The following is a 72,089-nucleotide window of genomic DNA, read 5'->3' as shown; positions in this document are numbered from 1 at the left end:
GTTTCTCTCAGATCTCAGTCCTCTCCAGGTGAACTCAGCCCAGTGGGCACCCCGGGAGTGGGGTGCCCCCGAGTTCCCCAGCTGGCTCCGCCGCTGTCATTCTCCGTGGGCGGCGCTGGCCCGACGCAGGCAGCTGCCCGGCCGGGAGCCAGGGAGCGGGGGCAGTGCCCTCCTCCCTTCTCTGCTCGATCCTGGGCAAAGCACCTTTTCTGGTTCCTTTGTCCTGACTTAAATAGGGCAATTCGCAGAGGCGCCCTATTGGCTCAACCCCGAGGGGGATGGCAGTCTGATCTGGTGGCCAGAACTAAGCCTAACCCGGTTCCAAAACTGGGGAGGCCGTAGGGAGCAAAACCCCTCTCCTGCCACCAGAACCACCCCCCCTCCACATCAAACTAGGACAGACCAACTCAATGTAAAAGAATGAGAGCACAGAGCACCAAATGGATCCAAATGTCCCATATGGAAAAAAGCTACCTGCTTATTATACAAAGGTAGACTTTGTCTTTACCCAGATAGAGTTTGTTTCCAGAAAAAAGTGTTCTTCTTGAAGTCCTTCTTTTTATATTAATCAGTTTTTGTCTGCGTTTCAAAAAAAAACTTCTATGAAAGGGATACTGCAAAATGACTGTGATATACTCCCATATAATTACGTTGAACTGGATTATAGGAAACAAAAACGCAGCACAACAGTATTTTCTTTTTAAAATATAACTACATTACCATGTGAAAACTAGTTAAAAGGAAGCTAAAAAGGAGCAGCTAGAAGGACAAATTTTCTATAGCTTGCACTGACAATGTTTAAAACCACCACATCAGAGGATCTCAGTTAATGAACAGTGTTAATTAAACAGAACCATTCAATGAAGACCCAACTCCAAAGAGAAAAGGATACAGCTTTGTGAAACAGTCAAATGAAAGAGTAAAGCAGCTCTAAAAAAGACACCCTCCCGAAAAGGTGGAGGTGATATCTAGTTGGAGGAAATAGAAAAGGGTATAAACTCTACCAAAGAAAGAGCAAAGAATAGTAAAGGTGACCAAAAATAAAACCTGAGTGGCAACTTGGTAAAAATGCTAGAATTTTTGGAAGTTGTGAAGAGGGAATCTGTCAGTGAATTTCTCTGGTTTACCAATGATCAAAATGCAACAAGACCTCGTAAGTAGGATGAAGGCATAGGAAAAAAGCAATCTGAAATCTTGGCATTGGCTTCTATGACAGAGGAGCTGCTTTGGAGAATTGCTGGGAGCAGACAAGATATCAATATGCTGCTTTGAATGCTGCATATCTTGAATACAGTGTGTAGATCTGGTCATTCCATACAGTAGAACTAGAACTAATGTAGGTAAAGTAGACCTAGGAAAGGTATAGAGAAGAACAAGGATAACCAGATGTTTGGAACAACTTTCACCCAAAGAAAGAACAACAAAAGAAGGACTTTTCAGCTTGGAAAGGAAAGATCTATAAAAACATGAACTCTGAAGTAATAAGTAGAAAAACTGCTGAGCCTTTTCTTATATATAGGAGCATGGAAACCCAGAAGTTTCAAAGAAATGAAAATAAGTGGGTTTTAAAAGTATCTTCCACAAACTTAAATATTTATATTTTGCAACTTACTGGCAGATACTGTTGTAGAGACAAAAAGTCCATATATGTTCAAAAAAATAGCAAAGAAATAAACAGATTCACAGGGCATGCACTAAGTAAGCATGTCAGTCAAGCAAAATATCAGTTCAGTAATAGCAGGGGAAATACGTTAACCAAAGTATGGTAATAACTGAAACAATCTATAAAAAACTCTTCTTTTTATGTTCCTTTATCAAATCATTCATTACTTTATTATTAACAACAGTAAGACTCTCAGTGATCAACATGGCTGTACTCCTGTACATTCCTTGTTCAAGATACATACCAGTAAAAATGTTGATGGCTATATATGGCACCAATCATTCTTATCCAGCTGGACCGAGTTGAGATAATGAACTACTAATTAACTACTCAACTCAAGGTACCGACCCTGCCCACAAGAGGCAGGCCATTTCCTCCTGGCTGCGGAGGATGCAACAGCGTCCTTGGTGCCGCAGCCCAGGCTGGTGAGCGACAGCTATATAGAATTTTTGGTGTTCTGGATGTTGCCAAGTTTTGAGAGCTTGATAATGGGTTAAATATTGATGACATTACTGCCCCTCCCTCCCTCCTTTCTCCTCGTTGTCCTCCATGTTTTGCAATGAAGACAAAGATTTCACTCAGTAAATGCCAATGATACTTCACGTAGCTCCCAGGGTTTGACTTACTCTTTGCTTTCTTCTATATTCCTTGATTTAAAAGGGCATTTTTGCCTTAAATTTCTGTTTCTTGCCTGAGTCAATTTGTTCCTGTCTAGAAAGCTTCCTCTCGTATCTAGCTGAGGAAGCTGTAACAATCTCTTCCAGTGGGCACATAGACCCATCACCTATATATTGCCGTCATTATTAATAGGCCTAATACCACCTCAGCCCGGGCCTTGCACACTGGCCCGTTTCCCACTGAATCTACAAGCAGCAGAACCAGTTCTGCATCTGAAAAATGTGCCCTTGCACTCCTAAAATAACATATTAACTTTTAGTTCTTTGGGGTGCTTGCTGCCTAACAGACTTTGCCTTGGACTTCAAACTACTGAGACCTACGTATTCACGGGGGGAAGTGGAGAGCCCTCCACCTGGTAGAGCGTTTGCCGGGGTCATAGACACAAACTCATTGTTGCAGCCGACGTCTCTAGATCTACTTTTTAAAGAGTGACGACTGATAGTGTTTAAACACTGACTTTTATTTTTTTCTGCATTGAAACATGTGCCTTCCCCTCAGGATTAAGCATTTTTCCCCGCGTCCGCTTGCCTCCTTGTCCTCTGCTTTGACGGGGTTTGTACCCTGAGCTTGATACGCTGCTTAGCAGTCACCACTGCCTTTTCTGGCCGAGTGTTGTCTTCAGGCGCTTATGACATTGGGCCATTTTGTGCTGACAACCTGATGTAAAATGAGCTCCTCCACATGGAAACAACCCTCAGGAGAGAAAGTTCTTTCCAACTGGCTTTGTATTTTGTTTACTGAAGCAGTTTGATTGTCTCTGTGTTATACTCACATATCTTGTAATTTTTCAGTACTGCTTCTATTACTTTTGGTAATTTCAAAGTTTTGGGCCAGGTTAAGTTCTCCTCTGCCAACAATCATCCTTTGAATTCTCTCCTTATTAATACCATAAACCAATTTGTATTATAGCATGCCCTCTAGGACATTTCCAAATGAACAACATTCAGTAAGCCTTCGTTCTACCACACGGCTGCAGTTTCTTCTCGCCTCTCATCTTATTACGAAATTTAACATGTTCTACAGAAACACTTAGCTTTCCTGAGTGAACTTTTAAGCTCTTTTGCAAGTCTTCTAAATTATTGCAGCAGAAAACGGCTGGAATAAAGCTTGCCCTGGTGCATCCTTCTGCCCCAAGACAAGAGATGTTCTACCTGATTGAGCTGTTGTTTTTCTGAGACTGTAACAAACTGAGTAGGAGGAAGTTTTATACTGCCATTGATTAAGAGCTTTTCTTTATCTGCAAATCTGATTTTCAAGAATAGGGAAATCACTGCTTGTGCAAATTACTGCCAGGTCTAAAATGCTTCATTGCTTGTGTTCAGTCTTCCTAAAAAAAATAGCTGTTCTTATGATTATTATTTCCCCCACCCACACCAGTTTTGAAATGGGATCAACCAGTTATAGCCCAGAACCTAGTATCTCCTGCAACTGAGCTGGTGTACAAAAGCTGGCTACTCCTTTTGCTTACCTGTAGAAACAATTTTGCGGCTCTGAATCCTGACCGGTTAATGGTGGCAAATCCCCTCTTCTTTTTTGGGAAGGCAAAATTCACTTTAGTCATAAAGGTGACAGATACAGCTGGAACAGAAACTCTGATGCCCTGACGTGCCAAAGAGCTGACTTTTTCAAGTCATTGCCAAAATTGTGTGCCTGTAACATTTGCAAAAAACAGCCTTAAGACCTTTAGTACTTCTAATCTCTGTGTTATTGGTGCTATTGCAAGCAGACTGTATATCTGGCTGGATAATTTTTGTATCTTTTTTGGCCTTGGCTTTTTCAGCTTGCCTCTCAGTTACTCAGAGAAGCTTTACCAAGGTTTTTGTATCTGGTATCACAGATGCAACACAGAGCTCAAGGGAGATGACATATTTTGGATCCGGTTTAGACTTGGCTTCTCAGGGAAACGTTTACTGTTATGATTTTACTTTGTAACTTAATATCATTTTCATATTCAGCTCTGAACTCTGCAAATGTTAAGGAGCAAAGCTTTCTGACTTCCCCGAGAGGTGCAGCATTAGTTACATTTCACGTACAATGCAGTTAAAGGACAAAGTATTGAAAAGATTTTGGTGACAGAGTCCATCCTAACCTGGGCTCTGCCCGCTGGTTTAATTGCTGGACAAAGCCCATCTTCTGCACTATGTATCTTCTAATCATCTGAGAAAACTTCAAGTTCTGGAAGTGGTGATGCTAATAAGTTATGCAGACTGCGTGAGGCAAAATCTCTGTGGTCTGCATGGATGAGCCTCTGCCTTCTTAACAGTGCTGACAAAGATATTCTATTCTGTACTGTACTACTTCTCACTGCTGCACATGGAGTATAGATGCTGGATTCAATAAGAATTAAATAAAATGTCCAGATTCTGATCTGGTTGGAATAGAATTGCCCACCTTTATATGCAATTTTGTAGGTCTTATTTTTAATGTTTGTCATTATTGAAAATGTTCCTAAAGGAGTGGTATTCGTTTTATACAACATCTTCATCAATCACCTGGAGACGGAAATGCCCAGGGAAACTGGCAAGTTTGCAGTTGATGTTAAGCTTTTTTTCAGGTCATCAGATGCCCCACTGGTAGTGAAGAACCCCAGAAAGACCTCACCAAATGGAGTGAGTGGGCAGGCAGGAGATGGCAGTTTTCAACTCAGCAGTATTGAAAACATCAGATTAGGCATCAAAGGAACAGCAGTCTTAACCACATTTACGTGATACAGAGCTCTGAACAGGTAGCTACAACTCTGAAGGGAGTTCTTGGAGTCATCACTGAAAATCCTCTGCAACCACCATCTCAGTGTGTAATAGAAGTCTGAAGAAAATCAACAAAATGTTAGGTATCTCCAGGAAAGAGAACTGAGAACAAGACAGACTGTCATTTTGCATCACTTGTAGGGTATTGTGTACAGCTCTGGTCTCTGCATCTCATGAAGAACAGGGTGGAGTTAAAGAACATACAGAGGAAAAGCAAATAAAATGACTAGGAGGATGAAGAAGCTGCTGTATGAAGGGAGACTCTTCAATGTGGAGAGGAGGAAGTTGAGGAGGGAAATATAATGTAGACAAAACTCTGAAGGAGTCTCTGTCCAGGGACCTGTGAGCTTGCCTGTAGCCACTGCTCCATGCAGGATTTTCACACCTTTGCATTCAGATTGTCCTGAGGCTGATTCTTTCCTTCAGGGGTTTTTCTTGCTCCCTCCTGGTGCTACATCAGCCCTGCTGATCTGATTGATGAAGAACAGATTCTTCTGGCCCTTTATCAGTTACCAAGCAGCTCTGAGGTTTACCTTGACTGTTCATCTTCTAGTCTGACCCTACCAAGGCTTTCTTACTGGCATGCTGCAGCACAAGAGATCAAAGCCCCGTCTATAAAAAGACTTGATGTATTCTCTCCTCATATACCCTGCCATTTCCACACTGTGCAATTTTACCGTTATTGTTCGTTGCTGTAGGAGAATGAACAGGTGTTGCATATACTGGGTTGATTCATCTTCCCTTACAAATATTCTTGTAGAGCTCCAGACACAGTCAAATATCTATGCAGTGTACAACATAGCATAAAAATACAATAAAAAAGATTAAATTTCAGAATGCTTACAAACTTACAAAACTGCATGGGGAATGCCAGACAGAAAATAAAAGGTGCTGTATGACCAGAAAGATATAGACTGAAAATACAATAGTTGTTTACCTTTTTTGACAGACAGACAGCGGTAAAATCATCATCAGAGACTGTCAACTGTTACTGTTATTCATAATGATGACAGTGATCTTATTTTCTGCTATTGCGTTGGCCCTAAGGTTCTAATACATTTTTCCTTGAGTATGAATTCAAATGAATTGCCAAATTATGTCAATAGATTGTTTGATGTCTCTAGCATGTTATTTATTTCCCTTGTAAATTGTGTGCTCTCTTTTTCCATGCCCGCCCCCCCCGTGTGAGATCAGCAAGTGCAATTTGCTTAGCTTTTTCCTTGGGTGGCTGATAGCAATCAGGCACTTTGAACAATCTATGTAGGTCAGTGCAAAGCTAATTAATCCTCCTTTTCAGGATGAAAATTATTTTCAAGGAACTACGTTCTAAAACAGCTGTCCCAAGGATTTTAAATAGGTTGTAATAAGATGCACATTTACTGCACTGCCAGTATTTTTAGAAAATAAAATTGATTGAGATTCATTGACAAGACTGAAACAGCAAAGCTGAGGATGACCATCCCAGATATCTATTTCCTAAGAAGGAGAAGAGAAATTATAAAGCTAATCAGTTTCTGAATAAGCAGTGTAAAAGAAAACCAGTAATACATGAGAGCCATGGAAGATATCTGAGTTGGTATTTTCTTCCAAGAGGGTAGCATTTGAACCTTAGAACCTTAAGGAGGAGTTATTATGTCAATGCAATAACTTTGTCAGGCTCAACATATGAGTTTCTTCATCTGTCAGATGCTCTTCTTGGTCTATTGTAATTCGAATTTAGATTTTAAAGGTCTGTAGATTCAGAAATGCATAGTGGATTCAGAAATGTATTGAATTTGTATTGAGTTCTTAGTTTTACACTGGTACTGTATCAACATTTCCTAATTTCATTATTCCATGAAAAGCCTTTTTTTCCTCAGAGCATTGGGCAGGGTGGCAAGAGAGAAATAAATCTGTGCACTCCCTCACATGGTTCCTATAAAACTGTCTCCCTCTGTCCTCCAAGCTGGCAATGGCAGTCATCCTAGGAACCAAGATATCGTGCAATCTGCATCCAGTACAGTACCTCCAATAGTTCTTTTGGGTTGTGTTTCTCAAACTGTGCTCCATGCATCACTGGTAGAGTTTAATAATTTGGTCTGTGAAATGAGAAAGAAACCACACATACTCCCCATACTTCCAAGCAAACAGACTTCCTTTCATTTTGTAATAAACGAGCACTCAAACTTCAGCCTGATTTTCAGTTGCTTGTAAATGAAGACAATTGTGGGAACAATGTAGAGATGGTCTGTGGGTATTTTTTTTTCTAAAAACATCCTTATGATCATTCAAGTAAATGAAATTAAGAAACATTGGCCTACAGAGTGGATCTTTAGAGTCAAGCTGTCAACATAAATTACAACACCTGGAACTTAGACGTACATTTTTAGGTCAGACTGTCTAAGATGTTAGATTTATAGATGGAAAATGAGTCTAAAGAGATTTTAATATAAAAAAAATGAAATAGATCTTTCCCGTTATCTGACAGTGACTACATTGGCTCCCAAAAAATTACTTGGGATTTTTTCCAAACTTTTCCAAATTTCCAAACAATTTCCAAATTTCCAAAATTTTCCAAATTTATAGGTAAATAGAAAACCAATCCTGAATGCAGTCTCCCTATTTTGCCTGTACCACTTCTCCTACAGCATTATTCTGAACCCAACTATTCCTTCCTTCTGTCTACACAAAATTGCCAGAGAAGAAGGGAGGAAAGATTCAGGGCTATTTCAAGCATCTGGCATCACAACACAACTCAAAGTTTGATCACGTTTTCCTTGAACTTTAATTTTCACAATTCAAAGTGTTAAAAGTTTGACTTGATTTGACTGCTTCAGAAAGTAAATGAATCTGCTGCTCCAAGTGTATCATGTCTGAACAGATGTCCCAGCCTTGAATGAAGAAACCATATTGTGGGCTGTTCTATAAGAGAATACCGGGCCCTGGCCCTTGCTCCCCAATCACTGATTCTGAGCCTCCAGTCCTCCTTTTTCAGAGCACATCCCTGATGGACATGTCCATGTTGTAGCTCCCTCCCAGGAGCTGAGAGTGCCAGCCCGCCTCCACACTCAGCTCTGATGATAGGGATCCTGATGAAGATGGAACCACATAAAGTGGTTCCTTTATGTTGACAGCTCTCCTCAGCCTAAATCTCTTCATGCCTGCTTACATTCCTAAAAACCTCAGATTTATGAGTCCAGGTTTCACGATGTCACCCAACCTATGTTTACAAGTAGAGGCCTAAGCCCATGAGACATGCAGGATTTCAGAAATGGCTGCAGGATTCTTTACCTTTTCCAGATGGGCTGTTTTATGAAGCCTGCCAGGTCACACACTGGCATTGCTCCTCTCCCATTCGCTCACTGTTTTGGGTGCTTCAGAGCCACAGAGTTGAAGTGGCGCAACCCTCAGCGTCATCATGCCTAAGTTTCTTCTTAGACCTGGGTCCAGGTGACATAGGTGGTCTGAACATTTGATACACAATTTATAAGAGACTTCACTAAATGTGAGAAGCATTAATCAAGGAGGGGAAAAAGCTCTAATAAGCATTTCAATGTTGCTAATTTGCACATATGGTTGAACTGAAGGGAATATGCAGAAAGAAAAGATAGATCCTGAACATACTTTGGAAACAGTTTTTCACCTAAGCAGAAATAAATTTGTGAAGCATCCACATCCAAAAGATTGCTGAGGCAGCAGTGTAGGTGCCAGGTTCAGGCAGTAAACAAATTGGTGCCATCACAATGGAAACACACTATTAAGAAAGACAAAGCAAGAGTTTTAAAGAAACAAACAAAAAAGCAGTTTTGTAACTCCCATCTCTACTTTCTAATGTGATCCTCACTCAGCATGAGCTTGGATCCAGTTTCTAATGCACTATTTTTCAAACAGATGCTAGTGGTAAGCACATTGTACTCTCAAAAGCAGGACAGTGAGAACATAAATCACCTAACACCCTAAAACATGCATGGTCCCTGAAAATATACATGCTGTTTGAAGGGTTGCAAATCTCTCTTTCGAAATAAGTGACAAGGTATCCAGGTATGGGGAGTTCCTAACTCTTTAAATTGGATTATAAATCGATCAATCTTGATTTTTTCCTCTCCCATGAGACTGGTGAAAAGAATTTGATAAGTTACACATGTGTAAAACCATTGCAAAAAGATTTTTTGTCAACAGTATACACATACTTACTAATAGTAATTAGAAACGTAAGACTGAAAAGAACTTCTTAGTCTCAGATGTCAGTCCTGTGCTAGCCCGAACAGCCGTATCTTAAGTGCTGCCAAAAGCTAGTCTATCTTTGCCTACAAACTAGTTTGGGACTTTTTCTCCTTTGTGCCTCTCTGAAAGTATTAGAACGTACAAAATCAGTTACACGAAACCATTTTCTCTTCTAATTAAAAGTCACTTTAGGCTGTCTCAGGTGGCACAGAATAGAATCATAGAGTTGTTTAGGTTGGAAGAGACCTTGAAGATCATCGCATCCAAGCATTAACCTAATACTGCAAGGTCCCCACTAAAACATGTCCCTAAGCACCACATCTACAAATCTTTTAAATACCTCCAGGGATGGTGACTCAACCACTTCCCTGGGCAGACTGTTCCAGTGCTTGACGATCCTTTCTGTGAAGAAATTTTTCCTTATATCAAATCTAAACCTTCCCTGGCACAACTTGAGGCCATTTCCTCTCGGCTTATTGCTTGTTACTTGGGAAAAGAAACCAACATCCACCATGCTACAGCCTCCTTTCAGGTAGTTGCAGAGAGTGATAAGGTCTCCCCTCAGCCTCCTTTTCTCCAGGTTAAACAACCCAAGTTCCCTCAGCCGCTCCTCATGAGACTTGTTCTCCAGACCCTTCACCAGGGCAGATACCTACAGCGTTTTCTTCATCCACCGAGTCACCTTGTCATAGAAGGAGATCAAGTTAGTCAAGCAGGACCTGTCTTTCATAAACCCATGCTGACTGGTCCTCATCACCTGGATGCCCTGTACATGTCACGTGATGGCACTCAAGGTGATGTCACTCCATAACCTTCCCTGGCACCAAGGTCAGACTGACAGGCCTGTAGTTCCCCAGATCATCCTTCTGGCCCTTCTTCTAGATGGGCATCATATTTGCTAACTTCCAGCCAGCTGGGACCTCCCTCGTTAGCCAGAACTGCTGATAAATGATGGCAAGTGGCTTGGTGAGCACTTCTGCCAACTGCCTCGGTACTGCCTTGGATCCCATCTGGCCCCATAGACTGGTGTGTGTTTAAGGGGTGTAGCAGATCACTAACCATTTCCCCTTGGATTATGGGAGCTTCACTCTGCTCCCCATCTCTGTCTTCCAGGTCAGGGGGCTGGGTACCCAGAGAGCAACTGGTCTTCCTTTCAAATACTGAGGCAAAGATGGCATTAAGTATTTCAGCCTTTTCCTCATCCTTTGCCATTATGTTTCCCTCTGCATCCAATAAAGGATGGTGATTCTCCTTAGCCCTTCCAATTCATATAGCTTTAAGGTTTACTTAATATTCCAATGTCAGTACACTTTGTTGTACATGAAGGCATGGGCAAACACACAAACTCTTCTAACTGCACTATAAACAATCTGATTCATGCATTGAGCTTTTTAATCGTATGAACTAATGATAATTACAAGAATTCTAAAGAGTGTGCCAGCATTTTTATTGTAATTGTAGTGAGGAAAATCTTGGTTTTTGTAAAGGCAGTAGCAAAACTCCCACTGCCCTCACTATGTCAGAGTTTCCTTTTCTATAAAACGTTATTAGCAATATCCTGTTAATTGTTTATTTCTCTTTAGTGGGACTGTTTTGTTTAGCAGGACACACAACCAAGTGGTTACACACTTAGGTAGGTCAGGCTTCTTCAGTGCTTTCAATGTGTCCCTGGAGCACAGATCTGAAAAGTGTAGGTCAGATATCACAGTGTGTGAATGAGCTTTCAGTCTGGGAATGGCACAGACATTTTGTACTTCTTTAGTGTAACACTTGAAACATGCTTTGAAGGGGTACTGAAATACAGAATTGGAGTTTATTGAGTAGGTGAGGAAAAGAAGAGCGTTACAAATGTGCTGAATGAAAAAGGAGGTTGTGGTGGAGGTAGAAGCCAGGCAATTTCTGTCACAGGCTACTTCTGCTTTTTCCTTCCTTCCCTATCTACTGAGAAGCTGGACCATATCTCAGTATAGGCCATCTCTTCTTTCCTTTGAAGTGATGTAAAATGTTTGCAGGTCATGGAAATAATTGTAGCTGTACATTTAATGTCCTTTTAACTTCAAATGGTACTACTAGCAGATAGAAGAAGGAATGAAAAGCCACAAATCACGACTAGGCATCCAATGAGCAATTCTAGTATCCCTATTGCAATGAATAATTTCAGCAATTGAAGTGTTTGCAGAAACGTTACTTTTTAAATAAATATTAGAGAATGTCCATGGAAAATGAGTCAGAAGAGTCATTATCTTGACCACAGAACCCATTTACAGAATTAGTTTCAGCTTTCCGAGACTAGTAAAAGGCCATGTGACCTACACATTCTACAAAAATTACTGGAGTAACTGGATTTTAAATACTGACATCACATGCTGAACTGCTAGTGAGCAATCTATTAAACAAAATAGGTCTGGGAATGCTTGCAGGCACTATAGTTCAACCCACACTCTTCATTCTTTCCATATCTTTTATTCTTTTATTGCATTATATTAAACTGAATCGATAATTTAAGCAATTAAAAGGCATGATAATTTTCCTGGCCTATGAAATTACATTAGTTTCATTAGGCTCGTTAAGGTTTATATAAAAATTCAGCATATAGAAAGGGTTACATGGATTAGAAAGGCTAACATAAAATCTCCAAAAGATTAAAATATTTACTACTTGACAAAGGCATACATAATTAAGCTGGCACCTTCTTACTACAAATGCATGTTTGAAAGTTTAGATTTGGAAAGGTTTTAAAGGATTACTTTTATTAAAACATCTCAGGTTGCTAGAAATAGAACTCATGGTAGACAAACAGTAAACCCCACACAAGGTCACATACTTCCTACCTGTTGAATAAAGAAAAACATGCTGGACTTTGCCAAAAATTCCCTTTTGTGCCTTTGTTCTAAATAAAACCAAGGCAGCTCATTTCCAGGGTCTTTCTGCTTCTTGCGCCCCTCTGGCTTAAGATTCCATTTCTAGAAGAAACAGATAATTGGGGATCTTTTGAAATCAAGTACTTGAGTTTTCTATTTTTAGACACATTAATAATGATGAACTGAAATTCTTTCCAGAATTTCACCTCTTCAGCTTAGGAACGGGTAGTCAAAATTTGTAATAACTCCTTGGTTTGTGTTTTATGTTAATGACTGAAGTGCCTAATCAGCCTTGGGAAAGGAACAGCTTGCCAGTCTAATTGAAGCTGGCAATATTTCCATGTCTTATTTCAGCTGGTAGGTACTGTAGCAACCAAGGTCATGTAAGAAAGTTTCAGCATATGGTAACAGCTGTGTCTGTGATTGCAATATTTTCTACAGATGGTTTACTCATCATTAGATAACAGTCATGATTATTAAGGGACTAATTGGACTTTCAAACAGTTCATCTTAGAGGGTGGAGGAATTACAAGAGAAAAGTTTAGTGTAGCTTAGGGGGTCTCTAGATCCAGCTCCTTGCCAACTCAAGTTTTTCTTTAATATAAGAAAAGATTTTCTTTCTTATTTGCCTTCTGCCAAACCATTTCATCCTCTTTTAGAGATACAGTCTCTTTCAGATCGTCTAAATGCTAATGTCATCTTTCTGTCATGTATATCGGTCCCAACAAAAATCTGTGTTTGGATTATACCATTTAAGTGCTTTGCATGCTGTACAGTTCATGACATCAGAGTGAGCTTATCCTTACTCAGGACAGCCTTGCACATGTTTGTGCAAGGTCAGGGAGACCAGATATAGGAAGTTATTGAGTCAAGGTGCATAGAGAACCTCCCATTATTCTTTAATTGTCAACAGGACGCTTTCTGCTGCTCCAAATCACAGCACTGAACATGTTCCTGACCCAAGAAACTAGAACAAAACCAAAAAGTTATGAGATCGATGTGGACTGTGAGGATTCCAGCATTATTACTACTGTTACTCCGGTGCTGTAATGTGTTTTACTCTGGGGTGTGTTATGATGATATGAGAAGTCAGGCACAGAGGTAACACAGAATTGTTCTTCTGATCATGTAACCAGAAATCCTTGCTGGAAGATGGCAAACCAGACTAGCTGGTTTAAACTACTTTTCTGTGTTTTGTCAAGTCAGGACTGTGTGACTCTTTCACTGGTTTTAGAAGAAATATTTGGAGACTGAAGTATTACGCAGGAGTGTAGGTGATAGAATCCATCTCTTAGAAGATATGTCCTGGAAGCTAATGATACATTTTTAATATGTTCCCTTAGGAACTTGGAGCATTTTGTTTAATAACAGCAACAACAATAGTAGGATTGGGCTGTTAGGAGTTTCTGTAAAGATTTAGAGTACTCAGTAACACCTTACAGTTTAACAATCCATCAATAGTTAAATATACAATCTTTCAGTCTGAAAGTCTGAAATCTGAAGTCTGAAGTCTTTCAGTCTGAAGTCTTTCAGTCTATGATAGTTCCTGGATATGGGGTATTAACTACAAAAAGTCACGCACAAGTTTTCAGCAAATTAAAAAGAAGAAAAGCACCATTTAGTCTTTCTGGATTTCTACATTATGAGTGCTCTTTTACTTCCTTTCTCTGGAAATATGTATTCTTTTGTTTCAGCTCAGCCACAAAAAAAAAAGGCTAGACTAAAAGAATACTGATATCTTCTTACACAATAAGTTTTTTTTCACTCTCCGATCTTTATTCTTTCTAGGCTGGTTTTGCAAGTTATTTAAGGACACCTTAAAGTTACAGTACTCTAGGGCATTAATACAATGGCTACAGCTCCAATGTTATGCTTGGGATATCTGTGTAATGTTAGTAAATAACACAGGTTATGGCTACAGCACCTCTTCTGAATATGTTATAATCAGTATATTATGTTTCATCAAATCATATACATAAGGTTTTGCTCTGGTATTATTACTGAACTTTAATTGTGCTTTGGTGAGTTTGGGCTGAGATCCACTGTGGAAAGACAAGGTGGTATTCCATCCTCCAACTCCCTTTTAATGACAGTAAAATACTGCTGGGCTTTAATCTTTGAGTCTCTCTCCTCAGATATGGAAAAGAGTGGGAGATGTGCTCGTGAATGGAATAAAATTGTATTAAGAATAACTGTGAGAGGAGAGACAAGAGAAGAGTAAATTCATAATAGCTGACAGGTGAAAAGCTTGAGATCTGTATCTGGTGAGCAAGCGAAGAACAAAAAGGGATAGAGACCTATATATAACCAAACAATATGTTTAGGCTGGAATGTAATCCTCATTCACCCCTTGCACTACAACAGGGAGTACAACAGTATAGTTTGATTAATTCAGACTCACATCACAGACAAGGAAAGCAATTACCCTAGGGAGCTGCACTGGTGAAGGTATACCAGTTCTCAGCCTAAACTACAGTTGTAAGAATTCAGGTCTGCAGCAGAAAAGATCTGAACACAAAGACATCACTACCCAAGGGCACATCTGACAGGCTGTGTTTCCTCTCTTTATTAAACAAGTGAAGAAAAGGGCTCAAAAAGGACCAATTGAAATGGCAGGCTTGGGTCTACAAGAGAGCTTTGAACAGTTCTGACCAACACCTGAAGGGACACCCTGCTGCAGGCTGGGGAAGAGATAGCACTTCTCAGTATCACACTGTTCAGACGTGGCACTACTGAACTCAGTGTCAAAGACAAGTCCAATTCGTTATTCATACAGGAACTATAAAAGAAAAGAGGACTGGAGCAGCTTACTTAGAAGATGCCTATATATCTTAGATGGACTTTCTGGAAGCCTCAACTTTTTATTCTAAAAAGCATATATTGCCTTGCCAAATACTCTTCTTTCAAGTCTACCTCTATAGATTGTACTAATTAACATCATTTGCTTTAACATTTTCCTTTAGAAAAATAAATGAGGATATGAAAGGAAATTAGTAGAAGGGCTAAAATTAAGAACTGAGGGTTGTACTCCACAGTTACCTTAAGCAGATTATTGAAACCCTGTTTCTTAATTTACTGATCTTCTACAATGAGAATAATCTTTATCCACAGGGTTTTGTGAATGGAATTTGTAAAGTGCTTTGAGGGCTTCTCCATGAAAGTCCTATAATCTTGAATTGGAAATCCTTATTAAAAGGTATTAGTGTGTGTAAGAAGCAGGTAAAGCAAACATAAAATCTGCTAAGTTATGATTTAAAATGTTTATGCTCCCTTACTAATATACTGAAGCAGTAATTATAATGAGCTAGTGTACATGGATGGCTATAAGACTTCCAGAAAGTCATAACCAGCACTAGCACTCAACAACACAGAACTTACTATTTTTGAATATATACATTAGAAAACATACTAAAATACAATGCCCTCTACAGTGTGCACCGTATATCTTTTCTGATGTTTACTATCTCATTTCTATTTTTCTTCTAGTAAAGCATCATCATACTTCAAACTTCAAACTTTAAATTATCTTGAAAGACAGAAAAACCTTAATATCTTAAATGAAACTTGTTGTTTAAAGAATCCGTGTTATTTACTGTATAACATTTTAAACTCACAGAATAAGGTACTACCAGTGTAACAGTTTTTATTATTTAATGTTCCTGTTTTACAATATAGGTAATTATCATTGAGGATTCTTTGTATACTATACATATCAGTTGCATGTTAGCTAGGTTGCTGAAAAGCTAAATTGATTGTGCTTTTCACAACTCCCTTCTTTGAATCTTAATATAAACATATACTGCGACAAGTAAACGAGCTATAGTCTCCCTTTAATTGGATATCTCACCTTTGTGTGAAGAATTAAAGGTATACAAAATCCGTTGCAACGCTAAGAAGATCATTTCAGAGATTACTTGCTTCATTTACAAAAAAGAAAACAGATTCCTGTGTGTTCAGCTGGCTTCATCTTCTGAATAGTTATGACTTTTTCTATCAGATTAAAGTTTGTCTACTGTCAATCGTCTCATGAAAGTACTTATACCAAGTATCACTGTGCCACCAAATCTTCTGAGATACTCCTGTCTTCCCAGAAGTCACCATGTGCCTACCTCGCCATGTGCATGTAAGCCAGTTTCTGAAGCATTGTAACCATGGCAGTTGTTAGTAAGCCTGGGAAAACAAGCCCTTCTGGAGAGCAGGATATATTCACATGGATTCAGCATCTTACTAACTTAGTTACCCAGCAGCAAGTGTGAACCAGCTTCTACTTGTCTGGTTGTGAAAGACGATGAAAAGCTTCCCTCTTCTGGCTATACATGCTCTACTTCTACAGGTCTCATCTCTGGATAAGGCCAGGGACTTTTTTGTTAATTTTAGGGGAGAACAGAATTGACGTAGAAAATTGTTTGATTCTATCTTCAAGAAGGACAAGAATGAGGCCCCAGGGAACTACAGGCTGGTCAGCCTCATCTCAATCATCAGGAAGATGACAGAGCAGCTAATCCTGGAAATCATTTCCAGGCCCATGAACAACAAGAAAATCATTAGGAGTAGTCAGCATGGCTTCGCCAAGAGAATGCCATGCTTAACCAACTTGATAAACTTCTATGATGAAATGATTGGCCTGGTAGATGAGGGGAGAACAGTAGATACTGTCTATCTGGCCTTCAGTAAGGCCTTTGACACTGTCTCCCATAAGATCCCCATAAACAAGCTGGTGATATACGAGCTGGATGAGCAGATGGTGAGGAGGACTGAAAACTGGCTGAACAGCTGCGCCTGGAGGGTAGTGGTCCGTGGCACAAAGTCTAGTTGGAGGCCAGTAACTAGTGGTGCACCACAAGGTCTGATCCTGTTTTATGTCTTCATTAATGATTTGGATAATGGGGCACAGTATACCCTCAGGAAATTTGCAGATGATGCAAAACTGGGAGGAGTAGCTGATTGTCGTGGTTTAGCCCAGCTGGCAACTAAGCACCAAGCAGCTCAGAAGATACAACGAAAGGCTCAAGGGTCACAGGCAAAACAGACTCAACTTGGGGAAAAATCAATTTAATTAGTTACCAATCACATCAGAGGGAATAATGAGTAACAAAGCCAAGCCAGATTTTAAAAACACTTTCCCCCACCCCCTCCCTTCTTCCCAGGCTCAGTCGTGCTCCTGATTTCTGTACCTCCTCCCCCTCAGAGGAACAAGGGGACAGAGAATAGGGGTTGAGGTCAGTATGTCACACATTGTTTCTGCGTTCCTTCCTTGTCAGAGTGAGGACTCCTTACACTCTTCCCGTGGCCCAGAATGGGATCCCTTCCCATGGGAGACAGTTCTCCACAAACTTCTCTGACGTGAGCCCTTCCCACAGGCTGCAGTTCTTCACAAACTGCTGCAGTGTGGGTCCCTCCCGTGTGGTGCAGTCCTTCACCAACAGACTGCTCCAGCGCAAGCTTTCCCACAGAGTCACGGTCTTCTTCAAGCACCACCACCTGCTCTAGTGTGGGGTCCTCCTTGACTGCAGGTCTTCATGGACTGCTCCACCGTTAATCTCCATGGGCTGCAGGGCAGCCACCTGCCATCTCACCACTGGCTGCAGGGTATCTCAGCTCCAGCACACCTCCTCCCCCTCCATCTTCACTGACTTTGGTGCCTGCATAGTTGTTTCTCTCACATCCACTGCTCTCTCTACTACAGCAAAGCTGTGTCTGACTGGCCCAACAAACTCTGGTGGCCCCAGTAGAATGAGCTGTGCCCAGTGGGTGCTCCAAGAGTGGGGAGCTTCAAAGTGCTCCAAGATGCTCCAAGCTGTGGATTCTGCTCCCTGTCCCCAGCAGGCAAGAGGTGGAGGCCCAGCACAGACAGCCACCCACACCTTCTGCCTCTCTCTGCTGCAGGTCTTGCATGATGCAAGTTTCTTTGCCCTTTCTTAAATACATTATATGCACTGAGGAGCTGATTGGCTTGGCCCTGGCCAGAGGCGGGTCCAACCTGGAGTCGGGGAAAGCTTCTAGCAGCTTCTCACAGGGGCCACCTCCATAGCCCCTCCCCCACTACCAAAACCTCACCACACAAATCCAGTGCACTGATACAGCAGAGTGTTGTGCTGCCAGAGGGACCTCAACAGGTTGGAGAAATGGGCTGAAAGGAACCTCAGGAAGTTCATCAATGTGCAAAGTCTTGCACCTGGGGAACACCATACACCAATATATGCTAGGGGACACCCAGTTGGAAAGTAGCTTTGCAGAAAAGGACCTGGGAATCCCAGTCAACACTCAGTTGAATGTGAGCCAGCAATGTGCCCTTGCTGCAAAGAAAGCTAACGATATCCTGAGCTGCATTAGGCAAAGCATTCCAGCAGGTTGAGAGAAGTGATCCTTCCCCTCTACTTGGTACTGGTGTGGCCACACCTGGAGCACCGTGTCCAATTCTGGGCTCCTCAGTACAAGAGAAACATGGACTGGATAGAGTCCAACAGAGGGCCACAAAGATGATTAAAGGTTTAGAGCATCTCTGTTATGAGGAAAGGCTGAGAGAGCTGAGACTGTTGAACCTAGAGAAGAGAAGGCTCAGGGAGGATCTTATCACTGTATATAAGTACCTGAAAGGAAGGCACAAAGAAGACAGAGCCAGGCTCTTTTCAGTGGTGCCCAGTGACAGGACAAGAAGCAATGGGTACAAGCTGAAACACAGGAGGTTCCTCCTGAACATCAGGAAACACTTTTTACTGTGAAGACGACCAAGCACAGGTACAGGTTGCCCAGGGAAGTTATGGAGTCTCCTACCTTGGAGATATTAAAAATCTGCCTAGACATAGTCCTGGAGAACTGGCTTTAGGTGGTCCTGCATGAGCAGGAGGGTTGGACCAGGTCACCTGAAGAGGTTCCTTCCAACCTCAGCCATTCTGTGATCTGTGATCTTAACACAGATTTTCTGGCACAGATAAGAATTTGGCTACAAATTTTCAAAGAGCTCTAGAGATGGTGTTTGAAAGTCTAAATGTTTGTTGTTGTGGGATATAATCAATAGTGTAGCTAAGAACTCTTCCAAATCAGTACACACTCAAGGTGAGAAATGGCCTAAACTGCAGCTGGGAGAAGGAAGGAAAAAAACTTCACAAACAATTAATTCCTCTCGTACTAATGAGGGAAACACAGGTTTATCAAAGCTCAGCTGAGTGTTTTGGTGACCTCCTTCAATAGCCTCTTCTATTGCTATTAAATCAGATTTTAAATGAAGAAGGAATAGAAATCCTTCATAATACACATTCCAAAATTAGAAACAAGGCTTAAGAACATGTTTCCACATCTAGTACACAGCCAGAGTATTTCATTATAGCAATTACAAAGCATTTGAAGAAAGATTCATTTAGGCCAGTGTTGAGCTGTTGGAGGGGGAGTACAGGACTCAGGAAATGCTTGCTATTCCTGCTGTTAAAATTAGAAGACATTAGCATATTTCAGGCCACAGACCAGTTTGTGTCTTTGTTAGGTGTGCAAATGCCTGAAGTTATACTGATATAAAAGTAGTAAGAGTGCATCCCAACAGGTCAAGAAAGGGCACCAAGAGACCTGCATGGTTAAATGGGAAACTGTTGGGCAAACTCAAGTGGAAAAAGAGAGTGTACAGATCATGGAAGGAGGGGCAGGCCACTTGGGAGGAGTATAGGTCTGCTGTCAGAGGATGTAGGGAGGAAAGCTAAGACCTCCTTGGAATTAAACCTTGCAAGAAAGGTCAAGGACAACAGAAAGGGCTTCTTCAAATACATTGCAGATAAAACTAACACTAGAGGCAATGTAGGCCCACTGGTGAATGAGAAGGGTGCCCTGGTGACAGAGGATAATAAGAAGGCAGAGTTACTGAATGCCTTCTTTGCCTCAGTCTATACTGCTGGAGGCTACCCTGATGAGCCCCAGAACCCTGAGGCTCCTCAGGAAGTCAGGATAGAGGATGAGTCTACCCTGGTTGATGAGGACTTGGTTAGGGACCAGTTAAGCAACCTGGCCATCCATAAATCCATGGGTCCTGATGGGATACACCCGCGGGTGCTGAGGGAGCTGGCGGATGTCATTGCCAGGCTACTCGCCATCATCTTTGCTAAATCGTGGGGAACGGGACAGGTGCCTGAGGACTGGAGGAAAGCAAATGTCACTCTGGTCTTCAAAAAGGGCAAGAAGGGAGACCCAGGTAACTATAGACCGATCAGCCTCACCTCCATCCCTGGAAAGATAATGGAACAACTTATCCTTGGTGCTGTCTCTAGGCGTATCAAGGATAAGAGGGTCATTAGGGGCAGTCAACATGGCTTCACTAAGGGGAAGTCGTGCCTGACAAACCTGATAGCCTTTATGAGGACATCAGCCAGTGGGTGGATGATGGTAGAGCACTGGATGTGGTCTATCTTGACTTCAGTAAAGCATTTGACACAATCTCCCACGGCATCCTCACAGCTAAACTGAGGAAGTGTGGTCTGGATGATCGGATAGTGAGGTGGATTGTGAACTGGCTGAAGAATAGAAGCCAGAGAGTAGTGGTCAATGGGACAGAGTCCAGTTGGAGGCCTGTATCCAGTGGAGTCCCTCAAGGGTCGGTACTGGGACCTGTATTGTTCAACATATTCATCAATGACTTGGATGAGGGAATAGAGTGCATGGTCAGCAAGTTTGCTGATGACACTAGACTGGGAAGAGTGGCTGACACACCTGAAGGCTGTGCTGCCATTCAGAGAGACCTGGACAGGCTGGAGAGTTGGGCAGGGAGAAATTTAATGAAATACAACAACGGCAAGTGTAGAGTCTTGCGTCTGGGTAAGAACAACCCCATGTACCAGTACAAGTTGGGGACTGAACTGTTGGGGAACAGCACAGGGGAAAGGGACCTGGGGTCCTGGTGGACAGCAAGATGACCATGAGCCAGCAATGTGCCCTTGTGGCCAAGAAGGCCAATGGTATCCTGGGGTGTATTAGAAGGGGTGTGGTTAGTAGGTCGAGAGAGGTTCTCCTCTCCCTCTACTCTGCCCTGGTGAGGCCGCATCTGGAATATTGTGTCCAGTTCTGGGCCCCTCAGTTCAAGAAGGACAAGGAACTGCTTGAGAGAGTCCAGCGCAGGGCCACAAAGATGATTAAGGGAGTGGAGCATCTCCCTTACGAGGAAAGCTGAGGGAGCTGGGTCTCTTTAGCTTGGAGAAGAGGAGACTGAGGAGGGACCTCATTAATGTTTATCAATATGTAAAGGGTGACTGTCATGAGGATGGAGCCAGGCTCTTCTCACTGGCATCCAATGACAGGACAAGGGGAAATGGATATAAGCTGGAACATAAGAGGTTCTGCTTAAACATGAGGAAGAACTTCTTCCCAGTAAGGGTAACAGAACACTGGAACAGGCTGCCCGGAGAGGTTGTGGAGTCTCCTTCTCTGGAGATGTTCAAAACCCGCCTGGACGCGTTCTTGTGTGATTTGATCTAGGTGGTCCTGCTCAGTCAGGGGGATTGGACTAGATGATCCTTTGAGGTCCCTTCCAATCCCTAACATTCTGTGATTCTGTGATTCTGTGAGAGAGGAATTCAATCTTAAAAGAAGAGATGGATCAAAGACACAGTATTGAAATCATTGTCAAAACTTCTCAGAGCAAGTCTCTTGAGCTTAGTCTTGGAAAAGAGACAGGTAAAACAATTTTCTGTCAAAGTGAGACGAAATTTCAGTAAGGCAGATGATTCTGTGAGAATAGTTGATGTTACCTCAAGATATTGATTATTAAATATTTCATTTACCCAAACTAGTCTATTTTTCACTCCTCCCCTGTCCCCCTTCCATCTGGTCTACAATATTTAATTCCAATAAAGTGCTATATTTAATTTCCCTCTTAGGCAATATCCCCATAAAGGTTTCCCTTTCTGTCATATCAATCAAGTGCTTTGGTACATTATCTTTGCAGAAGTTCATTTGGGGTCTACTGTCGAGGCTTCTCCTTTTCTATGTTCGCTTCAAGTGAGAGGATTTTTTCCTTTGGAAATAAACTAATTTACTTCTGAGCCATGTGGCACAACATGGGAGTCACATGGCTGATGCGTGGCTGGAGATCTGTCCTGGGGAATCTGGGCACTGCATCTGGACTTTCAAGCCAACGAACTCATTTGCAAAACACAATTTGGTGCTTAAATGAATCTAAATGAGCAAGACCCTAAAGAAAATGAAAATGAACGTTTCCAGATTAAGTAATTTTTTCATCTCAGCTTTTCCAATAAAGTCTGAAATGATTTCCCATGGAGCAGGACTTCTTGCTCTTGCTCAGTTCCAATTTGGATATATGTGTCCCTGGAAAAATAAAAGAAAATAATGTAGTGTTTGGGGTGCCTTTTTCCTGCTTCAGTTCTAAAGTATACACAGCTAGCACAGGAGTGTGTCAGTAGATGAGAATATGATGAAACAGCTTCTCGGTCAGCTCACACTGACGTATAAGATGGTCTGTTTTCACCGAGCTACAGAACATCTCAGGTCTATGGCAATGCTCGGCTTTCTTTGCATTTCTGGTGCTATGTGTGGCTTGGTCTGCAGCCCCAAATGGGTCCACATAACCAAAAGTCTCAGTTGTAGAGTAGGACCTCTGAGCCCATCCAGCTACCTTTACTGCAGCTGTTCCCTTTGAATGAAAAATTTTCTGAGGTAACAAGTAGTAGTGCAAGGGAAAGTAGCAGCAAACTATACCCCAAGACAAAAAGGAAAAGTCTGTGTGCCAGGCCTGTATTTCCTGTGGTTTCTCAACAGGAGGGGAAAATAATCTCCCACAGACCACCCCAAATCATCAAACCAGTATGAACTGTACTTGCTATGCCAAGAAGCAGGCATCAAAGCTCAAGTGCTTACATATTCTATTAAGTGGTTTAATATTAGAGCAGGGAGACCAGGAAAACTGCAAACTTTTTGTTCCCTGAGGTCTCCTAAAGAAGGCCATGAGGGACAAAACACTGTATTTTTTCTGTTCTTCTCTACAATATTAAACCACTTAATAGAATATGTAAGCTCTTGAGCTTTGATGCCTGGTTCTTGGCACGCCAGAGGCTTTGTTACATGTTTTTACAGCAATTGAAAGAAATATCCATCTGTAGCAATTTCATTTTTTAGCAAGCTGAACATATTCTTGGGAGGTAGGAGCTGCAAACATATGAAACAGAATAAAATAGTTTCTATCTAGCTGAATTCTTTTAGTTCTGCTTTTGAGGAAATAATCACAGAGGAGTGTTGTAGAGGAGTCCTGGAATCAGTGCTGGTATATGCACAGTCTTTGTTCAAATAATGTTGCATGCAGCCAATTCTGGGTATGCTTAAAAACCTACCACACTATGTTAGCAGATAAGGCTGTGGATATGCCACCAGACTCTGGGTGTAAGACAGCAGCTCTTATTATCCAGCTGAGACTTGTTTCCTGAGTCAGGATTGTCTGTTAACCAGATCTGATCCACCTTGTAAAGATCTTCCCACTTTCTTACCCTTCTGTTATGGTTTGTTTATGTGCTTTTGAGTTAGAGATTTGTCTCCTGCTGTTTCTACACAGTGTGTCACAATGGGACCCTGATCTTGGTTAAGTAGTACAGATAATGCTGTGTTACAATTAAACAGCAATATTCAGAGAATAGCTGTTTAGAAATCGGGTAAAATAAAAAAAAAATGGGAAATTATACAAGCAGAAGTGACCTGGCGTCTTGGAGGAATAGGATAAAAGTGAAATAGAAACAAGAAAGAACCTACAGAAATTTGTAAAGCCAGAGCCTTGTAGACATTTGGCAAGGTGCTGAACAGGGAAAATTTCTTTGAATAGTGGAGAATCAAGTTTCCACAGTGAGGTTTGTTATGGCCTTTGAGAGCTCAGAATTTTTACAGCTTCAGCAGATGGACTTCACCCAGGTAATATGTTATTTTTTTGGAACGTAAGATGTGTGGTTAGCAGCACCCCACCAACATCTTTCATTTCTGAAGCTGGCACTGTTGTGGGGATTGGCAACCAATTGCCTATGATGCGTGCTCACAGCACTGTGACATCCTGACGCAGAAAATCTCACCACTCTGGAGTGCTCCACGAACACTAGTTCCAATCTAAAGGCACAAAACTCCAAAAAAGTAAGGTTCATGAACCATCTTACCTTTCTGCTGAAAAGCAGCAGGGATTTATTTGCTATTGTTTGCCCTACACCATTCTCATCTGACATGTGTTGCTGCAGTGAAGAACTACAGTGAGATTTCTCTTTTTCTGCCAGATATTAGAGGGAGCTCAGTTCTGTGTTGAGCTGGGTCCTCCAGGTAGCTGAGCACCTCAGGGCAAAGAGAGGTGCTGTAAGGCCACTTTAAATCACATTATGAACATCAAAAGCCTTTGACTTTACAGTTGCCTCCAGAGAGCAGAACCAGAACATCTTTGATAGGCAGGGATGATCCCAGCGATGAAATGTCAATTCGGAGCATGTTGTTCTGCACAGCTCCTCATGTTTTTTGTCTGGTTTTTTTTTTTTTCTATATTGAAATTCTGGCACATTCCATGGAGCTGACATCCATCCTGCAGTATTCAATACCACCAGAGAAATTGCACCTTTGCTTATTCTTGCACTGCAAAGCAGGACCATGCCCACAACAACCAGAGCTTTAAGACAGGTGTATCTAGGTTTTTTCCCTATAGTCTTCATCACCACAATAACAAAACAAACAAATCACAAAGGAAAAAAAACCTTTAATCTGAAAAAAGCTAGGTTTTTAGCATCCCACTTTTAGACATACAGAAATCTAGTTACTCCACAGCAGAATAAAGTCATTTATAAATGAAGCTGCCTTTGCTCACTGTCTCTTCTTCAGAGCAACCTTTTTTTCTGGGCTTAGTTTCCGTTAACTCAAAATCCTCACAGCCCCCTCTGCTCTTCAGTGTGTCTTTCCCTCACCATGAAGGTCTGACCAGTGTCTGCTCACTGTCTTCTCAGCAGTCTGTTTGCAGGGTAAGTTCCTGGCTTCCTGCAACAACCATCCCTGCCTGCTGCCTTGCCTGACCCTCTTGTCCCCAAGCCTCTACCCCTGCTCTGCCCTCCAGGGAAGGCACAACCTCCCCACAACCACCTGAAGGTCCTGCCTGACCCAGTGCCTCTCCTCACAGGACAAAACACAAATGGAAAACAAGCAAATTAATCTCTTCATGTCACAGGTGGCTTATAGCAAAGTGTCAGCTCTGACTAAAAAAGATCTGAGAATAGCTATAAGTGTTGTGGCAAAAAGAAAAAAAAAAAGAATGCAATCTTCGATAAAAATTATGGAGGTCAGTAAACTGCAGCTAAAAATGGAAATAGCTATGAGATAAACACCAGCTGTTTTTAAATCCTTCTGAAGCAGTGCACGAGTTGAATTTCAGGTATTTAAGCGGAAATGGGCAATGTTCTTGTAAGAAACACTGCCATAAAGGAATATTAGAGGAAGGAAGAATATATGGTTCTTGTCGACCAGGGTCATTATTAATGTTTGCAATGGACACCCAGATAGCAGGCACCAGAACAGTGCAATGATTTGGCCTTAAAAAGCCTCTAGACACCAACCTTTTTCACATGGCAAGATGTAAAAGGTCCGGTTTCTGTGTTTTGCATTAGTAGGGGGGAAGTGCATAGAGAAATCTGACAGCTGCCAGATGGCACAAATATCTCCACATTACCAAGTACATTTCTAACCTAAGTTTATGACAGAAGATTTGCAGTTTTGCAAGAGCTCAGCCTTCAGAAGTTACACCTAGACTTTCTTATTGTATGAACTGAGGTGACTGAACACGGTTTCCTGGCTTCCTCTGGAATATTCTTTATCTCTGGGGTCTCCGGCCATCAGCTTCAGTGAATTCTGAATGCCACATTATTACTTTTCAGTCTCTTCTCAGAGCTCCTGCATTCCTTCCTACAGCACCTCTTCAGAAAGTGTTGGTATTGCTTAGGATTTAACTTGGCTGCCGTTTCTCCACCTGTCCTTTACTGACTGGCATGAGTTCCTGAAATCACCTAGGGCAGCCCCAGCAAGAAGGATGCTGGTCTGTAGATGCCGTGGATGAGAATTGGGTAGGGTCACAGGAAAGGACATAGGTGTGTTTTTTTTTTTTTTCATGTTGCTATCACTTTAGAGGCTTTCCACCCTCAGACAGATTCAAGAGACAGATAGGAATATTTAAACTGCGACCTTGACAAACTTGCATTGAACTAGTCTTAAATAAAGGATGAGAGAGCCAAGGCTGAACATTCCAATGACCAGCTATGAGTGAAGATCCACTAGCATAAAAAGGGAAGGTAGCTTATTTGCATGCATCTTCCTTTCTGGAGGTTTCTGCATGTAATTGTATTCACCTGGCCAGCTAGAGGACAAAATTGTATTGCTGTAAGCCAGACTTTTTCCTGTGGAACAGGACAGAAGTAAATAGATTTGATATGCTGGTTGGTAGCAAGATGGAACCAGGAAACTTTTCTTCATGTATAAAATCAATACATATACCCTCTTGAAACAAAGTCTGTAGTCTGGAGACTTGTACAAGACCCACATTTTGCTTTGGCTGAGTTTGTCCCACTTGTTCACCAGGTGTGTACCTCTGAGAAAAGAGGCTCAGCTCTGGGTTGGTTTTGAAGTTTCAACAACACAAACAGGAAAATCTGTTCTGTGTCATCAGTATTAGGCACTGAATTCATATGTCTGCAGCAATTGCCAAAAGAGTTCTCAACTGAGCTTTGTTGTGATTCTGATGTTCGGTAAATGTCAGTGAAATCAGATAACTGCCCCTTCCCTAAATAATGTCTGTCCTCTCCCTTTGTCCAGGGAATGAACGTATTGCCAGGGAGTTTTAAATAGAATGAGAGATTGGGAGTGCTGAACAGCCACGTGTACCTCAAATTCCTCTTGTAAGAGTGGTTGTCATTAGCATAGATTATTTTTGTTCATTGCATGTGTACACTTTCTAAATACAATTCCCAGTACGCTATTGCCCCTTTCTCAAAAAACACCAGGCGCTCAAGACCCAAGTTATGGCAAAAGAAAATTTTCAGCTCTTTAGAAGGCAAAATAAATAATTTTGTGGGAACACAGCCAATCTGAAGCTTATTGCAAATAAAAAAAGGACACAACAAATTACTTTCTTTGGATCAGTGACACCTGTTTGCAGGTAGACTCGATGTAACTGGTATGTGTGCAGATATACACACAGATGATGCTATTATTTATAGAAGGGTGCACAATCAATTAGAAACCATCTTGTAAAAGAGCAGACTTTAAAACCTCTGAAGATGCTTTTAGGAAGCTTCCAGATGCTCGGATAGTCAGCCAAATTTCTGGTCCACAAGGTCAGGATGGAGATGTAAAAAAATCAGGTTGTGTTTTTAATTTTCTTCTGCAAAATCTCTTGCACTTGGCACCAAAAGAAAATATAATAACCCAAGAAAACCAAAATCAGTCTGCGTTCAAAAGAAAGGTTCAGTTCAGTTTGTGGATGTCCAAACTGGCATCCTCTCCTTACAGGTGGTAAATGCAACTGGTGTCTCTCATGACCTTTTCTGTAATGCCAGCACAAAGATTTGCAAGACCAGGTCCAAAAAGAATGAGGTCTGTCATCTGAATGAATGGGATATCATTACTGACCTTCCTTTCTTTTTAGTGTTGTTAAAAACTTTACCTGTTAGTAAAAGAAAATTATTTTTCTGTGTAATTTTAAAGATTTATTCTAGAAGAAAGCAAATACTAACATAAGGCTTGACCTTATACCAGGAACTGAAATGAATGAGTGGACTAAAGAAGGGTGCAGAAGTGAGTTCTGACTGTGCAATGTTCATTTGAACATCCAGACATGTGGCAGTATTTCCACTGTACTTGCATCCATTTACTATTCAGTACCATGACATGTTTTCATATAGATGCTCTATCTGAGTTCACCTCCCCTTTTCTTCCTCCAAAGACCTTCTGCAAAGCTGTTAAGCTTTCCTCCCAGCTTGCACAATTTGAGTCTTATCACGTAGGTAAAAGCAGTCTACTGGCAGTCAAAACAAGCATGTCTTACTTTGCATTTTTCATGATACCAGTACCTGTGAACAGATTTCTTCACAGATTTTCAGATTTAATTACTACTGGCTTAGTTTACTTTAAATGATAAAAGTTGTGGAAAAAGAAAAGAGGGCAACTGAATGTGAACATGAGAAAGAACTGATTTTTTTGCTGGCTTTTCACTGATTCTCCCTTAGATTCAGTAGCGCAGTTTTTAGAACAGGATTTTCAAGGAAGCCCCGTGATTTAAGAGCCCTAGGTCAGCTGGTCTTGCTAAACCCATAGCCCGTGGTGGAGCTGGTGCCGACTGCACGGGCTCTGGAAGCAGAGTTAACACAGCTCCGTCAGTGCATTGCTGCCCTGACCTAAAAACCCAGCTGGGGAATGAGCTCATAGCCTCAGGGGCAGCACGGGGCGACACAGCTACCATGCTCTCCCAATCCAGCTGAATGCCCATTCCATCCTTTCCTGAGAATGCAGGTTAACACTCAGCCTGGCTCTGTGTGGCGGATTTTATTTTATTTTTTTACTGTACTCTGAGTCTACGGAGCTTCAGCGCTACGTAGGATTTAACACATACGGCAAGGCACTAGAACAAAGGGCCATGCCCAGAAAAGCAATGAACACATGCTGTCATAACATGACAGTTAAAGTAACCTCCCTGCCCCTATGAAACCTTCTGTTTCTTCAGCCTCCTCAGCACATATGCTTTACCAGCTCAAACTCACTCCTGCACTGGTAAATATGTATCGTCAACTACCCTTTGACTACTTTATGCTAACGGAGTCTATATCCCTGCCGGAAAACATAACGCCATTTCTTTTGGTTTAGTAAGTTTAAAGAGGGTTTACTCAGCTGCAAGCAATACAGTGGGTTGTTGCGCAGTGTGTTTTACCAACTGACCACAGACACAAAACCAGTACACAAAAGGGAAAAACAGGAATTACACTTCTGAAGTTTCTTTTCAAATCTTTGCCCTGGAACAAAGGTCTTTCAGCAGTTCAAGAAGCATTGAGTAAAGAAGCAGCTTTAAGATAGTAGACAGAGGGATAAAGATTGGTTTTTTTCCCCAGAGGACAGTGAGTTCCCTTACAACTGCCATGTCACTCAGGAGGCAAACCAAGCCCATGGAAAAGATACGTCCCAAGGCTGAGGACCCGGAAGTCTAGGGGCTTGATGGCAGAAATTAGAGCCAGAGAGAACTCAGGATCCTGACGAGACATCTGTTCTTTAATTTTGAGGAAAATAGAAATACTTAACCTGTCACAGGAGTGCCAAAATAAAGAGGAGACATTTGTTAATCAAAGCACTTACTCTAGAAGTATTTCAGTGTTACTGATCAAAACGGAGCTCAGACCAGAATTCAGAATGAGAGTCAAAACCAGTGCACACTAATGCCTGGTTTGTGTAAGTCAGTCTCATGCTTAGACTGGACGTGTTTCTATTTGGAATAAATGAAAACAATATTTACATCTATGTTTTTCATAGTAAAAAAGAGTTCAAAACCTAAACCCATCCTACCATCCAGCCCTTGCAGTGATTTTGGTGACAAATCCTTCTAAAGTACTCACACCCAAGAACAACCTTCAGCCCTCCTCCACTGCTGTCAAGTCTCAATTACTTAGTTGTCCTGGACAGGATCCAAAAGGCTAAAATACAGTAAGATTAACCTTTCAATAATGCTGTTTTAAAGAAAAAGTGGTATTTCTTTTTTTTTTTTCAGTTTTTTCTAAATCAGTCCAGTTACACTTTTCAGCATGAACAAAAGAGTGTAATTCACAGCTCCTTTTTTATTCCCTCGTTTCAAAATGCTATCTTACAAGTAGAAATTGATTCTGCAGAGTGCACTTGTTGAAAAAACCTGACCATTAGGATAGAATAAAAGCATTGCTGGTGCATTGCTCCAGCTGAACCTTTCGAGCCACACCGGCAGTTCTGTGCCAAGGCAAAACAAGTTTGCCATATGCATGATGCACACTGCTTTGCTGAAGTACTTAACTCACATATCCCAGCAATCATCTGATATTCTCACTGATCTTTGAGAAGAATGCAGTTGTGTCAAATGAGAATGCAACCCTAAGGCCCTCTGTAGCTCCAGTTTCAGTTCTAATTTCAGACTAGGAGCTTTATCCTGAAGTCTTTATTCAGATGCACACAGAAAAAAAAAAAAGAATCAAACTGTAAATGTATTTTCTTCCCACTTGCCCTTTTCCTGAGCAAGGATTTCAGACAGACATTGAATAAACATGATGAAGCTTTTCAGTCGAACAGTCTTAAAATGCCCATCTCTGACACTGGAAGGAATTCTGAGCAAGGATCTCAGGTCCATCATACTCCAGGCACAGAGACCTACCCAGTCCCGCAGGACAACAGACCACCACAGCCAGCTACATCTTGTAGTTACGTGCAACTATCAGCTCACAACAACAGCAAGGCATCAGGAGTTCACTGAAACTGAAAGACAAAACAACTCAAATTACTTTTTTGTTTGCTCCAGGATGTGCAGCTTCATGCAGCCTGTAACCAAGGCCAGTTAAGGCAAAATAACTTATCTGTGAGGGAATATATTTCAGCCAGAAGCGCTAAGACTTTGGGAAGCTTGATCTCTGACCTGCAGGATGTGTACTTCTACTTTTAAAAGGCTTGACGTTTATCTGGATGGGTTGTTTCCAATAAATCTGGCTTTTACTCCCCTCACGCTTGTTTTAACTATTGCATTAATAACTAGAAATTTATGACACCCCAATAAAACACACGTTAAAAGGACATGAAGCTTGTGCAAGCAGCCCTCAGAATAGTACTGTTATGCTTCAAGATGACTGTCAGATTATTATTTTTAAATAACAAACAGAAGAGACAATCTCTTCTCATCCTTGGAAACCAAGTTGATTTTTCGCCGAGACTTAAAACAACATCAGCCCGAGCCAGACACTGAGCATGGGAAACCTGAATGTGGATGATTTGCACCAGGCATTGCTCTTGCAGCCCCAGCGCAGGCTCCTAGAAAGAGGATTGTCGGACAAGTTTCAGTACAGGCAGACTTACCTACAGTATAATGGCAACCCAGGCAATAAAAGTAATAGTGAATGAGACATGCTGGATGTTTGGACAGAAATACTGTGGTGTGTTGTGGGTGGGTTGTGTTGTGTTTTATTTTGGGGGTGGGTTGCTGCAGTTACCATACTGAGTATATGTTCTTAATGGCTTAAGACCTCAAAAGCCAGAGTTCTCACTTATCCCATGGCTGAAATTATCCTTCCTCAAAGGTGAAGACGGATATGCAGATAGCAATCATTATCAGAGCTTTCACAAGTACCTGTGTAAGGAGCAGCTATCAACAACCCTATTTGCAGTTTCTATATACCACATGGCAAGTGCATCACCTAGTCACAGCATTGCTCACTGCCACAGCCATGGCCTGCTAAAGCACCTTGCAAACATTCAAGCACACACTGTCTGTATTTGAACTACTCCTTTATATCTAGAAAAAATGTGGAGGCAGCAGGAGACAGGTATTATACACAATCGCTTGGCTTCACTGGAGCAAATGTGGTTCTGTAGGAGAAACATGAATATTAGTTGGGCAGAGTTTTGTGGGCAGCCTTAGCTGGAACTTTTTCAATGGAAACTCACTCATTTGCAAACTCAGCACTGTCCACAAGAGACAGAACATATGCAAGTGTTTGTTACGTGAATCCATCTGAAGATCTATTTAGGCTGATAGTTTAATGCTCCAACGTTTGTACCACAGGCTTTAATAACATTTTTGTCTCTTTTACATAAACTTCTTCCAAGGAGTGGAGGGAAGAGTGAACAGCAAGGAAGCTTCTTAAGCTTCTATTATTTTTCTGAAAGAATTACATCATGGTCCTACCCAGTAGAACAACACTATTTTTGCCTAGTTGTACTCATCATCAGGCTACAGATAGCCCACCAACATCCCAAGCATGTAGATTTGTCTTTGCTTAATAAGCACAAGCTACCATCTATCCCATTTCAACCTCCCTACTTCCTACCTCTCTTTAAATTGTGAGATGAGCTGTAGACAAATATCCATAACAGGATGGCCAATTCCCTCATCTTATAGTGGTCACACATACCCTGCCGCCTGTAAACAATTGTGTAGAGTATCACAAATCTAACCAACACATCTAGGGAGGAGCAGAAGAAAAGGAAAAAAGTGCAAATTCCCTGCTTCTTCTAGCTATGCCACCTACTTAGATTTCTTCCCCTGCCTCAAGCTAGTCATGCCTTCTAGACTGACAAGACCTTTGAGGTTCATTGTTTCCAGGTTAACTGGGTGGCCTTCATTCCTCTTCTGTCTTGGGGCTCTGTGGAGACCATCCCACCACACTGTTTTACTTCACATCCTCAAAGCAAATGCTTGGACTCACCATTCCATTGTCTCTTTAAACTAGACTGTTTCTCCTTTTTCTTCTCCTTTTTTGTGTGCCTACGCAAAGTAGAACACATGAAGTCCTTTGCTGAAGTTGTTACTGGATTATGGCTGGGCTGATTTGGGCATGAACTTCCATTCCTAAGTGCTCTACCAACACTCCATTTGTTTGCTTTTATTCATGCTTAATATACATTGGCATGTAGTTAGTTTCAAAGATAGATGAATTTGAGACATTAATAGATATAGTGTAAAACAAGCCCCTTTACTCCTGGTGTCATACTTCTGCAAATGGTATCTGTGGACGTGATGACCCTGGATCTCTCTACTTCGAAACTGGAGGGAGCTACTGGAAAGCTCTTTGGATGTCACACTTAATTTCCTAAGTTGGCCAACAGGGCTAACCATCTCTTACCTTTCTCGTTGACTTCCCTGGAGAAGAAAGGCTTGAGGCTGGGGGACAGCCTGATTTTTTCATATCCTTTTTCACTGGTAAGTACTTTTATTTTTGGTGAAGATCATGACTGTAGGATAGAAAAATGAAATCTCCAGCTGAGATCAATGCAAAATCTAGGTAGTAATGAGTAAAATATCAAAAGGACTGATATTCAAAAGGAAGACAACACTCCTAGCTAACAGTGGCAGTCTCACTGAAAGTATTAAACAGTTCCAGTTTTCTGGAGAACAGGACTGGGCCTTTGGAGAGTAAACGTGGTAAAGCTGCAGCTTCTGCCTCTTAGCTCTCTCAACCTCACATGTGCTCTATAAAGCACAAACTAAGATCTCCCCTGAAGAGCTCATCTGTTAGCAGTATAACAACCCTGCAGTCATCTAAAGAAAAACTCCCTCAGACAGGGCTCCACATCAGACTTGGTCCCTTTACGGCTCTCTCCCACCACTAAGCCCACACGCGATTCCTTACACTTTTATCTCTCACTTCCAGGCAATTCTTGTTCTCTCTCAGCAAGGAGCCATCACTAACTCTTTCTCAGGCTCAAAACTGCAAGGACTGCTCCAACATTCCCTGAAAATAGGCTGCCTCTCTTACCTCTCATCAATCCAGGATCCCAGACATCAGATCAGTTAGATCTCCTCAGTCCTCCAAGTTCATTATTTAGGAAGAAAACCAGGCACAGGTGGGAGCTGAGGCTTAAATTCCTTAAAAGCTTACACTTGCTCCATGATAAGATGCAGGACTCTTGGAATACTTCCAGTAATTTAAACACTGAAAAGTAGAATGGAATAACTCCAACGAACTCACGTTTACTTGGCCTGTCAAAATATTAACCAGTCTTTGATGGAAATGCTATAGATGCACAACTCCCAGCAAGTTGTGAGAAGCCTGCCACTGCTCTAGAAAACTGAGTGAAGTTGTGTCCTTGAATTTGGTATAAAAAAGATTTTTAAAAATTAAAATATATGTTTTCTCCCTTCCAATTTGAATGCCTTTGGAAGTCAGTAAGGCAGAGGCAGGCAAATAAAAATTTCACCACACGGTGTGGGCAACATGAGAACGAATATGAGATTACTGACAAAGTTTCTGTGCATGTACTTCTGGGTTAGAAAAATACACAAGTAAAATGTGAGAGGCTAGGAGTATACTAGTGTATAAAAACCTTTTCATTTAGATGAATTTGTATAAAATATTTTATTAGTTTTCCTTTCATTGTTCCTCATTTCCTCTCAGTGACTATTCATTTCAGATATCTTCATTCATGTAGTTTTGTTTATCAAGTGCACACTGTCTGCGTTTGGTTTACCAAAATCCATGTGCAAGTTCAAAAAATGGATAAATTTTGTGTACCACATGTAGTGCACCAAAATCCAGCATTACTTATGAATATGTAGACGTGCATATGTTCGTGTATGATGGCAGAAGATCCAAAACGGATATTCTTACTGCAGTAACCTTTCCAGAAGTATCATTAACCCCATGGGTCTGTAAATGTCAGGTCTCTACTCTCCAGTTTAATTCCAAAGGAGACCAATATTTCTGTTGGGGTAACACTGCTGGTTTTCTCTACAAACACAGATATGGTTTTGGTTTTGCTACAACTCACAAGATCATGAGCAGTAGTTACCTACAGGTGAAGAACCATGGACATGTTCTTGTTCTCCCGTTTTGCCCTTTTCCCGTAACCAATCACTTGAGATGAGTTACAAACTTCCAAATACAAAATGCGGAGACAGAGTTTTAAGAGATTCAAATGGTTCTGCGTTCAAATGCTGCCATCAAGTGGATATACATAGTAGAAGGCTGCAACTAACAGCAAGGCTATCGTTCTGAAAGAAGAAAGTGGATGGAGAGAGGAAGAATAAAATAGTATTTTTGTTCAAAGTTTCATATGGTAAAACTTTATAAAAACATTTTTGGTCTAATCAAAACTTCTAGTTATGCTTGGCTTAGTCTCTCTTCTTTGTATTATACCACCTTCATATTTTAAAATCTTTGAAGTTGATCAAACTTGCCTTTGAAAGACCATGAACATAAGGATGTTGCTCTGTGCCTGTAAAATTTGTCTAGATTGCTAAAGATAAGAACTAGATGTTGCATTATATTCCTATAAACTTGTCTGAGATCCTGACTCAGATATGAGCTTCAGGAAAGGTCCTCCATCTCAAGGATCTACAGGGAAGTGAGAGGGAAGAAAGAGTTTCTCTTTGAGCTTTAGAGTTGGTGACCAGAATTAATTAATTCAATGGTTTTCTTCAAGTTCCAGAGCAAGAGTTCAGTTTGTGTTTGAAACTGAAATACTCTCCTTTATATAGTCTTGTTCTCCCTCTCGCAAAGTTTTAAAATATTCATATCCTCATTTCCTTAGAGAAATTTAGGAAGAAAGTTCAAAATATTACTTGATGTTATAAGGACAAAATATAAGACAGTACATTTTCTTGGTTGATCTCATTTAATGGCCACAGAGATGCAGCAAAGTTGGGCCTCAAGTGCTGGCTCCAATATGGGCTGAGCAACCACTAAAGTCTTCTCTCAAGACTCTTCTTTCACCTAAGCCAAGAAGAACTGGCTATTTTCCTAGGCTGCATGACATTCAGGAATGCAAGATTTGTCCATGGCTCATTCACAACAAATGTATAGTAAATGACATGTGTTTTGGAAAATCGACAGTGCATGCATAGTACGTGTGCAATAATTTAGTGTCCTCTGGATGCATATGCACGTAGTTCTGCCAGGAAAGTCCTGGATTAAAAAAAAAAAATTAAAAAATAAGAGAGTCCTATATCTGCAGCAAATTATTTTGCCCTTAGGGTTGTGATGGTAAATAAATTTTGACAAGGCACAGGCAAATTTGAGAACTTGGAGGGGGAAAGACATAGTCATGAAAAGTGTTGTACTCAGGCAGTGCAATCTGGACCATTGTCTTCAGTGCTGGTTTGTATGTACTCCTGCAGACTTAACACTTCTTCACCCTCAAAAGCCGAGGATCTGTTTTAAGTAGAAATATTATGGTCCATCTGGATGTAAATATTTCTTTTAAAATAGAACTCAGGTTATCAACCCAGAAGATCAGATCAGGTCTGCTGGGCTGTTGTGGATATATCATCAGCAGACGGTTTAGCACTTGCAAATAGAATCCTTATTAATTAAAAGCAATGCATACATTATTGGTGTAGGGACAGATATCAAGAATGGTAATAAAAAGAAAAGCCATGCATGTATTCTCTATTCAGACATCTTTGTCCAGAATTTGGTGATCACTACTTCATATGTTCTACTTTTACAGCAGCCAGACCTCTCCTCCACCATGGCCAGGAAAAAACATCCAAACAAAAAAAGCCAGAAAAACATCCACACCTACTCTTTAAAAACCTGATCTTTGTGGAACAGGTCTTTTTTGTTAATGTAGCTGGAACAGAGGTTAAGACGGCTCAATGGGAGATAGATGAAATAAAAATACCTTTTAATATATTCTTCTATAGCTTGGCAACAAGAGGGAGCTACTGTCAGGAGCAAACTGTCTCACTGTCCCAACCTGTCCCTCAGGCTAGTTGTCCTTATTTATTTATTTATTTACAGACAATAAGGTACAGGTGGTGTTTGGGGCTCAGTAACATCATGGCTTAACTAAGGGATTCAGAAATCAAAAAGGTGAGAAATGGCAATATAGGTTGGTACCTCTGGCAATGGATATCATAAATATGTTTTTTCTCTGTTCATTAATAAAAACCACATAGAATAAACATAAAATGGAAGTGATGTCAGCACTCTTTGTCTCCTTTGTGTCTTTATGTTAGTATTTCTGCATAATGCTTGTTTTAAACTTCTTGCTTTGGAGATCTGTTGCAGGCTATTGATTCAAACACTCTCGCTTTCTTATACTTAAATCTTATCATCCCAGTTCTCTGTCACTTATGTGGTGATCAGGCTTCAGAACTATTCACTACACTAACAGCCCAGATATGAGAAACTCCCATATATATGTTTAATTCTTTTCTGGAACAGAGAAGCTGAAGACAACTATTATTTTTTCCATCCTTTCATGTTTAAAATAAGGTTTTTTTCCTTTGGAGAGTATAGCAGAATAATAGCAGTCTCCCATACTTCTTCACCAATGCCACCAATAACAGGAAGGATGCTGGAAGCTGAAATATGTGGTTTTTTTTCAATGCCGGGCTAATAACCTTCTCTTCAAAGACACTCTCCTGTCTACATATGAAGAAATACACTGTGATGGAGTTGCTGCCAGCTAGATCACCGTGGCCAAAAGTCCTGACCGTTTATAATCATGAATTATAATTACCTGGATTTTGTATTTTAAACACAAGCTTTGCTACTCAAAGCCTTGCTCCGGCCTGCAGCAGAGCAAGCTGTAAGGGCTGGAGGAGCCTCTGCTCAAAGGGAGAGGGAAGGTGCACAGCTGAGCCTAGAATCTAGTCACTGATTCCTACTGTTGCAACTGTTTTTGAATCCAAGCTGCATGGTTGGAGTTACCTAATGGAGTTATTCAGTGTTTCTGATTGCCTCTGAATTGATCCTAGCGTACTTCTAATCACAGAATAGATCACATTAAAATGTACAATACTGGGTTATGTGTTTAAAATATATTGTTTTAAAAGAAATGTGTAAACTCTTGTGGATCATGTTTCATGGCTTCAAATTCAACACTGCTTACCTGATTTTACCTTCATCTGGATTTTTAAGTTAGTCATCTTCAGTAAGACTGGTTGAAAAGTTGCTGGGTTTGATGAATATTTGTCTTCTCAAGAAGAAGCAGGAGCATCTGCTTGCTTTAAAATTTTAATCCTGTTATGTAGAAGTGAACACTTTCCACAGTAGTATCTCAAACACCATTTTTCCTGTTAGCTCTAACCTTTTCACTACATCGTAATGCTGTGATATGTGCGAATATCATCAGCTATATAGCAAACTTGTTATATACTCATAGCAATTGAGATGTCAACAGAAAAAAAACTTAGGGCTATGACTTGTATGTGCTTTAAGGCTTTTTTTTTTTTTTTTTTTATAATTTGAGCAGCTATTAATGGATTTGGGACTACCATAATTATCAGACAGCTTAGAAGAAGCTGATGTTCCTATCTCCAGTAGCTGGGGAAGTAAATTGTTACTTAAGAGCAGCTAAAGACACCTTTTAAGCACTGCATTTTGAACGAGACCAGCCAGAGTCAGGCTGCCCAGTAAGGAAGCAAAGCTGGGAGACCCAGGAGGGTCATGGTCCAGGGTGGGACATGCCCTCACCAACAGCACAGTCTTGCAGAGGCTGAAAACATCGCTGGAGCTGGTGCTGGTAAAGGGGTCCATCCACAGACGCAGACACAGCAAGTGATGGACTAGGTCCAGGGTTCATCCATGGGCTCCAATCAGGAGCAAAAGAAGATGGGGCCAGAGACAGGGCTGGAGCACAGGTCTAAAGGGCCCATCCAGCAGATGGGCTACCTACAGTACAGGTTTGAGGTCCACCCAGCAGGCAGAGGTGGAAGTGGAGACCAGCCCTCCTGCAGCATAGCTCGGACTGGGATCAACAGGTCTGGGCTGATCTGAAATGGACCTGTGGGCAGGGAGTGGGTGATGGCCTCAGGTGAGGCTCATGCCTGACAATTCTGTGGCTTTCATGAACTTTTCCCTGTTTGCCAGTGCTGCTTTTGATTCTCGAAAATCTTGTCCTCTCCTTGAAATATGATAGCGGGAAAGCAGAAATGAAGAGTTAAAAGCAACTGTCATCTTTCATGTGACACACGTTATTCTTTTCATTTCTCCCCATTACACAGGCATGAAGGATACTTTTCTCGTCGGAGTTCCTTGAAGATTATTTATAGAAAAGTCAGAATCAGAACCTTTACATCTCTAACAGGAGTCTGTACAGAAAGTATGACCAAAGACATTGAACAACTTTTTAACATTTTGGTAGGTAAATAGAACAATTTATGGAGGCAGCATCACAAGCAACACAGACCTTTAACCTGAAATTAATATCACAAATACCTATTAGATTCCATAGGAGTAATCTATCTTATAAGCATGTAAAAACTAGGAAAACATACTGGATAGGTGAGACATCAGTGTGAATGTTCTCCTGTTGATTGCGATCTCTAAGGTTCTTAAAATAGGTAGCGGAAGAATTAGGCGGGGACACTTGTTGCAGACTTTGCCGTAGCATAACATTTACAAACGCATAAATAAACCAGTATAGCCCTTAATTGCTGTTTATTAAAAAAAAAAGCATTACTGAGTAATTTACAGGTACCGTACTTGCCAAATAAACTACACACAGGACAAGAAAGCTGCAATACAGTTCCAGTGGTAAATTACCTTTCATTTTACAAAAAATAGCTGCCTTGAAAAGAAACCAAATTAACATTCCCTGCTCTTTAACCTTTTTTTTTTTTAACTTTCATTTTGGGGAATGAAAAAATCCTTAGCAATACAGATACATTATATTTCTTCATTATCACTCAGCACAAGCTACAGCAACTGTACCCACAAACACTGAGGCCAATCACAGGAAATAAGTTCAATCTATTTTACATATTGCTATGGAAAGTTGCAAGTTGCTGCTCGGCTTTCAAAGGCCTAGATGGCAGTGTAGTTCTTAGTGTAATTAGTCAATTTGATCTTCTCTGGGAAGATAATATTAACTGAAAGGTTTTCCCCATTGTTAGATTTCAGAAAAAAGTTCTTTTTCTTGCGTAGGAGATGACTATATTTGGCATTAGCAAGCCACATTTCACATTTTGAAAAAAACACAATCCCAGTTGTACCCAAGACAACCAAACACGTAAGCAAGCCCAGTACAACAAAACATATCACCTGGCTTCTACTGAGCAATGGATCTGCATTTTGGATTGTTTCTTTCATTGTTATTTTCAAGATTTCTTGTTGATGATGCACGGATCTGTGATGAGCTTTTGGGGATGGCTTGTAATTCTGCATATGCTTTGTCTCCATATTCACTCCAGGGAGGCTTGTGTTTTTGCTGGGATGTTTGCAGGTCACACCAACAAATTCTGGTTTACAGGTGCATTCAAATCCTCCCTGGGGATGTTCACTGCATGTTCCTCCATTCTCACACGGGCCACTTGCACAGAATATGACACGGCTGCTGCAGAGTTTTCCCGTGTAGCCATGAGGACAAAAACAGCTGAAACCCACACCAATATCTGTACATGTTCCTCCATTTTCACACGGGTTGGATTCACAGTCATCTCTGTCTATCTCACAGAAGTTGCCAGCAAAACCAGAAGGGCACAGACAGGAAGCATGTGCTGCAAATCCATTGTCATCAATGCATGTTCCTCCATTCTGGCAGGGAGAGCTAGAATAGATAACAAATACACAGACATAATTGAACTAGAGTCCAATGAAAGAAGCTATTAGGGAACACTTTATATAATAAAAGGAGGCGGTTTTCTTTAGAAGACACAATTCCAAATGCAAATCCACTGAAGTCAATGAAGTTGAATCAAGAAAGAGTTTGTTCAACAGCTTTGTCAATACAGATTATAGTATCTTCTGCTGACCCTTTAGGCAGGATTAACGCAGCAGTATATAAATTCAACCCGAAGAGCTGTGAAGGGATTTAAAATTATTCCAAGCATTTATTCAAATCAGTCTTCCCAGTGTTTTCATATGCTCAGAGCTATTTAGCTGAGCAACTATTGAGACAAGACTGAACAAAGACACTAGCAGCATGGCTTTCTTTTCCACCTAATTATTCATAAAATAATCTGTGTATTGTAATGGCAAAGTAAAACACCCTGCCATAGCAGCTAGATATAAAGCTGACTGTTTTTATTCTGCCTCTCCAGTGCTCCCTGATATAAAAAAAAAAATCAGAGGTGAACAGGTACTTTCCTGCAAACTGCTGTTCAGTCAAAACTTTTGATAAATGCAATCAAAATATAAATGGGATCGTTTCAGCCTTGGTGTAATCTCAGGACAGGATCATAGGAAATCATTTCTGCAAATCCTTTAAGAACTTAATAGCCTTGTACTATATTTTAAGGGATGTGAATTCACTGCAACATCTTTTTTTACCTTTGCAATACAACTGTGCCTTACTGAGTGTAAGGCCAAAAGATAGGGCCGCCCATTGACAGAAAGGCACAAATGTGCCAGTTCAGTGGAGCTATGCAATGTGGACTTGGTCCCTCAACTGGCTGTGTTGGCAGAAAAGGGGCCCTGGGTCACAGGTTTACAAATAAATCTCAAAACCCACTTTCACGGCAGTTCAACATATATGAACAAAGCTTTTAAAACTTACCTTCCAAAAATGAACAACACTCGGTAAAGTTTACAAAAAACCTCTCTGACAACAACAGTTTTCCCAATACTTATAAATCTCTGAAGACATATCAGTATCAGGACATAGTTGAAAAGTCCAAGCTGTCATTTAAGGGTCACATATTCAAGGGAAAGTAGTAATCGGCCATTATGGATTTCCATGGTGGGACACAGGGATTTAAGAGATCTTTTGATGTCTGAGTGAGATGACTGTGAAAAGGATATAAGCTCCTGACTACAGATGGTTCCTGACCACTGATCAGAATAAGGTTGAGCTTCTCAAATGCCCAGCCATTGCTCTGGAAGCTATGATAGAGACTACCTCAAGCACATCTGGCTTTACTGGGGACTGAAACACTTGGTGGCCACCCATCAGGAGAGCATGAATATCATAGTAGAGGAATCATCTGCCTCTTTTTTGCTGCTTCCACATAAACTGCTCTGTCCTCTTGTATTGTCCTTCACTATAGATGTTGACTGGAAAAAAAAGACTACTGAAAGGACAAATTGGAAGTCTGGAAGTAGTATTAGAAAAGTGAAAGGTGTGGTTGCCCCTGGACTTTGACATAGCAGTTATCAGTTGTTGGTGACAACTCGAGGTGATCATGCAAACAGGGATTTTTGCCACAATCATTAGCCACTGTGCCTGCTTTAAGTAAAATATAGAAGTTGCAGCTGTATAGTCCTTGAGTAAATGAGAGGTTATGGCCTGTCTTGAAGAGTCTAGCACCCTGCCTTGGCTTTATAATTCCCATAGAAAATCTGACAAGCTGTTTTAGATATGGCAATGTGTAAAAGTTTGAACCCTCATGAGCAGGTCAAATTACAGTACTTTGTAGGGAAATGGGAAGAAATCGTTGAAGAATATAAGTGTAAAATTTTTTCTGAACCTTTCAGAAGTGTAAATAATTTACATAAAAAACAGATAAGGGGAAATACACAGAATTCTGAAAATGTATTCTTTATTTATTACTAACACTGAGTTGCATTTGCCTAATTTTAATACGTTTAAATAAATAAGGTATTAATATTAATATCTTTGAATAAATTCAGTCACTTTGCATTCTTGGCATTTAATGCGTGTTCAGCAAGGCATGGTACATGAAGGTCTAATTGTGGAAACACGAGTATACTACTTCTTTGCTGTCCAAATACTCTTTACACTTTAGAAAGTACCACTTGCTGCTCTGCTTCAGAGCAAAACCTCAAAACATCACACAGATGTCACTAGTGCAGATACATCTGCCTGATTTTGTAAACAGACTAGAACAATCACTTTGATTTCTGAATTGTCTTGGTTCCATCTGTGAACATTAACTGAGGAGTCAGCGGCAATGTTTAGTAATAGCAACATCGTTAACATTACCATGGAGGTACAGAGGAACTGACAGGAAGTGAGATGTGAATGAGGTGACATCACATGATGAGGTCTCTTTCCAGAATGTGAGGTGCACTTTTCTGGTGCACTGTGAAGTATTAGGGGACATAGAGTGCTTGTCGTCTTTTTGAACTAAAAGCAGATGTGCAGAGCCTGCTACTCATTTTCCTGAAAAAGACACAGCTTCCTAGAGAAAAGGAATTGCTGTTTCAAGTATGTTGTTTCCTTAAGAAATATTGTTCATGATTTCCAGACTAGTTCATAAGTATTCAGTTTGAACACAGAGTACCATCACAAAAATGTAGTTTCAGCAGTTTAAAAACTTGAAGATTTCAGTGAAGTACATGGAACTGATCTGTTGCTTCGTTGATACCGTACCTCACCTGTTCTTTGGGATAGTTAATATATGTCCACGTTGAATTACTGAAATATTTACTCTAACAGATGAAAAGTGAAGAAAGCAAGCTATTCACATCCTCTATGTTAGGCAAGTAGCTTGGATGTCATTCAAGGCACTTGCGAGGAACTTAAATTTCCTCATTGTCAATGAAGAGAAATAGGCAAACCAAAGCCATTATCTTAGATGCTGAAAGTAAACCAGACAGAACTGTGTGACTATCCCCCAATTAAAAGCAATCGCAAAAAAATTCCACTGACGTAAAGTTTTAAGAATGGCAATTCTTGCCAGAGACAGTGAGAGGTGTTAATGTTCCTTAAACAAGAGCGTACAAGTCTTAAGGAAGATTTAGTCATAAGGTAGACCTGAATATTCGTAATTATCTATTGCTGAGCAAAAAGACAACCAGAGGGTACTAATATGGAGCTAGAGAGAAAGAAGGCAATCTCCAAAAAGAAAACTGTGATTTTAAGCTGATAGTTTTGCCAAGCTTGTATCCACAAGAAAGACATTCTGTATGCTTAGGGAATCAGATCCTTGATCAGCTGGAAGACAGCAGATACTTGTAGATTTCAAAAAAACCCACCAATCTACGTGGGTTTTTTTTTAACTTTGAAAGGTCATCCTTTTTTCAAGCAGTTCTGCCGGTGATACTGCTGAAATATTTTCAGTCTGTGCCCATTGCCTCTTGCCCTTTCACTGGGCACCTCTAAGAAAAGTCTGGTTCCATCTTCTTTGCTTCTCTCCATCAGGTATTTATACATATGGGTACGTTTCCCCAGAGCTTGCTCTTCTCCAGGCTAAATAATTCAGCCCTCAGCCTACTTTTATAGGAGAGATGTTCCCAACCTTTAATCATCTTCATGGCCCTTCACCAGACTCACTCCAGTACATCCATGTCATTTTCATATGGGGAGCCCAGAACTGGACCCAGAACTCCAGATGTGTCTCACCAGGACTGAGCAGAGGGGAAGGATCACCTCCTTCAACTTGCTGGCAACACTGTTCCCTACGTCCCACTGCTCTTAGAGAATGGAAAGCAATGGCCTCCCACATCCTGTTCTGGTGGAAGTGAGATTATCTCCCTCAGTAAACTATGGACATACCATTACATGTCAGTTAAGTAAAATGACAGGCTGGTGGACTATATGTTTTTGTGCAGACAGTTTGTGTGTTGGCTACTGTTCTTATTACTGTATACGGTTTGTATATACAATTACCTCTTACTACAGATGAGAATATAGGATGGGAGGTTACTTCAAGTGTGTTTACTAAAATCATGGGAAGGAATGAATTCCTCACAACAAAATGTGAAATTATCACTTTTAGTAATCAAATTATGCACGCAGACTCATGCTGATAATCTGTAAACCTGCACAATATGAACAGATCAGATTTGTAAAGTTTGATAAAAATATCAGCAACTAGTAGAAGCATTATATATTTTAGCACAGAAATCTGAGTAATAGTCAGCAGAAGCATGGATTTAAATTCGTATCAGAAATCAATATTTACCCATTAATAATGCAGGGTCCTTTTTTGAGATGGCAGTTTTTTCCTGTAAATCCCTGGGCACACAGACAAATATATCCTCCATCACCAGTCTCTATGCATGTTGAGTTATTGGTGCAGGGCTTTGTAGAACATGGGTGAATATCTGTTTAAAAAAAAACAGGGCTCAATTAATTTAATGAGAAAGAGCCAGTAAATCATAAACAATGCTTCAAATAAAATATAGCTTTAATGGTCCTTCATCCTGAATTTTATAAATTCTGATTTATTCCTCCCTCTGTGAAAATGAAGTTCAGATTGTTCAACTATTGCAAGCACTTTCAGCTTGTTTCTCTCTTCTTAGCTCCCACTTGTAAAATAAGTTTTAATTGTTCCAATCTATAAATAAGTAGTGTTATCAATAAAATATTAGTAGGAGAGAAAGAACTTTTATGTGATCTAGTCATCCTTTCATAACCTTGGCTTCTCCATGAGCTGAATTCTGATGAAGCAACCAGGAACTGGGAATTCTCCCCACTCGCTGCCTGAGAGCCTATCATTATGTGCTTATGAACAAACATTTCATAATAACAGAGATGAGCAAGTTACAAAAATCTCTCAAAATTTCATCTTTTGGCTGGGCTGCATCCAGTCCTTACATAACTGCTCCAGAAGAGAGAGCTGTACGGCATCTGGACCCAAAGTCACACATCTCATTTTCTTTACAATTTCCCTGCTAAGCCACTTCCCACTCAAATGATTACTGAATTTTTAAAATAACTAAAAATAAATAAACAAGTGCATATTTTAGCCAACCAATGGAGCAGCTGCAGAGCAGTGCTGTCTGTGAGTTATCTGATGCCTCACACACTCATGCACACACATACACTTTCTAAGAAGCCAAAAAGGGATTTAAGGGCATTTATATTTTACTCCCCACAACATAACATGAAAGTTAGATGATATTATGAGGTACTGCGAAATTTTAACCACAGCAAAATATTTCAGAAGCCTTAGCTTTCAAATACAATCTTCCCTGGATAAGGGACTCTATTTTTTGATGTATTAGCCTGTTCTCATTGCAAGACAGCCGCTGTGCATGCACTTCGAATGTAAGCTTCAATTTTCACCAGGACCAAAATAACGTTGAATGCTTTTTGAAGCAGTGTTGTTTGCCACTTATTTTCACAGGCTTCAAAGGCAGCTAATAAAGCATGAACTTCGATGCAGGAGCAAGGAAACTCTCTGAACTATATATGGGTACATGTGTGTATATATACACATGCACAAATACGCATACACATACATTACTATCAGTAATTTGTGTCAAGGATTTAATTTGAAAACACAACTTAAAAGCTTGTAGGAACATATTCTTTTAAAGCATAAATACATAAATAGTTCCAAATAGCCAATATTCTCTATTTTTGTCTGGTTTACCTCTCCAAAGGCCAATAACCAATTGATTTACTTGCTTCAACTGATAACTGAGTCTGAGATGAGAATTCGAAAAAAGGACTGTACATTTATAATATATTACGAATGGCTGCAATCACATTACCAGTAAGTTAATTAATATTTGCGTAAAACTAAGTTGTCATGCTACTGTACATCAAGCAACCACTGAGTGTTTTTAGGAGGAAGGCACACTCAGCAGTAGTCTATGTCACAGCAGAATTCCTAGACCATGTCTCATGCCTGCCTAGCACAGGCTTTAGAGGCTCCGCCTGTACTCTCTTCCTATGGCACCAATCATTCTTACCCAGCTGGACTGAGTTGAGATAATGAACTACTAATTAACTACTCAACTCAAGGTACCTATCCTGCCTACAAGAGGCAGGCCATTTCCTCCTGGCTGTGGAGGATGCAACAGCGTCCTTGGTGCCGCAGCCCAGGCTGGTGAGCAACATCTTCCCAACACATGTCCTTGGTAAAGCAGTCGAGTGACCTGTAGCGTGATATACTCTGAGATCACACCAGATATTGACTTTTTAGCCAAATTGAGGTTAAGATTCAAGCAGGAGGTCAGGGGCCCATTAACATGACTGCAGGCACAGCCAGAGATGACAAGATGACAGGGATGGCAAGACAGGGATGACTGATCTGACTTAGAAAGGTGGATCATATTCTCCAATTGGGCTGTCATTTTTCCCTGGAAATAAATTAATTAAATTGTTTTTCCTTTTGTTCTGTTTAGTGTTCGATGTGGTACCTGCTCCTGTAGTGTATCTCAGACAGCCGCAGAGGGAAACCCTGTGCTGTGCAGCCTGGTTCCAGGTGTTCACACACCCGATGTCAAGGCTGTGTTTCCTCAGGATGAGAAGAAGCTGTGGCACTCAGATAGGCAGGCTGGTGCACTCCATTGCAAAGAGGTTAACCAGCAGTGTTAACACTAATACCCACTCATCGATTTCTTTCTTTAAGTGCCATGTTTGTCCATGTGACTGCAATAATAGCCATAAATGATATCGCTGATCCTGGCCTACGTGTTTACAATGGATCAAACCCTACCTATAATCTGCATGCCTCTGAATTACTGGGAAGGCCATTCTTGACCTGAACTGAGAACCAGGCTGCCCATAGTGAAAGCAACAGCTACACAGTCAGAGGCATTAGCAAACCACTTGATGATCAAAAACTACTCCAGAAAGGAACTCCCATGAGCTGAGCCAGTGAGACCATACACTAACTTTTCTAGAAAACAGAAAAGGAGATAACCCCACCATTCCGAGTTATCTTCTGTCCTCCCATGCCCAGCAAGCAAATTAGCTGCTGAGACTGTATCTATATTTTACAAATATTTCAGGTGTTTACAGTAGTGGCCAAATGAACTTTAGACACTCACAAAGTTTTCATTCTCAGTTTTGCCATCCTTGTGGGTTGGCATTTGCTCACAGCTGCCAACATTAAAACAGTGACTATGCCAGAAATTCACTGGCAAATATTACACTTTCTATAGCAGAAAAAATGAAGAATTTCAAGAGAATGCCAAAATTGCATTCCTCACAATCCTTTGTCAATCCCAACAGAAACAATACAGATGTAGCTTTCTAAAATGCTTTATATGATTACACACCTGAAACTAAAAATAGTCTCCAGTAGCTAAAAAATAGCACTTAATGTCATACGCATGTGAAAAATATAACAACTGTGGCCTACTCTCATTGGACATAAAAATACAGTATTACAATAGAGAGGCAGGGAGTCTGATACTTTATAGCAAGAAATCGATGAGTTTGTATTTCCATATTTAAAAAACAGTTATGTGTATATGCCAGTGATCCCCAGAAGAGCAGGAGCCTTCAAAAGCCTTCCTTTTTCCTAACCTGATCAAGTTTCATTTAGTGGTACCTGTTAATGAGTTATAGAAGCCTGTAATGACTTTATACATTCGGGAAACTGACACATTTTGGCAGAGGATGAGCAACTAACCCATTTGAGGTTTCAGTGCTTTATTGGGTCAGAATAACAATTTGTAGCAACCTTTCAGTAGCAACAGAAGGATGACCCTTCTCCTGATCCTTTGTGGCAAAACAATGCATTTAAAGTAGGTAAATCCACTGAGATGAAAGACTGTCAACGTGACATGTCCCTGTAGATGAAAAGATGGTTATTTCTTTTTGGCTAAATATTCTTGGTAGCTCTCACAGGGATCTATATTCAAATTGGCAAAGAAGACTCTGAGAGAATTCTGAGTCTTGAGAGAAATAATAGTTTCCGAATTTAAGCAAGGGATACCTTTTTTGTATTATAGAACTATTTTAATGAATATGTATTAAAATAATACTTTTCCATAAAAATATGGGTACAATTACCAAGGCATTGTTTTGCATCCTAAGTACCAGTTGCAAGAGTGAAACGTTGCAAGGCTCAGAATTGCAAAGATATACTAGTACTTACAAGTTCAGCTAGGTACTTACGTCATTTAAAACTATGCCCAGCTTGAAAACTTAATATAAATTTACAGGAATCTTTAATGCGAAGATGGTACATTTAAAAACGTGGTCCTTTGGCATCATTGACAAGCAATAGAACTGAGCCTCCTACGGTGGAAGTGGCGGGTTGTTCTGTCTAGTTTTAGAAATCCATGATTGTAGATCATAGGCAACAGAGGGACCTATTCCTCCCCACTAATTGTAATGAGAATTTAGGTGGCTGTCTCGGGTACAAACACGTCTGTGAGAGGTGTCCAGAATAACATCTCAGAGAGCTTATAGTCACATCTGCACCACTGCTACCACAGGTCCTGCTAACATTCCAGGACTAGCTGTAAACTAAGAAGCCTATCTATGCTTAAGTGTGCAGCCAGTGAGTATGGGCTGCAAAACCTGATGAGACGCTAAATGAGTACCTGAGTACCTTGCACCAAGCTCCAGGTCACTGCAAGCATGTGAACTACCTGAAATCTTCTGAGTCTTTTAGTCATCTTGAAAATTTTATCCAGTTCAAACTGCATCATTGTTAATTACTGTTTTGGGTATTCATTGGCAGAACACAGGTATGCTCTATAAATTCTAAGCTGTGTAACAACAAAAGCCTGAAAGACATGAAAAGAGAATGAGGCCCTGGACACCTGTCCTCTTCCAGCTGAAGCTACGTGAGCTGAACAGGCACATGCTCCTGGACGCTCACGGGGTTTCGGTGCCCTCAGGTCTCTTTGGCTGAACATTTGCCTGTGTCAGCCAAAATAAACCAGCTCAGCAAAGGCCAGTTGTTCAGCTTGCTTATGCTAAGCTGGCTCACTCTGACTGGCAAGGGGTAAGAGAGTGCACGCAAGAGCTGTGCGTACCCCTCAGACCTGAGAAGGAAGTGGCAGCCTGCTCAGGCAAACCTTTTTCACAGTTATACTAGTGCTACTCCACTGAATCATCACTGGGTTAAGTAAAGGAAGAAATAAGCACAATGTTTTTCTTTTCAGGAAGTAGCAAAAAAGTAGCATATATATATATAATGTGCTAGGTAAACAGTTCAAATAATTTAATATATGCAAGACAACATGTAGTTTTATAGAAAGGGCTTATACGGCAAAAATGGAGCAGTTATTTGTTATCCTGTCCAAGATAATCAATGTTTAAAATAGAATGATGAGTTTACACTTTGCTTGCACATATGTCCAAATACAAAAGATCCTGCATGCTTCTGCCTAAATTATTGTAAGAGTTTCAAGTTCATGTGCTGCTGCCCATAATCTCGTTCTTATCCAGTGCTAAAATTCAATTTTTTTAAAACAGGTTATCCAGAAGGACTTTTGCATGTCTCCAGCACCAGATGGGGCTGTTTCACCTCACTTGCCCAAGGAGAGGAAAGGATGTGCAAACCTATGTCACAGAGGCTGCCAACCCAGCCCTCCTCACAGATGCACTGCCAGGGCTTGGCACAGCTGCCGTGCAAACACCCAGGGAAAGGAACACACTGATTACAAAGAGCACCCTGCCAACCAGGTTGACACCTGAAAGAGATAAAAGACAAGATAGAGGCACAGTTTGTTTTTAATAAACATAATTACAAGGATGTTCCCCTTTTCGAGGCACAATAAATAAACTTTCAGATAAAAAATTGGACTATGCAGCACAATTGGACAAAAAGATACCATCTATGCTTCTGGGATACTAGAAGCAGTTTATGTGAAGAAAACCATTTCATTCAGTGAGAAAAAAATAAATAAATGCTAATCAATGTAAAGATTTTTCTTACTGGAAAGAGTAGGCTAAAAAGGCACCTAGATGTCTATGCTCTATGATTCCTGTATCTTAATAGAGTGCTGTTTCATTACAGTTCCATATTTTCAGAGGGCAAATCATTTCAGCTTCTAGTTTACAAGGACTATGAATTATTGAAGCCGTCCTTTCCTGTGCCAACAGCCCTGTCTGACGGATCTTTTTACCTGCATTCATTGGGAAATTCACAAAATCCATTCTCTGGGTGGCAGCCAGTTTTACAGTTCACGCCTGGAAGAAGAGATATATAATATCAAACTAGAAAAATCAGCATTCAGAACAAAAATCATATCATGTCCTAAACACATGACTGTGTTTTAAAAGAACCCACACTGCATAATGCTTTGATTTTTTTTTTTTTTCCAAATACATGGTTTTGCAACATAAATTTTTAAATTAACTTCATCTGGAGCATGTTACGTCTTCCTACAGGATAAATGAAATGACATAAAGAATTAACCACAAAAGAACACAAACTAAGTCACTTACATGCAAAGTGTATGTAATATCACTATACAGTACTTTAAAGGGGAAATTTCAGAAGACATCCTTGTATGTCATTTAACAACATGCCGCTTCAACTGCATTGTTTCAGAACTACTTGAACCACAAAAGTACCTTTAGTCAGAAAAAAAAATTGCATTTAAAACAACTTACAGTGTAAGTGTTGAATTCATTTCAACCCTACGTCGGACGGAAAAAAATAAATCACCATTTTCATGAAATCATGCACGAATAAGGAAAGTTAAGGAGAAGTCACATTTTTTTGGTGTGCATTTCAAGTACTTGCATCAAGCGCACTAGGCAATGCTCCTCTGAAATATCGCCGTGAGCCACTGGCATCCTGCGCAAACGGCGCGGGAACCGCGCTCAGCCGGACGCGCAGGAAAATCTCCCACCGACCACCAGCATCCTCGGCCGGACCGAGCGCGGGGAAAGGCTTCGCCCTGGGGGGCAGCGGGAGGGCTCTCGCCGTCGCTTTCCTCCCGGCCCCGGCAAACTCCGAAAACTTTCCCAACTCGCCTGCCCTCGCTGCGCCGCTCCCCGCGGCAACCGCCGGGGTGTTCGCCGCTCGCCACCCGCCCGCCGCCCGCCCTCCTCCAGCGCTGCCCGCCGCCGGCGTTACCTGGGGCCGCGGGGAGGACGAGGGGCAGCAGGCAGCAGCAGCCGAGGAGCCCGGCGGCGCGCAGCCCCATGGCCGGGGCCGCGCCGCTCCGCGAGGAACTCGGCGGAGGGAGCGCGGCTTCCTCGCCGGGAAGGCGGCACCCCCCGGCCGCAGCGCCGCCGGGCTCCGGCGCGACGGGGCGGGAGGAAGGACGGACGGGAGGGACGGGAGGGCTGCCCGCCTCCTCCCGGCCCTGCTGCCCGCGGCCCGCAGCCGGGGGAGCTGCCCAGCGGGAGAGGCGGCCCCTGCCTGGCTGCGCCGCTCCGAGCCCGCTCTCCTGCGCGGGGGCGGAGAGAGGAGCCGAGCACCTTGCGCACCCCGGCTTGCGGCTGCGGCGGGCGAGGGGAGGAAACCTGGAAGGGCGCGAGAAGAGGGAGGTCTGGTGGGAGTGTGTTAAGCACGCCTCTTGCCTCCTTAAAACTTAGTCCGGCTGATTTGGGGCTTGTCTTCAGAAATCTGAAGACTTCTCTCCTTGGTCATTCACATCAGAGCTCCAACTTTTGCAGGAAAGACCTCAGCAAAAGCAAGGAAGGCAAAACACTTTATGTTTCTCACTCTAAAGAGTTAAAAAAAAAGACACACACACGCAAAAATACCCAACCCCAAACTCACCCTAAATGCTACTTTCAGTAGTCTTATCTATACTGAACAGATCAAGAAGAAACATTACTTCTAGCATAAGGAAATTTAAATACTGTGTTTTATTCTGTGGCTGTTCCTTCTTCTTTCTATCTTTTTCTTCTTCCTTTGAGCTGTCCCTTACGGCAATAGACTGGTTATTTCTTATTCTTTATATTCTTTCTTGTTCTTTTTTTCCTTCTTTTAAGGAAGTTATTTCTGAGTTTTAGGATTCCTGAGGGATCTGTTTTCTTCTGCTTGCTGGTGTAGTGCTGTTTTCCACCCGATCTCATTTACCAATTTGTCTGCATTTATGTGAAGCACCTAGAGATCCCCATAATATGATAAGAAAACTCTAAAATCATCTGCTTTTTCTCTAGGATTACAATGGTCTGATTCAAGATTACTTGCCTGAAAATACACACACTGGAAAGCACACATTAGCTTCAAATAGTCCATTTACTGGTACTTAAAGACAATTATGTCATTTAAGTTGAAAAAGTTTTCTTCTATTCATGCTGACTTTTAGTTTTAACCAAGAATGGGGAAGAGAAGGACAGAAATAAAAAGATCAGAGAATGAGGGGTGCTTTAAAAGGCAATGCTTAGAAGTAAGACGCTGCTGCTTCAAAGCTCTCCAAAAGTTTTAGTATCTGAGATAAGCTATTCCTATCTGGGTCTATAGGCACAGGTTGCCTCCATGCCTTTTTTACTTGACTTGTTTTACTTTTACTACTAAAACATTACTTGCTGTTTTGAAAATGTTACTTGGCCATCACAGCTTTCACTGTAGCTCACCAGACCAAGCCTTGCTGGGGTGTCGTGGATGACACTCTAGAGAAGTGAAAATGTGGAGTGGTAATGATGACGCTTAATCCTTTACTTTGCTCTTCTGTGAACCTGTGCTCTTCTAGGACAAATATCAGCAGCTCTTTAGTAGTCTGTTCACCTTGGTTTTATTCTGACATTCATAGTTGTTTGTTTACACTCAGGTTGTCCCAGGTCCAGGGCTGCTTATTCCTCCCTTAGGTCATAAGTTCTCTGCTTGGTGTTATGGCCTTTTTATGTTAGACCTTTGTTTGCATTTTTTGACCAAGAGGTAACCTGGGTAGTTAAAAAGCCTATAAATGTTCTATGATTTCAGATACTCCGACAGTAGCTTGACCAACTGGTCAAAGAAAGGCTTTACTCATTCTGCCTTCTATCCTAGAGAGCTCTCTTCAGAGTAGAAAGTACGCAGAATTCATAGGTTTTATCTGTACACTCATCACTGTCAGATTATCTGATCTAATTGGCATTGTAAATATATCCTCTGACACACAATGATGCGTTTCTTCTGTTTCCTGAGTTAACTATTGAACATCAACTGTGTTGTCCAAAACCGGTATCTTAAGAAAAAATCATTAGGAAAATCTTGTTCTCACAATCCTATATATCATATGTTATAATCACCATTGCAAACTTCAATATTTGTATTCTCTTTTTCTTGCTTGTTTTACAGGCTTTTTACATTTTTTTTGCATACTCTGTTAGGAAAAATGATCTATTTTTTCAGAACAACTCTACTTTTTACTCCTCTGTGTTTCAGGGGTACCTCTTGGCTTGCTGAAACTAGGATAAATCTTCATTTTCACATCTCTTCGACTTGCTTCAAGAGTCATCTAAACAAAACCTGCTAGTTTTATTTTCAAGAGGTCAAAATCCTTTTCATTAGAGTGGAGTCTCTCCAACATAACCAGAATCTGTTGGAACGAAATCTGCTCATATACTAGTAAGAAAATAATGTCAGAACAGAAACGACAGCATTCTGTAAATCCAGATTAATTCTTTACTCTCTCCTCCTTCCACCTAGCAAACCAAACTGCAAATCATTTTTACTTAGCTCGCTTGCTGCCGAAAACACTGATCCAAATTTCCACAGTCTTCACAATAGTTCTTGAAAATTATTCTGTATTCTGGCAGATCTTAGTGATTTCTACTGAGAATAACCTTAATTATTTTTTTCTTTTCTGAGGTCTTTGCATTAGAAATTGGAAAGTAAAGAACCTCATGTAATCATTGTCTGTGTATGGAGAGCATTCAAGGTGTTAGTGATTGCACTCACTTTCTCACCTAAAAATACCTGAGTGATGAGTACAGATTGAGGAGTGCTGGTCTAGTGAGCTCTCATCAGTCTGTCATACTTGGAAAACAGATAGTTTCATGGAAGCCTTGCAACCTTGGGAGGTTTACTCTGGAACTTGTAGGAATCAGGGGCATCAGGCAATCAAAGACACTGACCGCAACAAATGAATCCAGAGAAAAATCTTGGATCCTTATCCAGAAACTGAGATATTGTTATTTCATTTTTTTCCAAGAAAACGGCACACAACAACCCTGCATTCTTAGACATGAATAATGAACATGTTCAAGGACTGAGATCCTGGAAAAAGCAGACTGAGATTGAAAATTTGAGCTCGGTGAGAGCTTCCTTCTCTACATTGAATGGAGAAACAGAGTGCTTCAACATTCTGGTCAGCAGCACGCAAGCAACTTTGTAAAGTTCAAAAGTCAAAGTTCAATCAAATTTTTATTTCATTGTTGCAAGAATCTGGAGATGGAGTATTTGCATCTGTGACAAGAAACACAAAGCAAGTCATCAACATAACAGCTCCTAAAGGTCCCTAAAAACTCCTGGTAGCTAAAATCTGAGGCTAACAGCAGAGTCACCACAAAACATTGTGTGAGACCCCACATGAGAGGGAGAAATAACTGTGATTAATTTTGGCTATCCTTATACGTATTGCAGAGAGAAAGAAAAAATCAATTATATGGCAGTGCCATCTCCCTGGCAATGCAGCAATACTTGGTGAATGAAAGCATCAGAAAATTTAACATTATCAGTAGAGAGGTTTATCCTTTATCCCTTGAAGGGATCTCATCAGTTACAGATATGCACAAGCACAAAGTTTTAGAATCTGTTAGCTGGGTTTACAAGATTGTACTCCATCATGTACTCTGTGAGTAGTGTTGTCCATTAGAAAAAAGCTCATCAGATGCAGCTGGAGCCTTAAGGAACTATTTTACACTCGTTATCTTAGGCTGTCACATCCTCATGTGTGACTGGACAAGATGGGCTGAGCTAGCCTTCAAGCTCATTGGTTTAATAAGGCCAAGTGCAGAGTCCTTCACTTGGGGTATAAAAACCCCAAGCGTCGCTATAGGCTCGGGGAGGAGTGGCTGGAGAGCTGCCTGGCGGAGAAGGACCTGGGGGTGTTGGTTGACTATCGGCTTGATATGAGCCAGCAGTGTGCCCAGGTGGCCAAAAAGGCCAATGGGATACTGGCGTGTATCAAGAATAGTGTGACCAGCAGGAGCAGGGAAGTGATCCTGCCCCTGTACTCGGCACTGGTGAGGCCGCACCTGGAATATTGTGTCCAGTTTTGGGCCCCTCGCTTTAAGAGAGATATTGAGCTCCTGGAGCGAGTCCAGAGAAGGGCAACTAAACTGGTCAAGGGGCTGGAAAATAAAACTTATGAGGAGCGGCTGAGGGAGTTGGGGCTGTTTAGCCTGGAAAAGAGGAGGCTGAGGGGAGACCTGATTACGGCCTATAAATACTTGAGAAAAGATGGTGGGGAGGTAGGGGAAGGGCTCTTTACATTAGTGACAGGTGATAGAACAAGAGGAAATGGGCATAAGCTTAGTCAGGGGAGATTCAGGTTGGATGTTAGGAAGTATTTCTTCTCTGAAAGGGTTGTCAGCCACTGGAATAGGCTGCCCAGGGAGGTGGTTGAGTCCCCATCCCTGGATGTGTTTAAGAATAGGGTGGATGATCTACTTGAGGATATGGTTTAATGGGGATTAGAGATGGTTGGACTCGATGATCTCTAAGGTCTTTTCCAACCTAGAAATCTATGAATCTATGAATCTATGAATCTATGGTTTGAGCAGAGCATCCTCTCTCTCCTTTTCTCCTGACCTCGACCTCCTTGCCATATCCCAGCTGCAGTTGCGTTTCTCCCCTCACGCCAGCTTTACTTCTGTTACCTCTGGCTTTTCAGTGAGCTGATTCAATATGCTGGGCTGGCAGATGACTGACAAGAAAAACATGAAATTATTTCTGTTATCATTGTTCCCACTTCAAGAACATGTTTCTGCCTTCACAGAAGGCAACAGGTGAATGTCTGTAGACTTCAGTGGGGAGACAGATGTCTTTACCTTCTGTATCAGGGCACATAAACTGGAAAATTATTCTGCACAGAATACACAGAAATAGCAGCTATCAAGAGTTAGCTAGAGATTACCAAAATATATTTTTTTTTTATCATGGTAGTTTTTTCCTCGTTGGAACAGTAGCCAGAGTGTGTAGAGCTAAAATATACAGCAATAATTTACAGGAGTTAAAGCCAAACCATTCCCTTGCCTAGCACTGAAAATCTGCATAACCTCCCTCTCTAACTGTTGACAAAGCACTAGCTCAGTGCTATCTATTACCCAATTACTGTAGCACAGAGAATTCTGCCAGCTGTTTTAGAAAATACATTACGTGGGATTTTGGCTACTCTGAAGACTGAGGCAAAAGTTCCATCACTAGAGCAGCTTTCCACTGACTGCAGCAGTCTTGATCAAAAAATAAATGCAACTTTCTCATTTCTCAGCGTTAGGAAAGTCAAAGATTATGCCATCCCTGAGATCATAGTCTAGCCCTTCTTTGATGTTGTAAAGAAAAAGTCCTAAATGTAGAAATTTGATATATTCAGCAAGATTCTACATTCCAAGTTATTCCACCGATAGATGTACGCACCTGACAATTAAAATACAAGGTCAAGAAACTACTGCATAAAAAGCAAATCAAGACAACAGAAAACTTCATTCTTCTAATAGATTTTTTTCCATTCTGCTATTCACAGCGCAAAAGATGAGAAACTGGAGGAGAAATTTATGTAGCATAGGCATAAAATAAAATATGTGCAGGAAATATAATTCCGTCACTCATGCAAACAAAAATGAGATCTTATTTGAAGATGTCACAAAAATAACACATATGTATTTAAAGAAATCTAAGCAAAAACATTTTTTGAAGAGTTGGAAGGGTATCGCTATCATTTTATATAGTACTGGGCTGTCTGTGCTTGAAGTACAGAATAATGTAGACAGGGTCATTGGAGGGTAGTGTGAAAATCGTGAAAGGACTTGTTTAGTTTAAAGAGAGAGAAATACATCCATCATAATGTGTGAAAACAAGAAAGACAAAAGTGCAAAAATTTGTAGTGGGCAGAAGTAATGGCCAGACTCTTAGTTGGAAGAAAGATAAAATTAGCCTTGATATATATCTGGGGTGATCTTATTGCAGCTTTCCAGTACCTAAAGGGGGCCTACAGGAAAGCTGGGGAGGGGCTTTTTACAAGGGCACGTAGTGATAGGACAGGGGGCAATGGATTTAAACTGAAAGAGGGCAGATTTAGGTTAGATATAAGAAAGAAATTTTTCACTCAGAGGGTGGTGAGGGACTGGAACAGGTTGCCCAGAGAAGTCGTAGATGCCCCATCCCTGGAAGTGTTCAAGGCCAGGTTGAATGAGGCTTTGGGCAACCTGGTGTAGTGGAGGGTTTCCCTGCCCATGGCAGGGGGGTTGGAAGTAGATGATCTTTGAGGTCCCTTCCAACCCTAACCATTCTATGATTCTATGATTCTATATAGACATTTTACAGACTTTAACACTGAGGTTGATCACATAGAATAACAGTTTCCCACTGGAGTAGAGACAAAATAATTAGATGTCTTTAAGGAAAGGTTAAGTACACTTATGGGAAGACTAATATAAAACCATCATTTCTTGAAGTAGGTGTTTGGATTAGATTATCCAGGATGTCTCTTTCAAAGCCATCATTTATGATCCTGAAATATCTTTTGTTCAGGAAAACCTTCCTTTGCAAACTAACGTTAAAAAAGCCTGAATCCTAGGAGTTTTTAAAAGATGCTTGACAGTCTCACATGTTAATAGTAGCTAGGAAGTTCATATCATACTATGTCCAACATATCCAACACGCTTTACCCATTTAGAGATGAGGATAATGTTCAGTTTGTAATTCACCCCACCTTGTTATGTTTTCTTTTCCTGCAGCGTTTGTGATTTGGTGCAGTGAATATGCACCTAGATTTCTAATAGCCAGCCAGTAAACAGAACAGTTTTGTTACCGTGTTAGTGATATTACATTTGAAAATATATTTTAAGTACTTTCCTGAGGCTAGTAAAGTAATTTTACTTCCTGTATAAAACGTAACTAGATCTGAGATTTCATTTCAGGGCAGGAGCTGCCTGTGTACACAGGAGAGAAAGCAAGAGAGGGAGAAATAGTCTCTCTATTAAGGCACTATGATCTTATGGTTTTCTGAATTGACAGAACAAATTATTCTGTCTTAAGGCTGAAAGGCTTATTTATAAAGAAAAATGGACAGTTTGCAGTGAGACAGACATATATCAAAATGAACATTTGAAATGATAGTGAGCCATTCAAGATTATATGTCTGAGAGAGGGGAAATTCAACACTGAACTGCTGTTCAAGTTTTTTTGGAAAATTGTCCATGTATGGATAATCCAGAAAGAGAAAGAATTGCCATATATTTCTGAGTGTGTGTAGAATCCACTTATATATGATCTTTATAATATCTCTCTCTCTCTATGATATCTATATATGGACAGTGAACAGGAAAACAGATACAGGGAAAGTATAAAACCGAAAAATAAATGCATGAAGAAATCATGTTTTAAAAATATCATTTATCAGTACAAAATAAAGGTACTCTGACAACTTACAAACCTTTACACTCTGAAACCTCTAGTGTCTTCTGATACTAAGTTTCAACCTGAACTGTGTTACTTCGAGGTGCCTGCTGTTTTTAAAGCTTTGAACTGGTCGTGATGGAGGCTTTAGGTGCTTACAGTACCCCAGGGAGAAGTTGGTTGGCAAAAAATAAATAAAACCCAATTCACATGCCATTCTAGACTCATTACTGCTGTCAGAACTCTAGCTGCTATTCAATCTTTGATTTTGTCTTAATCTGAGCTGGATTTTTTTTGCTTACTACAGAAGCAAGCTGTTATTTTCACTCTTAGTTTTGTGCCATTTTAAAGGAAAGGTGCTGAATTTACTTCCATTGTATACAACTCCTGACAGTTCCATTGTTGTTATTTATACACACTCACATATGGATATTTATTGTCTGCCGTTTCCTGTTGCATGCAAAAAGTTTCCGGTGTTTTACTTTGTTTGTCTTGTGGCAAAGAAACTAGAACTTTCCTTGACTCACTTTGTGTTGTTAATTTGTTTGTTTGGTTGGTTTTTGTTTAGGCTTTCCCAATATATGTTTCTTTGCTGAAATTCATGTTTTTTTGTTTTTTTTTGGTTTTTTTTTTTTTTTAATAGACTTCTAATATTAGAAATCAAGTTAATTTAACTCTGTACAGTCCCAGTTCACTATGTCTTTTTTGGTTCCCCCCTCATGCATTATGAACATCACTATGCTGTACAATTCTTTCCTTTTCCATACTATTCTTATTAGTTTCTCTGCTGCTGTTTTTTTTTATGTGGCGTCTTATCATTATGGTTTTCATTGCTTTTTAATGATAATGTGAAACTGTAAAATGGAACCTAGACTATGTTCTATTTGCACTATTATGTTTACATTGCATTTTGTCTAGGTCTATTTAATCTTTATTTTGTTACAGGATATTATATAACCATCAGTCAAAAATGATCAGTTTTGATGAAGTTTCTACTGTTCTCTATCAATGCATTTTTACCTCCTGTGTAAGAGACATATGAAGAAACTGCCTCACGAGTATTGTTCCAGTTGTTAATATGAGGATGATATTTTGTAGAAATTGGTGCAAAGCATGCCAGAACCAGTACTGTTTGCCATAGCCAGAAGCTCTTTTCCTCAGTCTAGCACCAAGGACAAGAAAAATAGAGCTTGGCAAAATATCAACCCTTTATACACATGTAATATTGAGAAAGTAATTTTCACAAAGATATACAACCTGTTTCCCTTGGTTTAGTTTATGTCTCAGCTTTGCATTTCCCCAGAAATCTTTCTTCTTTCTAGCCTCGTCTTGAAATGAAAGAATTTACAAGTGAAGGACAGAAGTTCAATAATAGTACCACTATGATACATGTAAAATTGTTAATGCTGGTGAATATTTGCCTTCAGAAAGCCTGAATTCTCACATAACAAAAGGTACAACTTTTTGCCCTGTAATTCCTGTGTCAATCCTAAAATATTCTATAAATTTAGAAAGACAATTTTCAGTGAAAGATTTCCAATGAAAGAAATTAACTACTTCAGTAAGCCGACCCGGTACTTAATACATATTAACGTAGAATGCTCAGTGAGAGGAATGATTTCATAAAACATGATTTGAGATTAAAATCGGAAATTAATTAAGCAGGAATTTCATTGTTGTTGTTGCGCCTGAAACATCTCCATGCCTTAGTGGTGAACATTAAGTAGGTGGCTGAGGCAAAACTGAGTTAGCTGTGATTTGTTTTTCCCCAAATTAGACGTAACTGATAAGATTTTTGCAAATCAAATAAAGACAAATAACTGGACATGCAAGAATGAGGTTTTTTCCCTCACTGCAGAGTATGCCGAGATCCTGCTTTTGCACTAGCTCGTTGTTGGCTCTGTTTCACAGAGAGAAAAGCTGAGGCACAGAGAAGGAAAGTAACTAGTTCAAACACACCCATGGTGAAGTCGGGTATGTGTGGTCAGGTCTCCTGTATCCCAATTTCTTCTTATTATTATGTTGTCACCTTTGGAGTGAACAACAGACTTGAAAAGAGGAAGAAAGAGATTAGACAAAGAAAAAAGAAAAGGAGCTATTCAGTACAGGTCGTGTTAAATACTGGAACTGAATATGGAGTTCCCTTGCATTCTGAATTTCCAATCCTGTTGGCTGTTGGCAAGGGAAATACTGGTTATTTGTGTCAGAAGTGGGCACATTTTCAGTTTCCCAAACTAATATGAACTATGGATCTTCTGCTGGAAGGTCTATGTTCTTGTATTCTTGAAATAGTAATTTTTTAATGTTTGTCTGTTACCACGTTTTTCACTGGTACCATGAACTATGTTAGCTATAAATAGCTCACGCTTGCAGGTCTTCTATAAACTCAACTCATTAAATGTTTCATCTACATATTGTTTGTGAATACTGAACACATGCACAAATACGATATTTGTCTTCCAAGTACAATAATCCTCAGGCATTTTGTTCAAAAGTGTGATTTTCCCACTATTCCCTTCCCATCTTCAAACAGAAATGTGTCATAAATCTTTGGAGCCTTGCTCTCTTGCATAATGCAGTGACGTTGAATAACTTAAGTTTTCTGATTTCATAATGTTCACCATTACTATCACATAGATTTTGATATATTCTCCCTCTTTGTTATACCTTACAAAATTAATTGTTTAGACAGTAATACACAGTGGACACAAAAGGGCTTTTGGAACTGGAAACAGAACAAAGAATCCATCATATATTACACGATCACTGGCTTGCATTTTGCTTACTATAGGTAAAAACCTCTAGAGACAAGGAGGAAAATAAATAGCTAACCCTTTAACTGCAGCTCTGGAAAGCAGTGGCAAGCAGGTCTGATATGAAAGATACAACAATGGTCTCAAATATGTTTGCTTAAATGCAGAAAACTACTGATTTTTTTTTGCTAATATGACCACCGTATTTTATTATTATTTCATCTACTTATGTCTTGTTAATGTATCTGTGTCTTATTTATATAGGTATGTCTTATTTTAAATGTATAAATTCCTTCGGTCAAGGACTGCTTTTTTATATCGCATTTCTAAAATACCTGTCTCCATAATGGTCTTCTAGTCATTTTGACAATACCAAGATGATTTTACATTTGTATTGCATTAAACATCTCACAGCTATCAGGACTGTAGTCTGACTGCACGGGGTACTGTATAAATGCATCGAAGGCACACTCTTACTCGGAAAAAATATGGAAGAACAAAAAACGGAAGAACAGACTAGGATACAGTCACACCCAAATTACATGACCACAATGATCTAGAAAAGAGTCCGTTATCGCCATGGCTCTGAAGGATGGGGTTTTCTTACTGTTCTCAAAGTTTGTTTGCGTCTGTTGCAGAAAGTATGAGTATGTACAAAGCCTGTGCAATGTTACATTATTATGTTATTTTTGAGACCGAAAAGTCAAGCCCTCAGCAGATAGGAAACGCAAAAATGAAGATCAGTATGCAAACTTAATTTGGCTTTTTGTGCTGATGCTTTCTAATTCCAGCTGCAATCTCTTCATTACATACCGTGCTTTTTTATGGCACTTCTGCCTGATTGAGTGCTCGCCTTTTAAGTAGCTTTTCAGTGTTTTGTTTATTTGTGTGGCTCCTCTGCCTTATATCCTGCACTTTTCAAAACCTGTTCTAAAGACGGAGCTATTGAACTTTCTGAGACTTCTCATGCTGTTTGTATTAACATCCAACAGCTACACAAATAGAAATGAACATATTTTCAGAACATCTCTGTAACATAAGGCAGTACTCATACATTGATTTCATATCTGGAGGACTGAGGAACAAAAGAAATTAAAAGAAACAGTTCCTGTTTTTTCTGAGTGGCCAAGAGAAGACTTTTTTTTTCAACGCATTTAGCACATCAGGCATTCAAAGCACAGCTCTCAAAGACCTGAAAGGCAATGGAGAAAGTGCAACACCTTATCAATTCAGGCTCAAGTGAGATGCCCAGATGATGCGTAAAATGTAATTGCCACACATGAATAGTTTGGCTCTAGTGACTTGCCTAGCATGGTAGACAACATCATGGAGAGAGACAGAGTAGAAGATAATTCTGCAGCAGGTTTAATGCAGATATCAGACTTTCTCCTCCCTCTTCCCTCCATAAAAACCTTCTGACCTGTGAGCCTTCAAGCTGCAAACTTTTTGCAGCATAGACACAGCTGATTTTCACAACAGGCTGTTGCATGAAACTAAGCCTCTGACTCCTGTCACAATATAAGTGAATGACCTTTAAGTAAACCTTCCACCGTAATGCAGTCATACAAGAGGGCTGAGAAAAGATTGCACAGAGAAGTGCATTTCCAATGCTTTGTGAGCATCAGGTTTTGAAAGGAGTGTGCAGGTAATATTCTGCTTTTTTTTTAATCTTTTGTTTGTTTTTAAATCAGAAACAGGAGTAGAATATCCCATAATGTGGCATCATCCTGGTGTCTTCATGGTTTGCCTGCATGTTGGCAACATCTAGAGCTACTGCACAGACCTCTGCAGCTTGAGCTAATGAAGCAACTGCTGGCTATGGCAAGTTGACTTTCTTGGTGGGGCAATGAGACCTTTTGCTGAGGAGTTTTGCACATATTTGCTGACAGCGGATGAACGGTGAGATTCATGAATTTTGAATTCCATTCCAGGCATAGCTACTGCTGTTTATTCGCAAGATCAATCCCTTCCGACCCATGTTTCCAGCATTTCTTTGTTACAGTGTTTTATAGCTCTTTGTCCTGTCTCAGTCTCTGTTACCTTCTCTTGGATTTCTCGCAACAGTCTTCCGTTGCCATCAGTCCCACTTTCTTCTTTCCTAGTCCTCATGCAATCTGTCCTGTTTCTTCTTTTTCTTTTGCTGCACCACTGCTCTCTCAGGAGCTGAGCCTCTTCATTTACTGCATCTCCTCTCACTGCCCATGGCTGCCTCTTGTGCCTCCCTGTTCTCACATAAGTGCTTCTTTATCTGCAAAGCTGCACACAGTATATTTTCATTACAGGCTCCTTCCTCAAAGTCTACTTGCCTGTCCAGTCCCAGTTTTTCCCCAGGATCTGTGGCCATCATAAAATCCAGTACCCTTCTTTTCTCTTCTCATTTGCTCACACATTAGATCTGGTCTCTGAAAACAGCTAACCACTGCCTTTAAGTCTTCTTACTGCCACAGGAAAGATGGAGAGGGACTTGTCGGGGAGTGTAGTGATGGAGATAACACTTTTAAACTGAAAGAGGGTAGATTTAGATTAAATATAAGGAAAAAATTCTTCACTCTGGAGCATGTTGTCCAGAGAAGTTATGGCTGCCCCATCCCAGGAAGTGTTCAAGGCCAGGTTGGATGGGGCATTGAGCAACATGATCTAGTGGAAGGTGTCCCTGCCCATGGCAGGGGGATTGTATTCATGATCTTTAAGGTCCCTTCTCACTCAAACTATTCTATGATTCTATGATTCTTCTCATCATCTTAAACTCATCTTCTTATCTAGTAGTCTTGGTCTGCTCTTGATCCAGATCCCATCTCAAGAGTCTGCTTACCTTTTTCAAACTACTGTCTCTCCTCCCCTTGGGGGACACTGCACTCCAGTCTCTGGCCTGTAGCATGCACAGCATAAATAAAACCTACTGGGGTCTTATCTGGTAAACACTAAGAATTCTCTGTTGAGATGTGCAAATAACAATTTTTCAGGGGCTTATATCTTATTTGGAAAAGTGCAGATATTCATAAGGAAAACAAGAAGCACATCCTGAAGGAAACTGCAGGATGTTCTGATAAACTGCATATCCCTGCTGTGTACCATGGGGATAGGGAAAGTGTGAGAAATTTGTTTAAATTTTTTTAAGATTACCATAATTTTGGCCCAGCTCCCTGTCAACTCTACTCTGAATCTTGGAAATGTTTTATGAATTTTTGCTGACAATTATTACATAAAATTCAAGAAAATACCTTTTTCATGCAGGTGTCTGGCACACACAATTCCAGCTGGATTAGCGATAAACTTGATTAAGTTTTCATCTGTCTGAAAATAAGGCCTCATGATAGAAAGTATCCTGCAATGTAAAGGATACATAATGCTGAAACAGTCCTACCAGAAGCTACGGAGAGTGGCAGGGTGGATGTGAGCTAATAGGATCACAGAAGTAGAAGATGAAGTCACAGCGAAGGATTATAACAGAATACATGAAAGAATGGGAGCAGAAAAGGAGGAAATAATGAGAATGAGGAGAATTCTGAGGAAGGAGAACAAGACTGGAACAGTGAGGAAAGCACAGGACAGAAGAAGTCAGAAGAAATCAGTGCTCAGGAGACACACTGCTTCACGCTGCTCAGAGGACTCCCTCATCCAGATGATCTTTGAGGTCCCTTCCAACCCTAACCATTCTATGATTCTATCCACTTGTTCCACTACATCACCACATTTCCCAGTTATTCCACCACCAGCACTTGGCTCAGCCATTCCCACTTTATTGCCTTTGCTTTAGTAGAGTGTGTCCCTCTACTACCCAATGACTGCAGAAGATCATCAGTGGTTCCTGGCAGTTGCTTTCACTCCAAAGCCCTTCTCTTCACCCTCTGAGCTCATAGACTGAAGCATCTGTGTGTCCCTGAGCAGGCACACAGGCCCAGTGCCTCCCCAACAGCTACTGTGCCCAAGGGCAGAGTAGGAAGGGGACTTGACTGAGTCTCGCAGAAGCTCAAAGACACGTTTGCGCTCGTGCTGTGATTTCTCTTACACACTGTGCAACAACGAAGCCAGGCAGGAGTGGGATGACCCATTTGTTTGGTTGCCATGACAATGTGTTACCCAGTGCAGAACGCTGCTCTGAGCAGCCTTGCTGCTGTGGGCTGATGACAATCTAAAAAAAAAATTTAAGAGAGTCTTCCACTGTCATTGCACTGCACCACATTGACCTCTGTGAGATTAGAGGTGCAGCTCATCTGAAGGGACAGAGGTCTGCTGCTCAGAATACAGCATTTCTTTGAAAAGAAGGTTGCTTAGTTTTTAGTTTTGTTTTTTATTTTTCTAAGAGGAATTGGATGAATGAGATGGGGATTTATTTGTTTATTATAAATTCCAGCAGGGGTCATTTAATTTCTAATGCTAGCGTAATGCTGCAAACAAAATACATAAGGAAAACAACAGTGGCTTACAGATGTAGGGACAGAACTGTATTAACATTGCAGCAGAAAGAAAAACATTTTCTCTGGCGTGGAAGCTGCTGACATCTGTAAGTGGGTATGCATTAGAAACATGTAAAGATACGCCTGAAGTTTGATTTAGAACAGTGAATAAAGACTATTCTCCATCTGACACAGATGAGGGTAGGCAGTGCTTGCTCTCCTGACCATGAGAAACTACCTCTGCTGGTGCAGAAAGGAAAAATACTTCACTATTCTCTTATTATCCCCTGGAGATAACTTGGCTTTATTTCCTTAAAGTAATACTGGCATCTCAAATACGGATCACCCAAGACATATGCCTGGAAGGGCTTTACTGTGTCTTTGAGGCATTTTCCATACTCCCCACTTAATGTTACAGCTTGCTATGAGACAAAGACCACTTTTATCTTAAATTTTGTGCTTTGCTATACAAGTGTTTATGATACTATTAGTAGTCGTAGTAGTAGTATTAATGATGAGAACAATAATTTATATTGCTGCAGAACTTAGGAATTCAAATCAAGAGTCTTGCTCTAACATACCAGACTCTGTATCTACTTACCTGTTTTTATTTAAACTTCTAGACTAATTCTTTTCAAAATGCATGTCAGTGAGCAGAGAGTATATCATGTGTCCCCCTAGACCAGATGCAATTTCTTTCTTTTCTTTAGGAGGTTTAGGGACGTGTGTCTCTTCCTGTCACAGGGAGGGATGTGCTTTGCAAATCTCTGTACCCTTGACAAGAGCAGCTCTTAGCAACAGGCGATTTCCCTGTGTAACACTCTTGGAGTGGATCTTGCCTCCCTCTGTGTGTTAGCTATTAAATTAACAAGTTTGTGTCTCCTTGGAATTTCTGCTTAAGTTGGCTCAAAAACAGCGTCAAAACAAGGTGTTGTATACACATTTATATAAGAGATGAAACAATGAAGATTTGTACACAAGTTTCTCCCTAATCTACATTGCCATTTTTCCTCACCAGTTTTGATTTGCTCTTCAAGAATACACCACTTTTAAGGGAATTCTTTTCTGAAGGAATTTTCTATTTTGAATATCATGGTAAATGACAAAGGTGTAAAAAAGGTTTACTAAACATAGACGATATCATCATTAACTTTAATATGATAATTGATTGTCTAGACAACGGAAAGGGGAATGAAACTACCTATCTGGATATCAACAAAGTAGTGTCACATGGGAATTTAGTTAAGTGAAAAAGTTGGGAATCAAAGTGCGTGGACTATAATCTGGGTAAGAAGGTGTTTAGAGGAGAGATGGCAATGGGAAAAGTAGAAAGGGAAAGTGTCTGGATGGATGGAGGGAGATTACTGGAGTTATTTGGTATTTTTCCAGATCAACTTTGCATAATTCCAGTAATGATCTTGACACAAAAAATAGAAATGTTCTGAGGAAATCTCTCATGTTGCAAATGGTCAAGATCTCGTAAGATCTCAGGAAAAGAAAATAACACATGAGGAAGTGAATAGATTAGTAAGAGGTGAAATGAGATGGAGTTAAATTAAATGGCATCTGAGGACTCAGGTTTTAGAAGTCAGGAGCTCATTCATGGAAAATAGCTAAGAAGGACCAGACCACAGCATAACAGTAGATCTGTGACTGATTATTATTGCCAGTGAAACACAGTTACTCAGAAAAACAATTCACAAATGTGCACTGCACGATCTTGTTAATTCACAGTGTTCCCCCGCAACCCCAACCACTCAGTTGCTTACAGTTGCCCGGAGAAGCAATTGAGCTGTGAGAGATGCAGAAGGAAGGGAACGGCGGGACCTGCGGAGTAACCAATGTGACCAGAAGAGACTGTTGAGTTCAGACTAGTCTGAGATCTGCTGCTGTCTATAAATATATCAGTGAGAACAGAAAAGTTATCTGTGCAGAGGACAAAGCTAACACAAAACCAGATTAGTTTAAACTGGACGTTAATTAAATTTGGCTGGAAATTTGAAGAATGCTTTTAAAAGAGTAGTGAGCAGCCTTTTGGAAGGAGTATCAAGGGCAAATAAAACACACTTACTGTGAAGGGGGTCCTTGATATATTGATGAGGAGATCTTGTGGTGCAATTGGTGAAGCTACTGAGATTCAGTGACCCAGAATCTATCTTCCAGGTCTATCATTTTGCACTTCTTTTTACTAGTATTGCCATCTACATGTAGCCTCTAGACGTTCTCCACACTTCCCTAATATCATTGGTGCCCACATAGATCATGCCTTTGACTTGTCCAGAAATGCATCCAGATATCCATTTGATAGACATCTCCTTCTGTCCTTAGTAAAAAAGCTGCTGTTTTGAAATTGTTAGGATTTGGTTTCTATTCCCACCATGTGATTTGTCTTACAGCCATAACTCTTTCTGCTGTTAGCTTTGTCATGTGAAGAATGATTAAACCTCTATTGCAGATTTTATGATTCAAGGAAATATGACATCTATTCCCATTTTAAGACTTGCTTCTTTCTTGTCACTCTGGTCCTTATAGTAGCAGCTTCCAAGCATTTAGAAACAGAAAATCTCTCTCACTCTTTCCTTTTTAAGTCTGTTAGAGAAAACAATTAATTAATTTGTTTATGTCTGCATGTATAGCATGAGTGAGGGCGGATTATGTATGTATAAATAAATGACTGAAGGGAAACTAAATAGTTTAAATGAATGCTACATTTGGGCATGAAGATTTTGAGACTCTTGGTTAATTTTGTTTCCAAGAACTGCTTAAAAAACGTCATCTCATTTGAGCTCATGCATTCACATACCCCCACATCTTAACAGTTTCTTAGGACAGTCATCATGAGAGGTCACTGTGAAGTAGAGATGAGCCACCTGATTTTCAGGCTTGTTCAGACAGAGGGTTTGCCCCTCTGCCAGTCTGGAGCTTGTCTCCTGTTACTCATGTACTCTAGTTCAGCTTTTCAGTATTTGCTTCTTTGATGCAATAAAGCTTTCAGTCTCCCAGATGCGATATAGTTTTGATGTATTCTTCTAAAGCAGTGAGATCTTAAAGCTTTTTAAATGCTGCATGTATACCAAGCACAAACTGGACAGCAGAGTCTGATTTCCTGTGCAGTTCGTTCAAATGAACATCCAGATCACACACAGAGACTTAGTAACAGATGTTCTGTCCTGAGAATTACACTGGTGGGTGGAAAAATCAGTGTCAAGAAGCATACAATATCTGCAGAAAAAGACATACTCAAGAGCATCAAATAAATACTTACTTGCAATTTTGAAAACAAAACCTAATGAATAATTAAGCATAAACTGTTTTGCCAGTCATTCTGGAATCATTCTCTGTTACCTGGGAATGGCTGAAAGTAACCACATTCCTGAAGCACCTTAGAAACACATTTTTTCCTTTTGATCTGTGCAGATGGTGGGCTGCTGATGACTCCTGCTTGGGAGTGTCCACTGATAGAACAAGGGGAAATGGGTTTAAGTTGAAGAACAGATTTAAATTAGATCTTAGGAAGAAATTCTTCAGTACGAGGGTGGTAAGACTTTGGAATAAATTGTCCAGAGAAGTTGTGGATGCCCCCTCCCTGGAGGTGTTCCAGGCCAGGTTGGACGGAGCCTTGAATAGCCTGATCTAGTTGAGAGGCGTCCCTGCCCATGACAGGGAGGTTGGATTAGACGATCTCTAAGGTCCCTTCCAGCCTATGCCATTCTATGATTCTATGATTCTATGATCTTTTATAGGATGTAGAGGAAGAAGAGCATTACGAAAAGCCCTTAAATTGGCCAGTTCTCCAAGAAAGTTTTCCCTGCACCTTCTCCTGTCACTACAGGCAAAGACTGAAATGATTTTAAACTCAAACAAACTAGGTTTTATTGGAACATGGACTAAAATATTAACATTAAAATAGAGAAACCTGGAAAAGATTGGGTCAGAAAGAATAGAAATAGGTAGATATATACACTCTTTATATGTCTAGAAACAGCAACAAGGACATTGAACCGCAACTAAAAAAAGTAATGAAAACTACTAATAAGTATTTATTAATATTCCTCGGGAAAAAAAGTCTGCCAGAAAATTTGTAGGGTCCACTGATGATCAGGATGTGGAAGACACTCTCAGAGAAGACAGAGCAATTCCAGAGGTGACAGAGACTTTTGTTGCATCAGTGTTCACCACTGAAGAAACAAGGGATATTCCTATGGAAAAATCATTCTTTGTAGAGGACTCATCAGAAACTGAAGTGATGCTGAAGGGATGCTGGAATTGACTGAAAAATGAACAGTCACGTATCATCAAGACCAGAGTGTGTTCACTCATGAGATCCAAAGGAAGTCAAGGATGAAATAGTTGAATTACTAATCATGGTGTATGCCCTCTTACTTAAATTGCATCTGTACCTGAGGACTTGGGGGTGATATTAAGATGTCTATTTAAAAAAAAAAGTTTCCAGAGCAGTTATGGGGTGTCAACAGGCCTATAAAGCCTAACAGCTATACAGAACAAATTAGTAGAAACTATAATAAAGAATGGAATTAATGGACATGGGGTACATTTGATTTAAATGGCAAAAGTCAATCTATTGTTTTTTGTGAAGAAATCAGTGTGTTTGGATTTTGTGTTTTTTTGTTGGTTTTTTTTTTTTTTTTTTTTAAAGGGAAGGCTCTCATTGCAAATCTTTTACAGTTCTTTCCAGAGGTCAATAAAATTATGGATAAGGATGATATGATTGATAAATTCCTAGATTTTCAGAATGCTTTTGAAGCAATCTCTCATTTTTACTGCAACATTGCACCTGTGATGTAGGAGGCTCACTGACAAAGATGCAGAGCAAAATGAACCTCTGGTTTGACATGGCTCTGCTAATATCCTGTTATAGCTGACACAACTCCTGCTCACTGTGTCCTTGCAAGCACATTTTTGCTCCTGGGATTGGTTTCAGACAAGACATAATACTTCTGAGTTGCAAAAACCCCCGAACAATACCTTTAGAGATTAGGTAATGCACAGCTCTAAAGGAATATATCATCTAGAAACACAGGAAAACCTTAACCTTCAACATGGAAAAATTAAGAATTTGAGATATCTACAGGAAAGATGAGGAAATGGAGTTCGGTGAATGCAAAGATATGAGTCATTAAAATCTTGGAGAAAGTTCAGGAAAAGTTAACAGTCCCTCTTGATTACAGCGTAAGAATACACCAAAAATGTTATTATTATACTTCTGTCCTAATGAAAGACACTCTAAGAAATCAGTGGCATATGTTCTGATAAGCACAATTAAAAGGATAAATACACAAGATTTATAAAGAGAAATATGCAAAGGGTGTGATTGTTCACTCTATTGGGAAGTGATATTTTAGGAGAAAAGTTCATATGTATCTTATAAAAGGTCTACAGAAACACTGAGTAGCCTCCTGGCCTGACTTTCCCGGAACATCAGAGTGGCAACTCTCTCTAGCACAGCATCCAAGTGACTTTTAGCAGCACATTACACAGCGTGGCTAGTATCTGTCATATGTTTTTTGCCTTCTCTAATGATAAGGACAACTCATGTCGTACATCTGAGTTGTTCAAGTCATTTACCTGCAATACTTTTATTTTAGAGAAGGCACGGCTATAGACATGCATCTGGGATTTCTAGCGGAAGGCAATGATATTTGTGAGTGAGTTCCTAGATGAGGCCAATCTACATACAATTGTTGCCCCATGGAAAAGAGATGTCTTCACCTGTTGTTAGGATGGGTTTCCTTGAAAGAACTCAGAAATAATGATTCCCGTCTAAACTACCCGTTCCTGAGTTGATATTCTTCAAGGGGCACACGGAGTTCTTGAAGTACAAGTGGCTGAACATCCAATCTTACTACAAAAATTAAAACAACTTTTACTAAAAGATATGTCTTGGTGGTTATTTCAGTGGGCTTATGATTTTGTACTGGGCACATTTCTTTATTAGTTATCAAGGAGAGATTCTGGTACAAATAATAATTTCGATTCAAACAGAAAATTAAATTTTAAGTACAAAATTAACCCTGTTTTGTTACTGGAAGAATTCATATGTACTGCAGCCAACACCTAGATATTTTCATTG

At 40.5% G+C, this 72,089-nt stretch overlaps 1 protein-coding gene across 1 annotated transcript; it reads right to left on the bottom strand.

Moving 5' to 3' along the window:
- Positions 1-39,610: 39,610 nt before the first annotated feature.
- DLK1 (delta like non-canonical Notch ligand 1) lies at positions 39,611-51,499 on the bottom strand. The gene is made up of 5 exons (XM_086613814.1): positions 51,430-51,499; positions 50,471-50,534; positions 49,905-50,035; positions 44,611-44,752; positions 39,611-40,352 (listed from the first exon to the last, which is right to left on the bottom strand). Exons 1-5 carry the CDS (start codon positions 51,497-51,499, stop codon positions 39,611-39,613), a joined length of 1,149 nt encoding a protein of 382 aa, XP_086469940.1.
- Positions 51,500-72,089: the final 20,590 nt, after the last annotated feature.

The sequence above is a fragment of the Tauraco erythrolophus genome, chromosome 6 (assembly GCF_009769465.1).
Source record: "Tauraco erythrolophus isolate bTauEry1 chromosome 6, bTauEry1.pri, whole genome shotgun sequence".
NCBI lineage: Eukaryota > Metazoa > Chordata > Aves > Musophagiformes > Musophagidae > Tauraco > Tauraco erythrolophus.
Note: the sequence above shows the minus strand (reverse complement) of the source record. Positions and strands in the feature narration are given on the sequence as shown.

Coding starts and splice junctions, on each gene's coding strand:
- DLK1 (XM_086613814.1), bottom strand. CDS start 51,499: ATGGGGCTGCGCGCCGCCGGGCTCCTCGGCTGCTGCTGCCTGCTGCCC. Junction 50,535..51,429: donor CGTCCTCCCCGCGGCCCCAG/GTAACGCCGGCG, acceptor CTCTTCTTCCAG/GCGTGAACTGTAAAACTGGC. Junction 44,753..49,904: donor TGGCAGCCTCTGTGACATAG/GTTTGCACATCC, acceptor TTTTTTAAACAG/ATATTCACCCATGTTCTACA.